Source organism: Acanthopagrus latus, chromosome 4, assembly GCF_904848185.1.
Source record: "Acanthopagrus latus isolate v.2019 chromosome 4, fAcaLat1.1, whole genome shotgun sequence".
Classification (NCBI taxonomy): Eukaryota; Metazoa; Chordata; class Actinopteri; order Spariformes; family Sparidae; genus Acanthopagrus; species Acanthopagrus latus.
The window spans coordinates 34,610,520-34,673,019 of record NC_051042.1 but is presented as its reverse complement, the minus strand read 5'-3'; the positions used below and the strand labels follow the sequence as shown (position 1 = coordinate 34,673,019).

The following is a 62,500-nucleotide window of genomic DNA, read 5'->3' as shown; positions in this document are numbered from 1 at the left end:
GCATCTTATTACATCTGACCAGTTTCAGATTTAGTATTCATGACAGTTGTGTTGCACTCAGAAAACACTACAAATTAAACATGATGATGCATTAAAATTTCAATGAACTTCATAAAAGTACAAATCAATAAATGGCAAAGACCAAGATAAAGTTTGCAGTTGACTGATTTCTTTTTGTTCTTTTATTTTAAAAATATTTTTTTCAAACTTAGAAACCTCAAACAGCGAGATCAGCCTCTCGTCTTTCCATCCTGAAACGTCTCCAAGGTTACAAGATAAAGTTTCCCACAACTCCAAACATGCAGCGTGAACACGCGTCACATGTCCGCCGTGTGTCTGTATGTGTGGTGCAGCGAGTGTGACGGCTGCTGCAGACAGACCGTTAATATTTGATGAGCTGCCAGATGGCTCAGTGGAGCCTTTGATAACCATCTTTAATATAGGTAGTCAGGCATACCTCTGTGTGTGTGTGTGTGTGTGTGTGTGTGTGTGTGTGTGTGTGTGTGTGTGTGTGTGTGTGTGATTCAAAGATGGTGGATCAAAGAACCAAACTCCAATGGCAGACACGCGTCAAGAGCCAGACGCACACATCAATAATTTACCAAACCCACACACACACACACACACATACTCACATGCACACTCACACGCACACACGCGCACATATGCGCACACGCGCACACACACGCACATACGCGCACACACACACACGCACAGACCCACTCAGGGGGTCTTTGGATGTAAAATATCTGTAAATTCAGTTGATTTATTTGTTTATAGTACAGAGTTTGTTTTGAATGTATGTATATAATATAGATGTTTAATAATATAAACTGTCAAACATCAGACTGGTGAAGTGACGTGTGTGTCAGACTCTCATCCTGTTTCCAGTGGAACAGAGATATTGCTGGGTGCGCTGCTCTCTGAGCCTCCAGTTGGACACACTGCAGATGAACTTCCTACATCTGAGATAATGACGGCTAAATTAAGTGCAGAGATGATGATGGAACTTCGCCCCAAATGGCCTTCAAAAACAAAAATATAGCGGTGACTCAGTTCACAGCGATGGCCTGCCAACTCTGGGACTCAGACTACAATAATGACTGAGTGCTTTTAATTCTGCACCAAATCTCCACAGGCTGCGATAAACAACATGTGGAGATACTGATGCAATCTTTTCCAACAAATCTGAATCGTGAGCTGGAAAAGACGGTGACAGCAAACAGCTTCGGTCTCATTTTCACCAGGGCTTCAACACGAGGCGCCGAGAAGAAAGACGTCCAATCAAAACAGCACGACGACAGCTTCTATTGTCCTCCATCGAGATGGAGCATCGTCCGGTGGCTTCGTCTCAGTGTTAGAAACTCAAGAAGTTCTGATGTCGGTCGAGATGTTAAACGAGGTGACAGACTGTGAATCTAACAAACACACACTCTTCTTGATGCTAACTGAGCTCCAGGCTCCAGGACTGAAGACTGCTCCTCATCTTGGCCCTCAGCACAGTCGAGGCTGATGAGAAGGTCCAACATTTCAGAACACTTCCCTCCGGCAGCAGTTTGGGTCCATCAGGACCGACACTTCCATCAGAACAGCTCCTTCCTGTCTGCAGCCGGCTCATCAACACGGCCCAGAGTCCCAGCTGAGTGTGATCCCACCACACAGACGTTAACATAAAGTCGACACGTCTGACTCGACATGTCCTATGATTTGTTCCAAACCGATGATTCATTTTCTACATGAATCTTCAGATTGAAGCCCGGACCACGTGTATCATGACCACTTCCTGTCTCTCTCTGCAGGTCTCAGGATGATTGACAGGTTGTGTGAGGCAGCACTGATGACATCAGGGTAAAACGAGGTTTCCTCACTGTGATGGATAATCTCATTCTGAACGAGATCGAAGTGGTTTCTCCTGATCTCTGCACCGACAGACGCTAACTGAAGAGACACGATGTGAACTACACACCTGTCTGAACAGGTGTGTGCTTCTGCACACAGTTCATTTAGCCTCACCTGTCTGATGGTTGATGCTTGAGTTTACTTTAGAGATAAGTCGCAGAGATTCAGGAAGTAACAAACAAATTGTCTTTACAACAGATCGCACCGCTTCTCTCTTTCAGTAAGATGAATAAATATGATGTATTTGTGGGAAATAAACAGGGTGTGTGCTGATGCTGCCGTGCTGATCCTCATCATTAGTTGCGTTGCTCAGGTTCAGGTCACCTGTAATGATATTCATCCACCTAGACTGTTCTGTTGTGAGCTTCAGAGATTTCTGCCTTCACTCCCATAAAACTGAACTTGATGGCAGAAAAAAATACAGTGACAAACTCAACAGAAATGTGTCTTTGCAGAAATCATGACCCAGTTATTCTACATTACTCACAGCACTGATGCAGGAACTACACCTGCCGACTGTAACATCGTGCAGAGACAAGTGTTCTAACTAAGCTAAAGCTAAGCTAGCTCTCATCACAGCTCAGCATTAATGTTACATCCTGCACTGTCACGAGCACCGACTCATCCAGGTCTGACTGCATCTAATCAAATACATTTTCAATCACAATTCAAATCACAATCACATCCTCTCAGTAGGTTTACTGTCCATCCTCGATGAGACGGAGGAAAAACATGCACACTAATGAACCGAACATCGTCTTATTTATGGAGTTACCAGATTATTCAGGTAGTCTACATACGATCAGTCCGGTTCCTTTCTTCCTTTTACATCTGTGTAGAAAAACATGAAAGAAACTGGATTTTTGTTAAACCTGAGCGGATGCAGATGTGTTTTCTTCTCATAAGCTTAATGTGAAGAAGTAGAGCATACAGCAGCAAACAGACAAAGAAAAGAGTTTTACATCACGTACTTGTAAAGAAATCCAACTAATTATCACAACCTGATTATTCCCAGATATCAGATCACTGTGGTCCTGTAAACGCCCTCAGTGTCAGCCGGCTTTCGTCATTTGAATGCGAACGCTCGGACGACTAGAAACATTTTAGTCTTCCGACAATCAACACGTACAAATGTGTTTTCCAGCAGCTGCCTGTGAGCATAAAGCTGCAGCAGCGCTTCTTCTCTGTGTGTAGGTGTGAGCATCAGCTCGCCTGTGGGTTATAAAGTGTAAATGAGTTTGTAAGTGATTTACAATCTGGTTTCACGAGGTGCTCTGCATGAATACACATCACATTACACAGTATATCACAGAACATTTCCACCTGAGGAGGTTTTTGTTTCCACTCGTGTCTGTTTGTTGGTTTTTGGTTTGACAGCAGGAATACACAACAACTAATGAAGGACTTTACATGAAACGTGTGTGGAGATGTGGGAGCGTTACAGATGGTTTTAAATGTGTTGTGCAGGATATCAGATTAGACCTTACTGAGTGTAGAGGGGCTGAGAACAGTCGAGGTGAAACACTGACGCTGATCTGAGACTTCTACATCTGTGGAGCTCTCTGAATAAAGTGTGTGAGCTCCTCTGACATTATCTGAGGTCTAATATCACTCCAACCTCTTCTGATGTGCATCTGGCATATTTAGGCTTCAGCCTAAAATAGTAATGTAATGTTCTATTAGCACTGAAATGCTGAAATTAAACAAGCCATCAGGGATAGATGAGGATTATTAGGACTGTCATATTACACCCAAAGTTGAATTAGAGGCACTCGGAGTGAGAGACATATTATTACTATAATATTAGTATCTAAGCAATAAAATGTGACTTTCTGATGGGAAACATAAAAATTGGAAAAGAGGAAATTAACAATCTGCCTCTGAGATGTGTGTGATCTCGTTAAAGATCCATCTCAATGTGTCATTCAGCGTCATTTCAGCTTCTTTTTCCAGATAATGAGACGATTAATTCAACTTGTTCCTGCTTCAGTTTCCCTTCCAGCATCCAGATGGAGGACAGTTTCCACAACATCTGCAATCAAGAGTCAGTTACATAGAGAACATGTGAAGTCTGTGTGAAGAAACCAACAAACACTTAATTTATTGGCTAAAAACGACCGCAAGCTCGAGTCAAACAATCCGACCAGCGAGTCCAAACATGTGGACGACCTTTTACTGATACAAGATTCAAGAAGATTCACTTCTGTGTGTGTGTGTGTGTGTGTGTGTGTGTGTGTGTGTGTGTGTGTGTGTGTGTGTACATGAGCGGGTCTGCTGGGAGGGGGATGAGCTCGTAGCTCCAGCTGCCTCCGGCATCGAGAACAACACATAATCCTCCCCTTCATGACTGCATGATTGCATATCAACAAATCCCCGAGTCTCTCCGCAGCACAGATTTGACGGCTGCAGACAGCTCCCTGCTGCTGGCAGCAAGAAAGTTTGTGAAATGAGCAGAGAATGATAATTTCTGTGTGTTTTTGGAGTAATGAGAGGAGATGTGTGTGAGGAGGCCACCAGGTCACTGTGTGCACATTTACCTCTGATTACTGTAGCAGCTGTAATATTCAATACGTGGGAGAACAAATCATTGCAAAGATGAACCTGGACTACTTGTGGGCAGTGTTGGGCTCTGTCTCCACTGTCCACAGCTGCCCAGCTGACATCGACATCCCATGGCAAGAAGATCCTCCAGAACAGGAACCATGTGGGGAACGATGAGGTCACGCCGACCGAGACGTGCACCCATCGAGACGTACTCCAATTCTGAGTCTCAACCCGCCCGGTTCCTAGACGCTCCAACCAATCTGCACCCGACTCAGACCTCTTCACCCACCAACCTCCAGCCCCTCCTTTTCCCATCCTCTCCTCTCCTCTCAAAATCTTCTACCTCTCTAAATAAACTACCTTAATGCTGAGCTGTGGTGTGGCCTTGTGACGTATGACAGAAGACTTACGTATTTCCATCCTGCACAAAGTCCTTTGTTACACTCCTCATTACTTAACTTTGTGTTCATGCTCTTTAATAACGTAACCACACAAAGCTAACAAATATCAAACTACATATTAAAATACCAAGCCATGTAAAGCAGGTTAGCATTCTGTGTGAGCATGAAGCTGGTGATGAGGAGAAGCGATGGCCCGATCAAAGAGTCAATTCATTAACTGACGATATGAAGAACGCAGCTTTCACTTTCTCACTTCTGAGTACCTGAAGTCTGAGGCTGTTACAGATCAGAGACCTGCAGCTTTGTCTTCGTTCTTCCCCTCTCACATTTCTCTTTAATTTATTGAGAGACGAAGTGGAGAGCTGAGGAGGAGAGCTGTGGAGGGGTGGGGAGGAGGAGAGGTGAGGAGGGGAGGGGAGGAGGAGAGGTGAGGAGGAGAGCTGAGGAGGGGAGGGGAGGAGGAGAGGTGAGGAGGAGAGCTGAGGAGGGGAGGGGAGGAGGAGAGGTGAGGAGGGGAGGGGAGGAGGAGAGGTGAGGAGGGGAGGGGAGGAGGACAGGTGAGGAGGAGAGCTGAGGAGGGGAGGGGAGGAGGAGAGGTGAGGAGGAGAGGGGAGGAGGAGAGGTGAGGAGGGGAGGGGAGGAGGAGAGGTGAGGAGGGGAGGGGAGGAGGAGAGGTGAGGAGGGGAGCTGAGGAGGGGAGGTGAGGAGGGGAGGGGAGGAGGGGAGGGGAGGAGGAGAGGTGAGGAGGGGAGGGGAGGGGAGGTGAGGAGGAGAGGTGAGGAGGAGAGCTGAGGAGGGGAGGTGAGGAGGAGAGGTGAGGAGGGGAGGGGAGGAGGAGAGGTGAGGAGGAGAGCTGAGGAGGGGAGCTGAGGAGGGGAGGGGAGGAGGAGAGCTGAGGAGGGGAGGTGAGGAGGAGAGCTGAGGAGGGGAGGTGAGAGAGACCAGATAACAGATACAATAAAACCTTCCTGCTTCATCAAGGTCGGTTTCTCCCACACCGCTGACAGCTGGCCAACACTCTCTTTTTATTCAACATACACAGCTCCTGTATCGGCCGTGTGCTCCCTGATCCGTTCCACAGAAAAGTCAGAGCCGGGAGAGTGTGTGCATAAACTGTACTGATGTGTGTGATGATGTTTAAGCAAACGCGTTGCAGCTTTCAGCAGCGCCACACTGACATTTCCCGAGCTGGCGGAGCAGCGGAGGTGAACGGTTACTCGGGTGTGACTTTCCAAAGTGTGTCTGTAATAAAGACCTGAGAGGACGGCTCCGGTCTGCTCCGACCTCCATTACACTGTGATTGTTGGGGCCCGGGGAGCAACTCCAGCACCATTATCCCCCCGATGTACGAAGAGAAGGTCAACCAGGAAGGAAACTCTCACAAAGATGTAACAAACTTTAAACTTTTATTTTTCTTCCACAGGAAAAACCAGGAAACAAGACGCCGCTACACTCAGCACACTCAGTCCTGATCGGATCACATAGATCACTTATAACCACATTACCTCACTGAGACGCGTCCTCTGGTCTCTCTGTCACTTGTTTCCAAATCAAATGCCGCCGGCGTGCGCTAACGAAGATCTTTGCAACAGAAGGCACTGGTGTCGCCCCTCAATGCCACTTCAAAGTGAAAACGCATTTCAAAGTTGTTTTCTTGTTGCCGTCGCTTTCGCAAAAGACGACCAGATTTCTGTTTTCCTCAGAGTCACAACCACCAGCAGCACAGGTCGAAGGTGAGTTCACCACCAGCCAGACTTCAGTACGCTGTTCAGTACGAGTTCATGTCTGGTGGCAGAAAACAACTTACTGAGAGTGAACCAATCTACAGCTGATGGTGTCATTAACGTCCAGCTATTAATGTGTGAAATCACCCTTTACTCCACCATGACACGTCAATGCAACAACATGTCTGTCGCTGGGTGAAGTGTAGCTGTTCATGGTGCAGCCGTATACGTGCAGTACTCAGTTACTGACGGTCAGTGTTTCAAAAGACACTCACAGTTTTTAAGAAATGAAAGTTTCCAGCATGAATCCATGAGAGTAATAAATAAAGTGCGTCAGCGTGTTTGGCAGCACACAGCGTCTCCACAGACGCCTCCTCCCTCTGCAGGCTGCTTCTTGTTATCTTGTCACTGCCCGTCCTCCACGACCACCACCAGCACCACCTGTTCCCCGGCACCCCCGCCTCTCCTCCGCCGTGAGCTTTCATTTCTCTTATTTTACTCGAGAATATTTTTTTCTTTTTTATTAGTAGCAGATTAAACTGGCAGAGCTGTAATGAGATGCCATTTTACTGCAGCAGTAGGAGTCACCATCTGCCTCCATCTGCTCCCTCATTCCACTACACCTACACAGACACACACAATGGCCCGGACACACACACACACACACACACACACACACACACACACACACACACACACACCATACATCACACTCAGTGGGCAGTAAATCAAAAACACACAGCGGTGCGTCCGGCAGGTGGAGGGAGCGCTTTTTAATCCGGTCTGCAGGTGGTTCCACTGAGAACGTGATGGACACCATCGCACAGTGTCATCACACAGCTTCAGCCACCGTCCTCCACCCTCTGTATCCCCTCCACCGTCTCTATCCCCTCCACCCTCTGTATCCCCTCCACCGTCTCTATCCCCTCCACCCTCTGTATCCCCTCCACCCTCTGTATCCCCTCCACCCTCTGTATCCCCTCCACCGTCTCTATCCCCTCCACCCTCTGTATCCCCTCCACCGTCTCTATCCCCTCCACCGTCTCTATCCCCTCCACCCTCTGTATCCCCTCCACCATCTCTATCCCCTCCACCGTCTCTATCCCCTCCACCCTCTGTATCCCCTCCACCCTCTGTATCCCCTCCACCGTCTCTATCCCCTCCACCCTCTGTATCCCCTCCACCATCTCTATCCCCTCCACCGTCTCTATCCCCTCCACCCTCTGTATCCCCTCCACCATCTCTATCCCCTCCACCGTCTCTATCCCCTCCACCCTCTGTATCCCCTCCACCGTCTCTATCCCCTCCACCCTCTGTATCCCCTCCACCCTCTGTATCCCCTCCACCGTCTCTATCCCCTCCACTCTCTGTATCCCCTCCACCCTCTGTATCCCCTCCACCGTCTCTATCCTCTCCACCCTCTGTATCCCCTCCACCGTCTCTATCCCCTCCACCGTCTCTATCCTCTCCACCCTCTGTATCCCCTCCACCGTCTCCTTCCGCCTCTTTATTGCTCCTCAGTTTCCCTGCAGCAGCGTCCTTCATCCCTCCTGTTCCAGATTCCTTCGAGACTCTCTGATTGTTTCTACTGGTGGAATGTAACTAAGTACATTTACTCAAGTATTGTACTTTGAATTTGAGGGTACTTTGACTTTACCTCAGAATCTCAGTGTCTTGCTACTTTTCACACCACTAATGAGACAAACTGACGCTCCATCGTGACATTGTGAGAACCGGTACTTAATGGAGGTGAAATAAATCAGGTGTATGTTGGTGACTGAGTACAACATGATGTGCAGCCAAATAAAGATCCAGATCTTTCAGGTTTGAAAGTTTTTCTTTGATACTGAATCAGATTTGACTGAATTCAAGGGGACTGTTGAGTCTTGGCAGAGGTATGCACTCTACTGAGTGCCTAGCATTTCGCTGCGTCTCGTCATCAAATAGAAAGTTTTCATCTAAACTCGACTGGTTTTGTTTTAAAACTGTTTGAGGATTAAAGAAAAGATCAAATTCTCCAACATTTCACAGAAAAACAAAGATTGGAGAGAAGTCTTAAATATTTTAATATTTGATGTATGAATATTTATTACACTTTCACTGAGAATGGAATATTTTCATATTGTTGTTTTGGTCTTTTTCCTTCAGTGAATCATCTCGTTCGTCATTAAAATATCTGGTCCATCTCTGAAAATGTCCTTCAGACCTGAAATGGTCTAAAAGATTGAAATCATGTTTGGGCAGAAGAAATAATCAGGAAGTGAATGTTTGACTAAGCGTCTGGAGAGTAAAACACCAGAGTTACACCGCTGGTTTGTTCTTCGTGTTTGGACCTGGAGGGATGAGAGTGGTGCTGGCAGGGTTCTGTGCTCGGCGCTGCAGATGAACAACCTCTGTCCTCCTGCGGGAGAAGCTAATTGAAACTCGGCCGCTTTCCCCAAAACTGCTGTCAGTCACCTCTGACCGCTCGGCTGGGACGCAATAATAGAGGCAGTTGTTTCAGGACAAACTCGGCTGCTTTCCCTCTCTTTCCATTAATAAAATAAGAGCAAGGTGCGCTCCGGCTCCACAGGTCTGTCAGTGCTGTTAACTCCAATCAACCAGGCATTCTCAGCACGGAGCTCTGGTGTTTCTGTGAATTCAGAATCAGCTTTTACCTCTAATATATACAGTTTTTTATGAAGTGTATTGTGTAAGCTGTAAGTATCGATGTGTGTACGTGCTGACCCGAGGAGTTTAAAGCAGAGGAAGAAGAAGAGGAGGGAGGATTGGAAAAGACGAGCCGCTCTCAATCATGATTCTCCAGCTCTGGTTCTCACTTCAGCCTCTAATCAGAAGCTGCTTTACAGTCGGGATGCCAGGTGAATGCAATTAACCGCCTGGTGGACAGGAACCCGAGGAGGCGGTCGGATTCCAGAAACAAAACCAAATGGAAAAGAGCAAAGATCTGTCGGGCTGCAGCAGTGTCAAGCAGCCGCCACAGTCCACGTTTAATCCCCCTCACAGCCCTCTCTCACTGCAGACACTAACAACATGCACATTTTCAGTCCAGTCACATCAGAGCACCTGTCGCTGAGAGACACCGAGACCCGGAAGTAGGAGGATGGTGATGGCGACAGCGGCGGCAGCGGCTTTCCTCCGAAATGACCGCAAGCAAGAGCGTCATTGTGCATCTGGTTAATGTGTAATTATCTTGTGCACCATATACAAAGTGCACAAAGATGTAGCTTCATCTCGCTCTTCGTACGCCATCTTTCTTGAATGCCGAGGCAGCTGGTGACGTAAAGAGGTCAGCCGGAGGTGTTTCTGTTACCACTAGTTGAAATGGGTACAGCGCCACCTAGCGTACCAGGGGATGACATGCTCCGGCACAAGAATCCGATTTTCTCACCAGCATGTATACTCAGACAACTGCAGTTGTCTGATTGAGTAGCAGAGTCGAACTATGGCTGTAATCTGACTAAGCTGTGCATGTAAACGTACTGACAGAGGATTCATTAGGTGTCAGAATAGATACAAGACATACAGCAGCGGCAGCATCGTGATCCTGAAGCATCGATTAACTCCTGCTGCAGACACCACAAGTGTCAAACAGACAGGAGGAGACATGTTCCATCCTGGATGTCTCCGTCCAGAGAGGTTAACTCTGTGGACGGGTGTTGCTCATCAGGAGGAAGAGCTGTGGAGCATCAAGACGATGTGAGCCTGTAAAAATGTAAGGAAAGTAACCAGAGTCATAACATAACAGGAGGAGGAGGAGGAGGAGCGTTTTAATAAAACACGTCCCTCTCAAAGTGCCTCCTCACTGATTCTTGAGTTCCTCCTCTGGACACTGATGCTCGTCTTCATGTTGTTCAGAGAAACTTTTGATTTCTGGCTGGAGGACGACCAGCTGGGCCTCCATGGTTACCACTAATGGAGGCTAGCCACAGCAGTTGCCATGGTTACAGTCGAGCTGGAAGAGGTTTTTTTTTTTTTTTGCATCACTTCAGTTTGTAAAAGAAAAAAAAGCAAAAACAATATTTCTCAATATGACGAATGTGTGTGAAAGCTGAGGTTTTCTGTCGTCATCATAGAGCAATGATTACTTTCATCTTCAATTAGGCTAATATTACTTTTTTTATTTGTCATTAGTTCTTTGGTTTTTGGTCAATAAAATATCAAATAATGGTGAAACATACACAAAGGCCAAGCAAAGGACTTTATATCTACTTTTTAAAACACTTTTAGATAGTAATGTCCACACACCCTGTCCTCCCGTAGAAGTTCAGATAATTAGTATTGTTCTGATCCAGCTTGTTTCCTCCAGCACAGTAACAGAGTTCAGGCTCTGACATGGACTCAGAGTATCAGAGTAAAAAGTCTCCCTCTGAAGGACATTTGTGCTCAAAGCTAACTGAAGCTCACGTCATATTAACAGAATTCAAAGACTATTAAATTTAAAGGTAGAATCAGTAGGATTTGTCCCAGCTGTTCCTGAACGCACCACAAAGACAGTTGATTGTTGAGTCTCATTCCCAGGACGTCAAATAGACACATGTTGGGTTGGTAAAGCGTCCCGAGCAGCAACAAAGAGAGAAAATCAGAAACTCTCTGCAGATACGAGACACTAACTCGCCTTTTCTCCACATTCCAGCCTCCCTCTCTGTCTGTTTACGGCTTCTTATGGCTTTTACGTCTTTGTCTCGTCTCGCTGTGTCTGATTGGTCCACATCAGTCTGCTGATGTTGGGAAATAACAAGAATCCAGAATTCACCTCAGATGCATCAAACTGAAGTAACGAGGCTGTTGTGAAGCTGTGAGGAGGAGAAAGTTCAGGTGTAGAGAGGAGAAGTCACACAGAGACTCAGAGGACAGAGACATGAAACATGAACTGGAGGAGAGTAACTGAGTATTTGTGCTTCTTTACTTCCCACCTCTCCTGCGATTAAACGCCACCTGAGTGTCCATCAGCATGCAGGGAGGAAGTCATGACTGTTCATTAAGATTAATTTTTGGGTGTACTGTTCCTTTAAGTATGGTTTTTACTCCTAACAGAACATTTTCAAAGTGAGGTATGAGTACTATTGATTAAGTAAAGGATCTGAGCACTTCTTCACACTGCTCCACGTCCTGGTGTCTTTAATACGACCGAATCACAAGCTGAAGCGACCGGACAGACATTCTGTAGTTTGCTCTCCTCAGTGGAGGTTCAGGTTGAGTCACACTGAAAGAGAAGACGTACCTGCTCCAGGCTTTACTAGTAAAAACTGTTTTTCAGCAAGTTTCCTGCTTTTCACACAGTCAGGACAAATCACAGATCTGCAGCAGTGAGGACAGTGACCCAGTTTCACAGCAAAAAACAAGAAAACTCATGATCCACCAGTGTGGTTCAGTATGTGGCCCAGGAGCGGAGTCAACAGAACAACACGGCGCCGTGTGTTCTCCTGCTCCTGCTGCTCACTGCTGCACTACAACAAGAACAAGTTTCACACAGATAGCAGCTATCAAGAGAGGCGAGTCCTGATGTGAACCGGTCCCCCTGGAGGTTCTGGTGGTGAGCGTGTCCGCCTTCCTCAGCTCACTTGTGAAGCCGTCACGTTGAACTGTTTGGGAGGAAGCGTGGTTTAAAAAGGGCTCAGAGGTGGAGGCTGGTGAGCTCTGTGTCTGAGCGCATCTGTGAGTCTAATGGAGCCTGAAGATCCTGCTGCCAGCAGAGCGAGGCTGTAGTCAGGCAGGCTTTTAACACACGGCCCGCTCTCCACCAGCCTCACCCATCACGCCGCCGCCGCCACACAGCCGAGGAACACACCGACGGGGCGGCTCGGCCGAGAGAGTCCAAAGAAGTGACTCTGTGTAAGAGTTTAATCTCAGCCGCATGTTCATCTGCACATCCACATTCACTTCAGCTGAACACCTCTCAGAGATAATTAGATCATTTTCAAAATCAATAACTCGTCTTCCATCAGCTGTGAAGAATAAGAGTCTGAGCTGAGGCTGCAGTCCACTCAGCTGTTTTACATTTAACACAAATACGTCCAACATACCAGCTGTGAACTGTAAGGATTATAATTTAAAGGTCAAAAGAGAAATGTGAATAATAAAATAAAAGCTGAGGAGGGATGAGAATCTCAGCGTCTTAGAATAAGTCGTACATAAGAAGTGCATGTCCTGCAGCCTGCAGAGAGCCGGTGGGCTGCAGGCTGAGCTCCACAAACTGTGTCACAGGCACAAAATCCATCAGCAGCTTCCCACACAGAGAGACCAGCACGGGAATAAAATGCTTCTGACTGCAGCCAAAAATAAAGTGCCTCAGCAGTCGTGTACTGGCTCAGCTACCAATAATAATTCACCAGGAAGAGAGAGAGAAAAAAAAGAGTGGCTTTCAATTCTCAAATTGATTTCAGCTCAATGCTTCCTGTCAAGAGAAGAGTTTCAGTGAGTGATGATCGGCAGCGTTCAGTCACTGTTGTCTTTATACTCACCGATCAGACGCACACGGGTCCACTGAGGCTTCTCAGAACCAGGTGTTGTTTCATCCTGAACACGTCGAGCTTCAAAAAGTTAACAGAATCACGTGTCACTGACCTGATGCAGGCGGGAAAAGAACCGTCTGATTTAAATCTCTGCTGGATTCAGAGGAGGATGTTAGTTTATTGAAACTTTATATTTCTTTCGGTTTAATTTTCTGTTTTATGTGATGACAACATGCTCTGGTTAGATTAAGGCACAAAAACTTTACTGGGTTAATGTTTGAAGAAGATCAACATTTGGCTTCAAATATCTCTTTAGTCGACGTTAACACGGCTGGAAAACTTCCCGATATCTTCTTAAATAAATATTGGATGGTTTCACACTTACAAATGTTGAAACTCGTCCTCAGACGGCGGTCGCTGGCTCGGTTTCAAGCTCAGAGACAGAGGAAGACTCTCACATCTCCTGTTTGTCTGTCGCAGCTGCAGAAGTTTCTCTTTATTCCGTCTCCACGTGTTGTTGATAGGAGGCGACGTTAATGTCACTCATTGACTCTCTTGTGTCCTGTGTGAAAGTTTGTAAAATATGCACAGCACGTAGCATCATAAGAGCTCAGCAGAGAGTCAGAGGAGATGTTTTATTTAATTAACTGCAGCTACAACATTGAGCGAGGCCAGAGAGCTTCCTGTCTGCTTCTCAGGTAACACCCACGTCTCTCTAACGAAGACGCCGTCTCTTCCTCAGTTTCAGTCCTTGCTGTTGTTGTGGCTGGTTTAAGATGCCAAACTTTGAAAAGCCCAAACTTTTAAGTGGCTCCCTGGAGGATAAACGCCAGACAGGCGCCAGAATTTGTGCCCGCTTTTAAAAAGTGGCCGCCCTGCACTTTAGAGTCCAATTCTAAAGCTATGAATCTCAAACAGGCTTGGAGGGAAATCTCACTCTACACTACTCAGCCGCCTTAAGCAGACACACACACACACACACACACACGTCAAGATCACAGGCCAGGGTGAAAACAGCTTCTCTAAGTGATTTCAGTGAAGCCTGCAGGGTGTTAGACTGTGTTACTGTCACACTTCAATAACCAGCCGCCCTGCAGGATGCATCTCTCCCAGCGCTGTCATTACACCGGAACAAGTCTGCACCAGTCACCTGTGTCAGCGGAGAGGCTGCCATTTAAAAGTCTCAGAAGTCTCTCTCTCTCTCTCTCTTTTCACATTTGTACTCTTATTTTTCTTTCAGATTCTAAAGAGCGACCGGAGCTAATGATCCACACAGAGAAGATCTCAGCTCGCTTCCACGTATTTAATCCTGACGTCACTTTAGTAAACGTACGTCTTCATAAACACGATATCTCTGAGGACCGAAACTAAAGACCATCTCATCGAAGTACTTCTGTGAACCAATCAGTGGTTATAAACTTCGCCTGTATTCGAGGACACAGACGTCCTGAAGGACTGATGTCGAGGCTCAGATCTCCGACAGCAGCTGCTGGAGGCTGTAAATCTATTACATAATGCTAACAAACAGATGATTTTTACTTTGAGGCTGCTGTTAAAGTGAAAGTCGTGTAGTCATAAAAATCTAAATGGTTTCATCCACGTGAGAGTAAATCACATGTTGTTCTGCTCGATACATTATGAAACAGGTGGCGAATACAGCTGAGACCAACACGTCTCGCTCTAAAACCCTCCAGCGGTGTTCTGACGGCGTCGTCCTGGTGAGTCTGGACCTCTGGATGTGTCGAGGTGCATCAGGCCACAGAGCCCTCGTTTGATTTCACCAGGAGAACCAGGTGCTGATGCTGTGTCTGTAAGACTTGATGGTGAGTGAACTCCTGCAGCTCTGGAGGTTGAAGAGGTCGTCCAGCGCGGTTCCATTCCCCGCCTGCGTGCTGAAGCATCCTCTCTGAAGTCATACAACATATAGATATATAGATCTGTATACACTGACCTCAACACAGCGGACACCACAGACCACATCTGGTGACATCATGACCCTCCAGCTTCAGGCTCGTTTGATTTTCCTACATGTTTTTTAAGCAGTTGCTGTTTTTTGGTGCAAATATCAAAGATTCGAGGGAGAAAAAAAAAATGCCACGACTAAATAGTCCTGCAGTGAAAAGCCGTCTAAAAGTGTCTTCGAGTGTTTGAGGGAAATCTGCTCATTAGAAGTTCTGGAGGGATCTGGAACCCGACCAACCATCAGACTTTCCCACCACAAGTCTTCCTGTCTGGAAGCAGCACTCAGACCTGCTCCTCTCTCCTCCCTCTTCTGTGCACAGATCGTCTTACAAGGTCGGAGGAAGCTGAACTGAGTGCAGCGCTGCTTTATGAGAATAATACAACAGGAAGTACTCTGACAGAAATAGCACAGTGGATTTTCCCCCTCAGCTCTGAGGAGCTTGATTGTCACATCATTATTTTCCACGAGCCGGAGCAGCATCTCTGTCTTTAAACTCAGTACAGGATCAATACTGCGGCGTGTTCCAGTACCGCGTGTCATCTCCACACTGGGTTTATTCAATCAGCCTCTCCTCTCTGCATCACTGAGCTGTTACTGATGATGCCGTTGAGGGAGAAATCTCAGCCCCTCCAGTGTACCTGGCTCTCCATCTCACCAGGAGAATATTCACAGATGAACAGTCCGTTGGGGAGAAACCAAGCAGCACAGAATCACTTAGGAATTCATCCACTAACTCGGCCCATAATCTCTACAGCGAGTCCAACAATTAGAAATCGTTACCCATTTGCCACCTGAACAGCTCGCTGCACAAACGGGGGAGAAAAACTGGAGCAGTAATGAGGAGATAATTCTGTTATTCCTAACTACACTCCAGTGCATTGTTGTTGCCATGTCACTGTGAGCTTTTCACCCCCCTCACCGTCCTCCTCTTTTCCCAGCAGCAGTGATTAAGTCGAGTTAATGAATGCCACACTGAGAGTTCACCTCGCGTCCGCACAGGAAATACAACCATTTACAGGAAAAGCTGCAGCTCTGAATAGCTCCCGTCTAATTACAGCCCTGACGCCAGAATAAATGTCGGCAGCTTCAGTCTCTGGAAACTACAAACACGGTCTAGTTTCTGTGTTGACACAGCGTTTATGTTACGTGTGTGAGCTGACTTGGTCGGTGGAAGTGAGAAGGCTTGTTAGCGTCGACAAAACTGAGATACGTTGAATGACACGTTGTCACATCTGAAGTCGTGTTTGTGGCAAATAAACGCAGAAATCTTTGACGAGAGGTCAGGACATTTTCCAGCCGGGTTTGTGGCAACAGAGCCAGAAAATCTGTGATGACATGTTGTTAAATCTACAGCGAACACTTACAGCCATGTTGGTTTGCTTGTCTGAGGAGTCGGGACATTCAGAAGCACGCTTGAGGCAAAACATTATAAAATTATATTTTTGATCAGAAGTTGAGACATTTACATCCATTTTTGTGTGACGTACAGGTAAGCACCAGCTGAAGTTTACCTTCCACGTGTACCTGAAAATTCAATGTATCTCTGCGACCCGACCTCGGACTGAAATACTGATTGCAGTAACACTGGACTCCCCAGCTGGTCTGAGCTCAGACTCTCCACCCCGCTGACCGCTGAGCTGCTCGTCTAGCTCATATTAATAAACAGCTCAGGATGTTGTTCAGCTGTCCTCCACATCTGTCGGCTCATCTGGTCCCATTACAGCTCCAGTACAGATTCTGGTACCAACCAACAACAGCCGTCTTCACAGAGCGACAACTCATCCAGGAAAATATGAGGTGGCTTTTTATAAAATAGGAAGATGTTTTAGAGAGCATTTCCCTTTAACGTCCTCTACTGTAACACTGTGTGTGTGTGTGTGTGTGTGTGTGTGTGTGTGTGTGTGTGTGTGTGTGTGTTAAACTGCACAACATCCACCTCTCTGACAGCGAGAAGAACCTTTTGTTCCACCTCTACAGTCCCCAATTACAGTAATCTCCTTCCTCGGCTAATCCTGCAGCGCACAACTTTGAAGTGAAGCGCTTCATTGAACATCAAAAGTGTCTCCTCGCTCCTCTGCTCACGCCAGCCGCCGAAACACTGTCGGATATAAAAAGGGAGAGGATAGAGGGTGATGTGACGGATAGACGAGCATGCACAACACAAATATATACTTTGTCCCACAACTCTGAATACACTCAGCAGACTATTACAGAGGAAATCCACCCAGTGCTGATGCAAAGCTGCTGCTGCTGCTGCTGGAGACCGAACAATTTGCCAAGTTTTAAAAATCCCACGGGCAAAAGTTCACAGGAGCAGAGTGTGAATGCAGGATGAACCGTGTGCTGGTGAATCTCACCCAGTGATCATTTAAAAAAAAACCTCACATTCGGGTCTTGTGCTGAAAGTTTACACAAGTCATGCTGCAGGAGTTTGGCTTTTTATTTGCTCCTATTTTTCTATCTGCACTTGTAAATTCTGCAACTCATCTTAAAGCAGCAGAAGGCCAAACGGTATTCAGAAGCGACTGTAACTCTGCAGCCAACTCGTACAACAAACTCAACAAAAGTGCTCAGAGAAAATGACCTTCAGATTTTCTGCCAGTCTGGAGACTTTTTACTCGGAGTTAAAAAAGAATTCAGAGCTGCAGAAACTTTCCATCAGTCGTCCTCAGTGTCTCCTGTCGCTGTACGAATCCCACCGTGTGCAGGTCACCATGTTTGGGGTCAAAGTTCATCTGCCCATCTATCCATCCATTTTCTGCAGCTTATCCAGGCTCGGTCACTGTGGCAGCAGGTTAATCAAAGTGGGGCAGTTGTCCCCGTCCAATACCTGCCGACCTTTAGACCTCAGAAATCACGAGGATTTTAAAAAGAGAGCTGGTGTCAGCGAGGTTCCTCTCCCCGAAAAATATGGACACATGTTTCCTGCATGCTGGCAACTTTCAGAGAAAGAAAACAATAAAATCCACTGCAGCAGCAAATCTAGGTTAAATATATTACATGTTTAATTCTCAGGGAAGAATGCAGAATAATTCAGCCCTCTGGAATAAACTCATATTCATCTGATTTTATTCATTCATTTTTGCGCTTGGCCCTCAGAGCGTCTGTGCACCACTGCCCTGCGTCCGCCAGCCTCTCGATGGTGACAGACGACGGTACGACTCTGCGACTGTCAGAAAAACAACCATTAACAACCGTTCACACCTGGGCTCACCTGGCCCCAGCAACCCACAGGAAGTCTAGTTGGATCAACGACCCACAAGCAGCCCTAACGACTCAGAGCTCACATGTGTCCTTATTGACTCTTAAGGACACTCCCACACAGTTTACACAGTGTAAAACCCTGCGACTCCCCTCCAGGTAGTTAGAACTGAAGAGGTCTCTGGGATGGAAGGTGAAACGTCTTCAACAACCTGAAACACGTCCGGTTGACTTTGAAACTGCACAAAACATTTCTCCTCCTTTCCTCTGTTGGCCTCTCGCTCACCGATGAGGACAGAGTGCGACAGTACTGCAGACTTCACGCTGCACACTGTCAGAAACAGGTTGTGGCAACTGAAACGGGAACAGGTGAACAATTTTGTCATAAATCATATGAAATACAGAAGAATTGTGACCCTGGGAGAAAATCAGGAGAGGAAAATGAAAAGCAGGAGTAAAATCATCTCTCTCCTGCTCTTCTCGTCCCGAGGGATTGTGAGACATTCAAAAAGCCAGATGAGATATAAATAATCCCTCCAGCGTGTTCTGGTTCTACCCTCTGGCCTCCTACCAGTTGGACGTGCCCAGAAACCCTCGATCCTGATCAGCTACCTGATCCAACTCAACTGGCTCCTTTTGACACGACGACTCCCGCTGCCTCTGGACCAGAGCTGGAATGTAGATCAACATATAAATCAAAAGCTTTGTGGCTCCGCTCGGTCCAAACCACAACAGTCCGGTCCAACGCCTGTACGACCGCTGACGCTGCGCCGATCTGCCGGCCGATCACACGCTCCATTTTACCCTCGCTGGTGACAAGAGCCCCAGACACTTGAGCCAACGACTCAAACCAAACTTTAAAGTTAAATGAAGTTAAATTTCTCGCCACACGACATGATGCCTCACACACACAACCTCAATCTGCACAAGGCCCGAATATCCACTCTGAGCAACATAGTGCTGGTTTTCATTCCATATCTCTTTATATTCTGGTGAAACTGCAGCGGCTTGTTTGTGGACATTGTGTATGTTCCTGTTACTTTTGTAAAAGACAGACTCCCATCTTCTCTGTACAAGACTAAAAAGTTCTGGACTTATGAAACACGTACCAACGTCCTCATCTGACAAACAAACCCCTCGACATCAACCATCACCACAGTAACTCTTAAATGTTATGGTTTATGGTTTGGTTTAGCTTAAGCACAAAAACCTCTTGGTTAGTGTTAGTAAGCACCTTTTTTTTTTACTGGTTTTGTCACTACAAAAGTGGCTGGAGACGAACCAAACTCTTGTTAATTATCCAGTTCTGTAACCACTCAAGTGGCTGTTAATGTCCTGACTCTCCATCAAAAACATCCTGAATTTTTACAACAAATATGGTTCTAAAACTTGTAACGACTCACTGAAAATCTCTTGTGAAGAAATCCCATTTCATGCAACAAACCCAGATGTTGCTGTGAAAACATCGATAAACAGCTTTAATGGCTGTTCTGGTCACCACAAACACGGCGTCAGTCAAAAACATTCAGCTTTCGTTGCCACAAACTCAGCTGGAAGTTTCACACACATGTTGAAACACTCTCACAAGCTTTGGTCTCCATCTCAGCAGCCTTCTGGCCTGTAACTGCACCACCATCTCCTCCACCTCCCACTGTGAGACTCAGGTCATTCACATGTATTATTGATCATGTTATTGATCGTCGACAGGATGCAGCCTATGACACATACAAATCTGAACAAATCTGTGGTGAACTTCTACCATTTTCTCCTGGAGACTGAGCTCGTCGCAGGGACTCAACAGGCAGACAACAAAGTGGTTCCAAGACAAGATAGTTTTTTATTCCACTTTTGAAATTATAAGGTTTTAATCAACCCGAGGGATCAACCTTGGACTCCCACACGTGTTGCAGAACCGCTGGCCATGAACACAGAATCTAAACTGCAGGTTTTTTTGATCAATTATTCAAACGGCACACTTTTTTTCCCCCTCAGGGCTTTTAGGTGATTAATTAGACTCTGGAACAACCAGCGAGGAGCCAACGCATTCATTTTCATTTAACAAAAATCCAATATGTTAACGCTGGATTAATTGTACAGCGATGTGATGAACCAGAGGATGTTTATCACGTTGTGTCTGCTTCAAAAGCAACAGCTGAGTTTTACGTTTCATTTTGAGTTCGAATGTAGGAATCACGTGTCACATGACGGGATGTAACCATCAGGACGAAGAGGAAGTGGAGTGTGAAATTACTCCTCACTTAAAATTCATCCACCTCCATTGATCATCCTATTGAGTTGGCTTTAGATCAGTAAATGTGGAAATCATTCCCTGCTGAGGGTAGCATACTGTACCAGGCACGGTGTCAGAGCTGACTGATCGTTCTACCTGTGAGTTAATTTAACACAAGCGTTGCTGTGTAATCAATCGACAAACACAAAGACCTTATTCTTCACATTTGTGCTCAGCTGCTCAGGTTTTGATGGTTTCGTCTTTGAGGGGATTTTTGAGGCAAACATCCCTGAAAGAAATCTTTTCTTTGCTGGTAAATCAGTTCATCAGCTCATCACATGGAGCCTGACTGATCTGCTGACGGGATTCGTGCATCAGTTCGCTTTAATTTTGGTTTCAAGTGTTACCATCAAGTTCCGACACTGACTCGTTCTCTAATGAGATCGATACTTCAGGTCCACAGTGAAACGTCCTGACAGCTACAGGATGAATTCTCATCACATTCATGCGCTTGAGATGAGTCAAAATCTAAATCTTAAACAAGGTTTAGTGCTAAAGCTTGACAACCACTGTGATATCTGACATCTGCCATCACTAAAATTATACTAAAATAACTAAAAAAACCCAATCACCTAGAAGTTAGTGTACTTTTCTAAAACCCACTCAACACTTGAGATTTCTTTAAGTTCTGTTTTGTGTTTGTGGTCTGTTTTTCACTTGGTTAGTGTGAGAACACGTTTGAAAAAAAATACCTGCTTCTGTCACCAAAAACGAGGCCGTAAAATGTCTGACGTTCAATTAAAAAATCCAGATGTGTCACGTTTACAAATGTTGGAACATTTGGCAGCTGTCTCACTGTTGCTGCAGTCAGACATGCACAAATGTGTTCGTGGTTTACAGAAACACACAAAACATTTTATTTTGGAGACGAGGCTGCCGTCACACTAACAGCTCTGGGAACCTTTACGCTGACAAAGCAATATGTTGAACTGAACCCTAAAATCATCATGCTAACATGCTGAAAGGTAAATACAGTCCATCTCATAGGTGTTTAGATGTTGGTGGCACTAAAGGAAATGTCAGTAGGATTCATCCTCTGAATGTCTGAACCAAATCTTCATGAAACCGCCTACAAACCATCCAAACTGCTGCTGCCAGGCTCCGAACACGATCCAGTAGAGGGTCACATGTTACACCGATAGGAACTTCTTTGCACTGACTTCCTGTTGGTTTTGAAATCCATTATAAAATCTTGGAGAGCCCTACATGGCCAGGCTCCACTCTACTCGAGTGACCTTTTATACCTCCACACTACGACTCGAGCCCTTCGGTCCTCCACGCAGGGTTTTCTTTGTGTTTGCTAGACGGATCTGAAGACTTGGGGTGATCGCTCCTTTCAGTCTGCAGCCGCCAAGCTTTGGAAAAGTCTCCCAGCATGCTTGAGACCTCTGGACTCTGTGGAGACTTTTAAAAAGCAGCTAAAAACCTTCTTTTCAGACAGATGTAATAGTTTGATGTTGTACTCAAGTGTTTTCTCAGCTTCCGTCTAGATTTTATGTTGCAGTTGTTTTAATTTGTAACTGCTGTCTGTGTAAAGTGTGATATAAATAAACTTTGCTTGCTGATCCAAATATCACGCTGATCCGTCCGACAGCCATCAAGACATTCCAGTCTGGAATAAAATGTTGGACCGACTGATCAGCAGAATGACGGCCCTGAAGCCAAGCTGCTAGGTTAGCTGTAAAGGTGCTCTTTCCTCATCAAGTCAAGCAAACGGCTCAACATAATGATCGTTTTCCATCCAAAAAATGTAATCCAACACTGTCCCCAGCTCAGCGTCCAGGATGAAATGTTAGTCATCAACATTTCTGCAAACCACAGATACGTCCACGGTTGACGTGTGTCAGTCCAGGTCTTTGTGGTGACCAAAACACTTATTTTAATCAAACCTGTGATGTTTTCAAACTCTGACCAAGTGTGTTTTTGTACCTGAACCCGACCAGAGCATCGTCACAACGCTCAGATGAGAGAAGAGGAAATTCAACTTGAACAAACGTAAAGTTGCAACATAAAGAAACGTCTGAATTTATCTGTGGTTTTGCATATACTGACAATAAACACATTCCTTAACATTCTCATGATCATCTTGTTTATAATCTAAGATATCCGCTCTTAAAGCACCTTCTGGACAGTTTTTACACTTTTACACTATGAAAATAAACTTTTATCAGTCACACAGTTGGCTTTCTGTACATCGTGTAGCAGCGTCACAGAGCCATGAGCGTTTGTACTCTGTAATGCACAGCTCCAATGAGAATCAGTCATTAAAGAAATAAGAAAAGGTCATTGACAGCAGCACAGATGGTTTTCCTGCAATAATGGTGCAGTTTCTGCCTCAGCAGTCACGAACAATACAGAAAAAGGTCACTGAAAGCCGGAGGACTGAACACTCACAGTTAATATGTAGCCATGAATAACTTGAACTAGAAGAGAGACTTTTAATAAATACTTAGAGGAAGATTTGTTGGTTGAGGGTTATTAGTGGACCTGCAGGGTTCAACCCACACACTGACCTTTCCGTTCCATCCGTCATCACTAACATAACACTAACATACATTCAAACAGTCACAGAGGTCGAAGTAAAGGAATCGTCTCTAACGTATCTCTGCAGCGTCGAGCCGTCTGTAGGTTTTGTTCCTCAGCGGTTCTGTTCGGTTCTGCTTTGTCTCAACCGCCTGCAGGTCCAACACCAGACTCCCACACATGTTGCAGGTCACGAACACTTAGACGGTTCAGGTTCTGATCAGTTATTCAAAACAGCCCACTTCTTCTCTGCAAGGCTTTTAGGTGATTAATTAGACTCTGAGACGCCCACTGAAGTGCCAACACGGTCACCTACTGCTTATTTTTAACAAAAAAAAAATGAAATTATTGAAGGAAAACTAGAATGGAAAGTGTCTCTGCTTTCAGAAAACGTTGTCTTTTATCCTCCAGAGCTTTTGGGGTTCTGTGGCAGAGACATTTTCGAGGAAAAGAAACTAAATTATTGAGTGAAAGCTGCTTTTATCAACCTTTATTTGCTGGAGGCAGGGGGGAATCTTTTATGTGATGCTTCAAGTTCTGCTTCGGAAACCACACAGATGTGTCCTGAACTGTTTGATTGGATTGAGACGCATGAAGAAAAGATCATGGTCGCAAAAAAACTTCAACATTTCTGAAACGGACTCGTTTGACTTTAGGCCACAAATGTATCAACTTATGTCTATCTTTACTCATATTTCTGATGAGTGTGACGTGCAGGAAGTGGGAACAGTCTGGAACTGTGAACCTGATTCTAACAAAATATCAAAATATGAAACTACAACATCTGTAGTCACACAGGCTGAGTGTGTTGGGGACAACTCTGTTCATGCACAAACTAAAACCACCAGCCAACTGTTTCCCACAAGACACAGATATTGTTTGGAACATGATGGTTGTTGTTCCCATGAGCTCAGGTTTGGGAAGCTGAAGTGGATCTGTGGGAAACTTTTAAAGATGGTTTGTTACAGTCAGGGAAGTCCTTCTACCTCCTGTTGTTACAGCTCGAACACGGACTCTCATCCAGCAGCATTAATGAGAGCAGTTTTCATTCAGACTCCGGTCAGCGCTCACCTCTCTGACCCGGTCCGAGCCGGAGCCGGAGGAAAGAGGCATGTTTCAGATCCGTCTCTATTGTTTGACGGTAGGAAGTGACTGAGGATTAAACTGCTGCGGAAGAACAGCAGCAAGTGCTGACTGAGGATAAGCAGCTGTATTCATCACATATGTAGTCTGAATACTGTCATCCTTACCTCACTGGAGGATATCCATCATCCATCCATCCATCATCCATCATCCATCCATCCATCCATCCATCATCCATCCATCCATCATCCATCCATCCATCCATCCATCCATCCATCATCCATCCATCCATCCTCCATCCTCCATCCATCCATCCATCCATCATCCATCCATCATCCATCCATCCATCCATCCATCCATCCATCATCCATCCATCCATCCATCCATCATCCATCCATCCATCATCCATCCATCATCCATCCATCCATCCATCATCCATCCATCATCCATCCATCCATCCATCATCCATCCATCATCCATCCATCCATCCATCCATCCATCATCCATCCATCCATCCATCCATCCATCATCCATCCATCCATCATCCATCCATCATCCATCCATCCATCCATCCATCATCCATCCATCCATCCATCCATCATCCATCCATCCATCATCCACCCATCCATCCATCCATCCATCCATCCATCATCCACCCATCCATCCATCCACCCATCCATCCATCCATCCATCCATCATCCATCCATCCATCCATCCATCATCCACCCATCCATCCATCCACCCATCCATCCATCATCCACCCATCCATCATCCATCCATCCATCCATCCATCCATCATCCATCCATCCATCATCCATCCATCATCCATCATCCATCATCCATCATCCATCCATCATCCATCCATCCATTATCCATCCATCATCCATCCATCCATCATCCATCCATCCATCCATCCATCCATCCATCCATCATCCATCCATCATCCATCCATCCATCATCCATCCATCCATCATCCATCATCCATCATCCATCCATCCATCCATCCATCCATCATCCATCCATCATCCACCCATCCATCCACCCATCCATCATCCATCCACCCATCCATCATCCATCCATCCATCCATCCATCCATCCATCATCCATCCATCCATCCATCCATCCATCATCCATCCATCCATCATCCATCCATCATCCATCATCCATCCATCATCCATCCATCCATCATCCATCCATCATCCATCCATCCATCATCCATCCATCATCCATCCATCCATCCATCCATCCATCCATCCATCCATCCATCAACCATCCATCATCCATCCATCAACATCCATCCATCCAACAACCATCCATCATCCACCCATCCATCCACCCATCCATCCATCCATCCATCCATCATCCATCCACCCATCCATCATCCATCCATCCATCCATCCATCCATCCATCCATCATCCATCCATCCATCATCCATCATCCATCATCCATCCATCATCCATCCATCCATCATCCATCCATCATCCATCCATCATCCATCCATCCATCATCCATCCATCCATCATCCATCCACCATCCATCATCCATCCATCATCCATCCATCCATCCATCATCCATCCATACATCCATCATCCATCATCCATCCATACATCCATCATCCATCCATCATCCATCATCCATCATCCATCCATACATCCACCATCCATCATCCATCATCCATCATCCATCCATCATCCATCCATCCATCCATCATCCATCCACCATCCATCCATACATCCATCATCCATCATCCATCATCCATCCATCCATCATCCATCCATCATCCATCCATCCATCCATCCATCCATCCATCATCCATCCATCCATCCATCCATCATCCATCCATCCATCATCCATCCATCCATCCATCCATCATCCATCCATCCAACCCACCAACATCCAACCAACCATCATCCACCCATCCAACCATCCATCCATCCATCCATCCATCCATCCATCATCCACCCATCCATCCATCCACCCATCCATCCATCCATCATCCATCCATCATCCATCCATCCATCCATCCATCATCCATCCATCCATCATCCAGCCATCCATCCATCATCCATCCATCCATCCAGCCATCCATCATCCATCCATCCATCATCCATCCATCATCCAGCCATCTATCCATCCATCCATCATCCATCCATCCATCCATCCATCATCCATCCATCCATCCATCCATCCATCCATCCGTTTCAGAGACCAACATCAGGACAGCTACGGGATGAATTTACATTAAATTTGCTTCAGACATTCTCCGACCACAGATGATGACTCATGATGATTTGGTGATTTGTAACTTGTAGTCAATCCGTCCTCACCAGGACTACAACCATACAGAGTGACATATAATAAAGTGTTTAGTGCCATTTAGCAAGGCATTGTGAGCACGTAAGCTTGGCAATATACAACAGTTACCAGCACTACAGTTAATGTACCATTAGCCTGATCATTCTAACGTGCTAAGCTAAGATGCTGAAGTTTATTACGTGTCTCAACATCCGTCTTGAGTTTGATGCCAAATGATTGTGCAGAATTCTCCAATCGTAGAACGAGATCATCGTCATGATCACAGCAGAAAACTGTTCGGTCTGGACGGCTGGCCAGTGTTGTTTTATTCAGGTAAGTTTACACCTGAACATGAGCCAAGATGTCCCTACATGGCCACCGTACACAAGATAATCTCTGATAATGTTGGTGGCCTTTCCTCTGACACCACACTCAGAAAGAAACTGTAGATGGTTTTCTTTAAAGACATGAGAAAAGGAAAGTTGTCTCTCCAGTTTTCATTTGGTCACAGTTTTGTTTCCTGTTGTGAGCAGAACAGAGAACTTTCTGTCTCACACTCACAGCCGTCCGGATGTCAGTCAGTTAAGGACTTTAAGCACAAAGAGACGTCAGAGAGGTTCAGATCAGATCCACTCTGATCCGTTCATCCGTCTCTCAGGTCAGGAGGCTGAGGCGGGCTGGAGGGTGGAGGCTTTGGCACCGGAGACGAACAGGTGGAGCCTCCACACACACGTTCAGCTGCAGACTGCAGCGTAAACTGTAGCAGCAGGAGAAGGTTGAAGTTCAACAACGCAAACTGTCATAAAGGCTCGTTTCAGATTCATAAACAGCAGAGGACGAATGTCTGAACGTCTTCTGTGCTCATACACGGTGTGAAGAAACTCACGGTTGAAGAAACATGATAATATAATAATAATAATGATGTAAATCATTTGGTGCAGAATGATCAAAGTACAGGTGAAATGAGCAGCATCACAGAAGGACAGCGCTGGAAGCCGGTCGAAGCCTTCGACAACATGTTCACCTCCGCGGTTTGGAGAGATTTTTGTGAGCTGTTGGTTTAAATTACTAAACAGGTTTGTTGCCGTGTGACGTTCTCACAGTTTGAAGTGAAAGAAAAACATATTTTGATGTTGGAAAGAGATTTTATCATTATTATCGTTTGAAAATTTCCATCTCAGATTAGTGAGATGTTCTGCTGTGTTCTCATTAGACACCTGTCACAGCAGGAAGTCGAGGAGATGGCGGTGACATTTCCATCCGTTTCCGTGGCAACAAAACCAGCTATTTTTACTGAAAATCTCCATTTGTGGTTGTTGCACCCAAAACTGGCTATTTTAAACCAGACTATGATGTTTTCTGACCCAAACCAAGTGTTTTAGTGCCTGAACATAACCGGAGCAGAAGCTCAGCGTTGTGACAGGGAGAGGAAAAGAAAGTGGCAACATGAAGAAATGTTCTTGCTAACAGTTATTCTGGGGATGTGTCGGGAGTTTGTGAGGATCTTTGTGGTCAGCTGGTCGAACTTATAGGCCATACACGCTTGTTTTTGTGAGGATTGCAAGAGAAGAAGAGAAGAAGAACAGAGGACTTGCTGGGATGAAGCAGTCTGAGCAGAAACAGGTAACGTGATGAACACAGTGATCTGCTGACTCTCAGTCCAACACGGAGCGATTCAGTTTAACGGCAGTCAGAAATCTTCCTCTCTGGTTCACAGAAAGTGCAACAACTTTCACTGCTGGTGTTCAGGAGGACGCTGGATTTTAAACTTTCACTTTCCAATTTGTCTCTCCACATGGAGATGATCTGCAGATTACACTGCAGTTTAATATGAGCAAACAGGATGAATGTAAAGCGAGGCGGTTCAAAGGGACGATCCTCTCCGTCTGGGATGTCTCCTGAGGAAGACGCTGGAAGTTAAACTGTCTGATGCAGTCGAGAAACGACACAAACTTCTGTTATACCACAGAAACTACTCCACGAAATGAGAAAACAAAGTCTGAAGGATGATGGATGCACCTGCATACTGTCTGACACTGCATCCAGTAATAAAGAAAATGAAAAATGCAATGAAAGCACGATTATAACTCCTGTGTGTCGCTCAAACACACAAATGTAAATGTAATGCAGATTAAAACTCTGTGTGCATCTCAAAGCATCACCTGAAACAATCCTACAGCTCTGCTAAACAACATCTTCACATTTACAATCAGGTAAACTGCTTTGTACAAAACTGAAGAGTGACGAACTCACTGGGCTTTTAGCATGTGTACATTTCCTGTCTGTCAGTCTGAGTGTTTCCAGCAACCGTTCAAATCAAACAAGCTCTGATTCACCTGCTGTGGACCCGATCGCCTGCTCACAGCACACGTGAGAATAAAGATCACCAGAATAAACGTCAGCTAAGCACATTTCTGCCAAAAGCGTTCCAACTTTATGTCTGTTTAGGTTGAATTTTCTATTTCTCGCTCATCACATCTCTGTGCTGAAGCTCTGGTTAGGTTAAAACACCAAAAACACTTGGTTAGGATGAGAAACATCATGGATTGGATTAAAATACCTGTTTTGGTCGCTAGAAACACAGCTGGAAACATCTATAATATCCAGTAATGGTCATTTGTTGGCACACTAGTCGACACTTCACTCCAATAGAGCTGCTGGAATTCAGAGAGCAAATCAGACTCACACCTGACTCATCATCTTTACATTTGAGAAGGTTTTGGGACATCCAGGTTTAAATATCTGAGAGACAGTTTGTGAAGTTAGTTAGGCTGCTATGATCAGAGGGTACAGCTGAGTGTCGTCAGTGTTACAACCGTTATAAGAGACGTTCCTACATTTTAAATAACCTGGCTGAGAGGCGGCACATGAATCAAAAACAAAAGGGAACCGAAGACGGAGCCTTGAGGGACCAAACACGTCAGACGAGCTGCTGAGGAAGTGAAAGATTCTGGTGGAGAGATACGAGTGTAGTTCGCTCCAAACGGAACCACTGAGGCCTCAATCTGAAATATTACCAAATAGCCATCTTTGCTTTTGGTGTTCATCTGCCAACATCTTGTCAGTCCGCTGTCGTCACGTAACAAGTGAAATGTGACTCGTGATGTTTGTCATCCGACTAAATATTGATTGTAAAACCAGCAAAACAACGATGGGCAAGTAATGTAAGTGATGTTTATCCAAACACTGTCTGACAACAAATCAAGTCCACTGTGAGCTGAATGCTAAAATTAGCTCCTGAGCTAATCCCAAACCTAGCTGCCCCCACAGACAGAAACAAAGATCCAGAAAGAAGAGAAACGAGGAGAGAAACTGAGGAGGCGCCGGCTGGATGTTTCCATCAGCTTCTGTCTGCTCACACAGAAACTCCAGAAGGAAAACGCTGAAAGTCCAGTTCAAAAAGCAAGAATATTCTTTTTAAGTTACATTAAACGTGGTGCTATTTAAATCAGTAAATAATTTACAGTCTAATTAATATCTCATGACTAAAATATGACACTATTTAATGGAAACGTTCATTAAAAGATTAAGATTATAGCTGGATTTAAAAACTGCTGTGGAAATGTTCAGAGGGAGGAAGAGAGAGTGATGGAGAGCTTCAGAGAGGTCCGAGCCAGCTGATTGGAGCTCATCGCTGTGTGTGTGTGAGTGTGTGAGTGTGTGTGTGTCTCATTAATTCACTTTTAGTCGGCCTCTCAGATAAAGCTCTCTCTCCTCAGTGAGCTGAATAAATTGCATTTCTCCACTCACCGAGAGGACGCTGACTTGTGAATGAAGCGCTGAGCCTCGATAACGTGCCGCCCGTCCTGTTTATTGTTTCCCTCCTTCAGCAGGACAGCGAGGTTGAAAGGTTTCGAGAGAAGATTTCATTTGCTCTGTTGATATACATGAAAAAATAATGAGACGTCTTTGTGCGTTCCCGGCTTTCATTAATAAAACAGCAGCCAGTGTGGAAGCAAAGAGAAGAAAGGAACCGGATTCGATCTTTTAAGTTCTTACTGAAGCAGCGCTGTGTTCTCCACGTAGTCCGGGTTAATGTGGAAATGTAATACTGCCGATCATTCGACATTAACTTCATGATTCGTTCAGCATTTTAACACCAATTCTCTCCATTTTCCATAATATCTGGTGTCAGCACTCAGCTGCCGAGTGCGTTACAGAACGATTAAAACCTTTGTTTTCTCAGGCGACTTTGTGTTTGAACTGTGGATGAGTAATCCTCCACACTGTCAGAACATTACAATATGGAAATATCTCTCACTTTGAGCCCTTATGTTCCACATAATCCCTTTAAATTCCCCCTCAGTAGCTTCGTAGATTTACAGTACATTTTTACGGAGCTGTGGCACTTCTCGTCCTGCTCGATCACTCGGAGCCACATCACATTTAAATTGAGTGAAATCCTCGAGAATGTATGGCAGCCAGTCATTGTATATACGGTAAATGATTTCAGGTCTGAGGCCAGAATGTGGACCAGAACCAGTGACAGGTGACTGGCCAATAGAACTGGGCTCACAGACATCATGACAGAGGTGAAGAGATGCTGACGTACGTTGCTTGTTAAGTTGAAAGTCTTATGTCACTTTCTTGATATTTTGGCCATCAACCAGTAAATACGTAAACTGACAGTTAGCTAATTTTCAATTATTGGCTAAAATCAGCCCATTGCAGCGGCGTCCACCAGGTGATATGGCTCTGGTTCAGGCTATTACTATTTCGATGTGTGTGCAACACTTCTTTGAAAATGCCTGAGCGTGCAGGTTAACCAGACGTCACACCGTTGTGACGCGCCGACTTCTGTTTGCAGTCGGTACGTAACGTCACATTGGACCAGTGGTCACAGACACTCTGGACTGAGTCCATCCTGATCTGCACTGTCGGGTTCACAGAGTTTGTATTTGGGCTGTAACGTGTTAAATGTGCAGTCAGAATGGACCTACAGCTTTAAATTGGATCATAAAATATGTTCGGGTTATAAAAACACGTTTGTACGACTACAGCCTGAAACATCCTGGAACATAAGTCGAGTCAATAAACCTGCCGACCCTGAAAACGACATATTGTGTACTGGAGGCTCACGAGGCGTCTGTGGATTATTACTGCTGACATGTTCTCAGTGTTTGGAGCAAAACAAGCAAAATCTAATTGACCTCCACCGTGCTGGATGGAAAAATAAACCTGTTATGTTCACATTTATTAAACGGTACCACGAGAGAGAAGTAGTGTGTTAGCTTATTAACTATTCAGGTGAACTGACTCTGTGAAGAAAAACTCACAAGATGTCAGAGGACAGAATATCAGCCTTTACCAGCCGCTCCTGCAGCTGACAGTTCAGCATCTTATTCATTAAGATCATGAGGTCGTCTTCCCATGAGTCTCTGCTCAGCATCAGAAGGTCGTACGCCCACTTTAATCTCCTCTCGATGTGAAGTGCTGCTGTCATCTCCTCTGCTGCTCTGATCGCTCACTCGTTACCGCCGTCCCTCGACTCCAACAACACGTGTGCGCATGTTTTACTTTCCCTCCTCGTGTTGCTTGTGTTTCGGCCTCCTCTCCAGGCTCTCCTTCAGCCCCTCGGCAGCCGGCTGTTCTGGCGCTCTGAGTGTCTCCTCCAGCTGTCGGAGCTCCAGACTCGTGCAGAGAGCTCTTCATGCGGTTCTGAAGAGGCCCGGAGGTTACACAAACCACGGCAGGAAGCTGCGAGTAGTGATGCAGTCGAGGACACCTGAGGGCTGAACTGGAGGTGAGGAATACAACACGCAGAATGTAGGTTTGTAAAATCTCCCTGGTAGTGATCAGACATCTGTAAATAAATGATCCGCTTCCATCAGAACACACCCGGCTCTTCATCCAGACCGTCTCTGAGACAACACGTCTTCTCCGGACCTGAATCAAGTGGTTTTGGTTCTTGGAGCCAAACCAAATGGCTCCTACATGGAGTGTGTTATAATGTAGCAGGCGTTTCCTGTAGTGATGTTTCCACATGTACTTGAGACTGTCAGATGCCAAGTTGCATTCTGGGTAGTGAGTGGAATAAAGGAGATTGATTCTGATTCTTCTGCACCAATTTTGATCCTTTTAAATTCAACACTGTTCACCTGATTCAGAAAAGTCCTGAGCTGGATTCACAGACAGGTCGGAGTCAAAAGACTGTGACACTGATTTAAATTCTCATTACAGCGACTGCTGAGTGTTTTAACACAGTCCTAAACGTCCTTTACTGAATGTACGGTGACATTTTTCTTGTAGCCAAACTGCTGCCGTACAGCGAAGGTCAACTACGTGAGTCTGGAACGCTGCTGTCGGTGATATTTTGGGGGATTCAGAGAATCGACCTGATCCTTATCCTCTAGCTAACAACACGTTACTCTATGATCCATAAAGGTTGACTCTGGAAAAACTTTATGTTGTATATTTCTGTGTGAGATGAAACTGAAACCAGAGGTCAACATGTTGTAACAACAACACACGTAAAGAAATACAGAAACCACGGCAGCTGACGGAGCTGAGTGTGGCAGAACGAGGTTAAACAGGTGAAACTAAATCCCAGCTGAATGAAATCAAAGCTAACGGATGTTGATACAGATGCTGAGAACATTTGTCCAACATCACATCAGGTCCCCATCCGTCCCCATCTTAAATATTATATACAGTGTCATGTAGCGTGGCGGTGAACAGGTACGCTCTGTAGATACTCTAACACCAGATTTATGTCTCAGTTCTGCTGCTGTCACACCGTCTCTCTCATAAATCACAAGACAGTCTGAAGCTTGAATTATCCAAACAGTTTGGTCTCCGGGGGGAAGAGCAGCAGTGCAGCACTAATCCACACCGACAGGAAGAGCATGCAGGAAAAACTGAGTCTCACATTAAAACACACTGCTGCACATTAAATCCACGCACCAGACGCAGCGCTTGAATCATACAATACCTGCTGGAGTTCTGCTGATTCTCGCATTGTTTAAAACTCGATTCAGTTCTTGTCAGTCTTCTGCAGAGACATGCGGCGCAGAGGATGGTGAGGTGTTCGCTGAGCTTCAACCAACTCAGTCATTTCCTGAGTGAACAGCTGCCAAAATCGATTCCTCCCTCAGAATCTGTCATCAGGTTTTCACTGACCTCTGAGGAGAGAGATGACGTGAACCTGGTCAGAGTTTGACCGATTATCAGCTCCATGATGACACGAGACACTCATGAATGTGTCCTGTCCATAATTAGCATGAGTATGTTGTTGTCTTTATCCCGTGTGTCATGTTTGGTGATGTAGAAAGCAGCAGATCACAAACCTCATCAGATTTAATTATTCAAAAAGGTGCAAAATGTAAGAAATTTAGTTTAAATTCCAATTATCAACAGATTGTTAAGAACTAACCTTGTTGACTTCACGTCCAAGATTTCTATGTTTCTGCTGAAGTTAGCATGCTAACTTTCTAGCACCGGCCCGTCCTGTCTCACTGACACACAGTCCGCCAGTATGGATCAGCTCCAGAACCGCCTTGGTTACTTTCAAATGTCCAACAATCTGTTCCTCCGATACTCGCCAATTCATCTGCAGCCTTTAATCGTGCAGACAAGCTAACATGTCTGCTGCGTCCTCATCAGAGTCCCGTGACGTGACCTGACACAACGTTACCTCTGGCAGAAAAGCAGTAAGCTGAGGCGCTTGTACAGAGGGAGAAAAGAGGCTGCACGTTTGTTTTAATTAACATTAGCTAATCAGCTAATGCTAAGAAACATTCAGAGACAAGCTGCTCCAACAAACAGGCTTTTCTGTCCCAGTTTGTCTGATAAATTTCCTCCTCTGTTTTCTGGGTTACCAGGGTGACGGGTGACGAGTCCCACATGATCTAAAATGTGATTGGTTGCCTGAGAAAGCGCGGTGGTGACAACAGCAGCACCTTTCTGAAATATTCAGAGATTTTCAACACAAAGTGCTCGGAGCAGCTGCACAAAACAGGCAGAGCGTTCTGAAGAAAAACGCTGGGCGCAACATGTTGCTTTCTGTTCGATCGAGTATGAATTCTTGAGGTGACAGATTGTTGAATATTACATCTTTTATAACATATCTCAAAAAAACTTTATCAACAACCTCCTGAATTACATGCATCCATTCTCTGCAGCTGACGATGGGAGTGGCTGAGGAGTGAGACATCTCGCTTCTCTCCCATCTCTTGAGAGTTGAGCATGCACGGACCCGTTCTGGTGGTCACTTTTTTAAATGTCTTTTTCTTCAGTCTCTCTTTCAAACTAGTGCTGTGTTCACCCCAACTCTTTATTTTCAAAGTGCATCATTGCACCTTGTCTGAAAATGGCTGCATTAGCACGTCTTCTACCGCCGCTGATCGGAGCTGGAGCCAGTAAACATGTCCGACAACTGAAGACGCCTCATGGACGAGAGGAGGAGAACTGCAAACACGTGCTGCGATACGGCACGAGAGCCATTTAACAGCTGAAGTCTTTGTCCAGCGTAAAGTGAAAAGAGTTTTAGTGTCAACAGAAATGTCAAATTTCTTTTCTGTTGTAACCTGAGTGTTCGTCTACAGACAGACATGACCTGAACGACCAGGAGTGGAAGAAAAACTCTGCTTCCTGTCTCCGCTCCACACAGCCATGCAGCGAATCATCCAGATGAGATGGAGGACACTTGCAGACACGCTCACACACGTTCATGGTGTGACACCGCTGTGCTAACAATGAGAAGCGAGAGCGGCACACCCTGTTCTCTCTCCTCCACACTGACTTCAGACCAGCGTGATCATCAAGTCATCTGTTTTGGAAAGACGACCCAACTGAGCATCTGGCCTCGGATTCTTGTAGCGTGTAATGCTCAGATATTACACACACGTCTGAGTCCACCTTCAGCTGATTACAGCTGACTCATTTGTCATCGTCCTCCTGGTTTCCTCCTGGAGTCACAATTATTTTTCCCTCACAACCTTCTTCCGGCACCGCACAGTGTTCAGTCCGCTGTGCTCAGTGCGCGAGAAACTCACAGCGAATCATAGAAGAGAAAGAAAACATCAGCCTGGGAAGAAGATGTGTGAAATTCATGCTATTCTTTCCAGAGAATTACAAGTTGCATTTGTTATTTTCACTCTTTAATTCACCAGAACGCAGGAAACAAAGTCTCTCAAACCTCCAGACTCCTGCAGTTGTTTCAAACCCCCTCCCCTCTATTGTTGAGTTCTCAAGGTCGGCAGGTATGTCCATCAGCATCAGGAAGTCCTAAAGAATCCACAGAAGACAAAAACAAGATCCAGTTTTGAGAGGACCAACTTCATGTGCCTCACTAGTAAATCATGCAGTGAATATCTAGGTGTCGTCTTCTCTGTGACAGAACCTGTTTCAGATTCACATCACTTTACTTCCTCTGACCTGCAGCGTCTGACATCACAGTTTGGTGTGACGGAAGAAGCCTGAAGAAGAAGAAGAAGATGAGGAAGAAGAAGAAGAAGAAGAAGAAGGAGGAGAAGACACTACCTCTTCCTTGTAGTCGGTACGGTGCGTCACTCTCTCCCAAAGATTAAGATTTGTGTCTTTGAGTGTAAATACTACCAACTTTATTATCGTTGCTCAGCCCACTTAGTTAATGTTTCTGACATGATTGATACCTGTAAATAAACATGTTAATAACTTCTTGTTGTGTGTCTGTGAGTGGAGACGTCTCTGTAGTAACAGAAGCTTCGGTCAGATTAGAAATGGAGTCTGTTAACATAAACTAACTCCAAAACTTCGTTAGGTAAGTTTTAGGCTTATATCATTGCATTTCCTTCTCCATAACGAAACCAATAAAGTTGTGTGTAACACTGTGTGCTCCAGGTAAGACTCACTGTTAAACCCGTCGTCACTGCTGTTCTCTACACTTCTCTCAGTTTCTGTCCTCGGGGGGAGAGAAGGCAGCGTTTTGATGCCAGGCAACACAGTTTCCATTGATCCTGTCCTTTAAAAACTCTTTTTTTCTTCTTTCCTTTTTCCACCGAGTCTCAGTTACACATAATCAGCCCGACCGCCAGTGACTGCTCGGAGCCTGAGCCGGGCTTCTGGTGGTGGTGGGGACGTTTCTTGGCACATAAAGATTAAAACTTACAGCCTGGAGGAGAAAAAGTTCCACAGAAGCTTCAGTCAGCGTCTAATTAGACGCTTTCCAGAAGATCCATCCTGCACGTTCTGCCTGAAACCAAACTGTAACCGCAGCCGCACAGAAACGTTCCCTCAGAAACAAATCAGAGAAGTTTCTGGTTCCAGTTGCAACTTGAGCCACGTTGAATCCAACAGGAGCTGCTTGTAACAGGATTCACAGACTGTGAGTGTTTCTGCTGGAGAATCACAGCTTCACAATGAGATTGTGTTTGTCACTCGTAACTGAATCTCAAAGAAAGTAAAGACTGAATGTTCGCTGAGTCTCAGCTGCTTTTACAAACACAACGTATCTTCTCATATCTCAAAAAGACCAATATATTAAAGTAAAGAGAGTAAAGGAAAGGTCGGTAGATCGATACAGATGAATCACTGAGGCTATTAAATGAAATAAAATGTGAAAAATGTTCATCACAATTTCCCAGAACCCAAAAAAATCCTCTTCAAATCGCTTTATTTTTGTCAAATTACAAAGAATAGCAGTAAATCCTCACATTTAAGAAGCTGGAATCTGACAATGTTTGACAAATCTGCTTGAAAAATGACTGAAACTATCAATCGATTATCAGAATAATCTTTACACCGACCGCTGCCTCTCTGCAGAGCGCGGAGGATGTGGGTGATGAGACGTGGCCTCGCCTGTGGACACAAGGCCGGACGGGGCAGCTGAATTTAATGAGTTAGGAGTTAAAATATGTTGAGACATTACTGAGGAAAGTTATCAAAAATAACCTCCTGGCAGTGATCAGTTGCTGTGTTTGCTCCATTACCAGTCAGCTGAAACTGTTTTCTGATCGGCGCCCAAACTTCTCTCAGAGAGAGACGAACACAAGCATGAAAACAGCCGATGTCGGGGAAGGATGAGAGCTCTCGGCTTCAGCTCTGATCAATAACAGCCGTCCACACCTGGAGCTGTGATGTGACGGCCTCCGAGAGCTGCTGTGAGAGCCTCGTCTCTGCTGACGCCTCGGTGTTTAACGGGCACATTCAAACCTCCTGAAAGCTTCCCAGAGACACATCTGTCTCCATGGTGATCCCCGGGCTCCAGCTCGTAAAGCCGTAGAAGTCTGAAGCATCTCTTCCTCTTCTTCCATCCCATGAGGCCCATTTTGATCTTGATGTGCAGGGCAGAGACTCGGTAACACGTCTCAGCGAAGTCGTTTACGGCACCTGCAGGACCGGAGCACGCTGCAGCGTATAAAACACCCTGATGGGGTAAGAAGTCTGCAGGCTGAGAGGCACCCGGGCAGACGTAAAACTAAAAGGAGGGGGCAGTAAGGTGCAGTCTAAAAGGGGAACTGAGCGCTCTGTGTCAGCTTATGTAAAAGGTACCGGCCTCCCCTGGACTGGACTGAGCTTACTGAACCAGAAGGTGGACAGCAGGACGGGAGGAGGACGAGGTCGTCTGGTGCAACCTTCTGCATGAGCGCTCCGCTTCACAACACATTTGGAAACTCTTTCAGGTGGAGAGTTCATCTGTGTGTGTGTGTGTGTGTGTGTGTGTGTGTGTGTGTGTGTGTGTGTGTGTGTTGGCTTGAAAGAGTGTTTTTCCACAAAAAAACAGTCTCACTCTGTTTCTTGCCCAAAGTACTGGTCTCTTTAATAATTCAGTACCAAATGGGATGCTGGGAAGATGAAGGGGCAGATATATGTTGGACAGTTTTTTGTGTGTTTTTTTTCCCCCTAAAAGCACCAAATGGAAAAAAAACTCCATTTTCTGTGAAGAGAAAAGGATGAAAACTGAACTAAAAAAAGGGATTTTAAGCTGAAAACCTAAAAGTATCAGGATGTTTATTCTGATTAAACTGTTTAATCTGTTTTCAACTACAAACATGTGCATCTGACAAGCATTCTGACAACTACCGACCAGAGAACTAAATCTTCTGTGACTCTTCGTGGTCTCGGAGGATTAATCTTCGTGTTTCTGGTGATTCGAACATCTGGAGCAATTCCTGAATTTCTTTGAATGCAAATGTTGAAACTGTCATTTAAAGTGAGATTACATGTCTTCTCCTCCATCGCTGACAGACCGGATGTTCATGTTGTGTGTCGAAGCTTCAGGGATGTTGTTTTTCATCGTTACACATTATTTCTGTGTAATAAAGTTTGCAGCAGGAGACGTGACTTATCATCAGGCACACATACATATTTATCAATGTAATTTATTCATTCTAAGTGGAGCCCCTGATGTGTTTTTCACATCAACACATCCATCATGCTGCTGAAGAACGCACAAGAAAGAAAATACAATATAAAGAGCTCAGCGAACACACACGGCTGCAGCTCCTCCTCGTCTCAGTTCCCCCAAAGTGACCTCCAAAATAAAAAGGATGCCGCTCGTCAGCCGCACGGGTCGCCCTGACGAGAAGAAAGACACATTAGAAAAAGCTTTGGCGGCATTTATGGAGGCAGAAATATGAGAGGGGAAGAAGAGGTCGTACTGCGAAAAGAGTATTTTTAATTCTGCAAAGAAACTGGGAACCATTTTAAAAAACGTGTCTCTAAGAATTCACTGAGGTTGAATTGAATTGGTTATTATAGCTCGTTACTTTAGTTTCAGTTCAGTCGTTTAAAAATGTTTTAGTTGTTTTAATTCTTCTGTATTTGTCAGATTCAGAATGACACTTTGTGAATGCAGCTGACTCAGTTCATGTAACATCCCAGTCTCAGTGAACATAATGCACAAAGACTAACACTAAAATCATTTCCTGTATTTTTTGACTCTTCTGCTCGTGTTGATTATTGTGGCAACAAAGGAGGAAGTCAGCAGCAAGTCCACAGAGAGACGTCAGGACTTCGTCTCAGGAGGCCGCTGTGGTGTCCGATGTGGAAGTAAAGGATGTAAAGGAATATCTGTGTCAGACCGTCGGTCAACCAGCTGCCAGGCTGGAAATACAAGCAACAAATCAGCTCAACCAAAATAATAATTCACAGCCAGGACGCGGCGCTCATTCTCCCACCGACGTTACTTCTGATTAAATCAGCTGCTGGTTTCAAGAATGACAAAGTGCAGAGACGCCACTGGCAGAGACTTTAGCCCCGCCCACACAGAGAGGAAGTCATGAGGTTGGGTACACGCGCGCACACACACACACACCCAGCAGAGTGTTTGTGGACGGACAGAGAATACAGCTGTACGAGCAGACTCTGGATCAGCTCTTTTCAACACGCTCATGTGACGCTGCTGGATGAAGACGAACAGAAGGAGACGCTCGTTGACCCTGCAGACACAACAGAGCCTGAACAACAGAGTCTGACTCCCTCTATTCTGCTTCATAAATCACTCAGAACGCTCCTCTGATTAGTTGAGCTGTTGTTGGAGCTCGTGTGAACAAACAAACGTGTCATCGATGGGATGAAACTAGAGTTTTAATTAAAGAGCCGAGTCCATCACCTGACCCGCTGTAACATCTGATACAGAACTGCATTTACGTCCAAATGAATGTTGCTCATGTACACTAAAGTCATTTTGGCGATTGAGGCAGCGAACATACCTGGAAGTGAGGGCTCAGGTGAAGCGTGTCTGTATCGCCTCCACAGCTCTCCTCCTCCTCCTCCTGCTGCTGCCTCCACCAGCTCGTGTCTCAGCCACCTCTCCTGCACCGTCCTTCACTGTGCTGTTTGAGCTGCGAGCAGCCGGGGAGGCAAATTAACAATCAGGCCAAATACTCTCAGGTGTGTCATCCTTCCTGCAGACCACTGCACCCTCGCTCCACCTGCAGCTGCTGTCGAACCACACCCACACCACCACACACTGACACAGCAAATCCTCAAAGACTGATGACAACTGACACTTTATCTCCAAACACATTAAACTGGAGACTGCAGCTTCAGTCTAAGCACATGTTGTATTGTACATCATTTTTGCTAACTTGAACCGAAGCTGGCAGCAGAATCTGAACCAAGCGGCTCTATGTGATGAGAGTGAGAACGTGGTTTGGCAGCAGATGGTTAGCTTAGCAGCTAGCGTTGCTCTCTCTCTGCATCTCAGCTTAGCAGCACTGAGGACACACAGGTGTTCGTGATGACGGCGACACAAAGGAGCAACAACTTTCAACTGCTTGAGCGCTCGATCGAGGTTAATATAAAAAAAATCGAAGTTGTTTAATCGTATTGAAATGAAGGTTGTTAATCTGAATTTGAATTTGAATTCTGAATTTGATACAACCATCAGTCACCATTCATCGACTTTGATCGCTCGTCCCGACCCAGACCTTCAGTCTACAACAAGTCAGTGCTGCAGAGTTCATGAGGGTCTACAGGAGACTCGCTGGAACAGATCCGTCCTCGGGAGTCTGCTGGGCTCCAACAGAGGACTGAAAGTGAGACAGGAACAGTCTCTTCCTCCCAGCACCACACGTTTATATCTGGTTAGTTTATCTGTAATAGAAACAAGTTAAGCTATTAGCTGACGCTGCTGTCAGCTAACTTCTCAGTGAACTCTGCAGGAAAGTGAATCCAGCTGTTCTTCTGATGCGCTCTCTGGTACCGACGAACAGCCGATCCTCCAGGAGACTCTTATTATTTCACTCCTGCTCTTTGACTGAATGCTCGCTCTGCCGAGGTAACCTCAGCTGCTGGTCGTTTCCACATACCTCCTCTGTTTTTCCCTTTCTCTGAGCGTCCTCATTCAGACCACAGACCGTTGATTACAGAATTACATCTGTTCAGAAACACTCATTTCCACTGGCCGGTTGCCATGGAGCCACGGCGGCCTCCCAGCAGCAGAGAGTCGGCCTCATTACCGTTGTTTTCTGAGCGAGGGCTTCGAGTGTGTGCGTATGAACGCCTGATGTTATGAGAATAAAAAACGGGGATCTTCACTTGAAAATTGAAATAATACTCGAGCCATGCAAGAAGTCCTTGAACGCGTCCTCCTGCTGCTGTGTTTATTCAACCCGCCTTGTTTTCTTCCTTCTGTTTTCCTGCTCTTCATTTCCCTCCTCTCTTTGTTGGCGTTGTCAGTCGCTGTGTTGTTGTTTTTTTATTTTTTTAATGAATTACCTCTCGACGCCGCAATGCTGATTACAATGCATGTCTGAGCACCTGTAAATCAGTTCTGGCATGAGAGCAACGTGAGCGAAATCCAATTTTTGAGCGAGGACAGACAGCTATTACTTTAATGGATCTCGGTGTGCGAGCAGTCAAAGAATCAAGGTGACTGAGTCGGAGTGAAGGATGATGGGAGCGCAGAAACAAAGTGGAAGTAAGATAATCAAAGACTGCTGCAGAATTACTCCACTCTAAATTATCTTATTAACATTTTACTGAATATATTTCCAGGATTTATATTCTCTAATAATCTGAGAGAACATGAAAAGATCTGAGCTGCTGTTGTAAAGTTCTCGACTGGACTTCTTAATGATCTCATGTTTGATTAATGTTTTTATGGCAGTGTGTTGGATCAGTGTTCATCTGTCTCGTTGTAGCAGTGAAGACAGTTTTAATTTAAATCTGACAGTCGGACTGAGCTGCAGGACGCCGGGCCCGACTGGGGTGAGAGTTTTAGTGACGGTGACGGATCTGAGGCGACGTTTCCGAACATTTATGGAACTTCACGGTAAAAACAGCGACGCAGCATTCAGCTAAACAACTGATGGAGCTGAAGACTTGATTTGAAACAGAGAAACAGCCAAAGTAATCCACGTCTGTGGATGCCCTGAGATCCCAATCTGATTTAAAATGAGACGAGAGGCTGTTCATGTCCGATGTTGAACAGGAAGTCAGCGATGAGCTCTGTAGATTCACTAACGTAGTTAAATCATCAGTGTTTACATCGGTTCCCTTTAAACCTCATTATCGTTGTACAGTTTTGTCACTGCAGAAAATGCAGTCGATCACCTTTTGACTGTCAGTTTGGGGGTTTAAAGGGGAAAACTATGGAAAGAGGAGGTGGACGCAGTTACACACGGGAGGCAAGGATAAAGGGGAACAAAAGGTGAGCTTTAATTTAAAGCTGATGGCGACAAAAAACACCCAAGGAACATGGAAAAAACAATCAAGGACAAAAACCAAAGTAGCAACGCAACAGCAAAACAAAGTAGCAAAATAAAACAGTTCAACAAAGTGCAAAGAAAAAGACAAAGTACAAATCAAACATGGATTTCTCAAAACCAATACATATCAAACAGGAAGAGCATGGACAACCAAAGACAGAATACAAACAATGACCAGACAGGGAGTGAAAGGAACACAGAAACTAAATACACAGACACTAATGACACGATGAGGAACAGGTGAGGAGAGAGGAGGGAGGATGCCAGGTGAGGTAACGAGGGGGAGGAGCCCATGAGAAAACATGAAGGGAACAAACAACAGACAGAGGGAGCCAGAGGGGAGAACATAGGAGAAACTTAAAGGACAAAACATAGGACACAACAAGACATGATATAAAGACATGAATCAAATACAAAAAACCAAAAACCAGATACAAGAACAAACACAAACAGGAGTCATGACATTGACCTGTGCTGTGGTGGCTGTTGTTGCTGTTTGAGGAAACAGAAATGACCCAGTCGTCGTCGTCCCAACAGCAGCTCCAGGTTGAACATGTCCGTAGTCTGCTGCCACTTTAAATAACGTCTGTAAAGTAAGCTGTTTGAGTTACATCGGTACATTCGTAACTGAACTTACTGAAGTAAAATATTGTGATTTTTAATCCAAACCACTGTTTTTCTCAAGCTAACCGAACTGCGAGCGCAGTATTACGTGTCTTTGGTAAAAGGATCAGCTGTTATCAGCACGTCAGACGTAGAAGATAAATGATATAAGATGGAAACAGATGGACCTTCAGAGGAACACTCTCTGTTTTTATACTGTGAGGAAACAACATGTGGACTATCGACGCCTCAGTATAATAAATCATTAACCGCAGCAGTAGACCAGCTAACTCACAGTCATGATGCTACAAATGTCCTGTAAATCTTCCTCCTGGCAGGCGGAGCTGGAGCCACATTAGAGACAGTTCAGACTAAACTTAGAGGGCAGTTTCCTCTATTTCTGTCCCGCCCCGAGTGAGTGACAGTCGAGGTATCCGTAACACCCCGATGCACAGCCACCCGGGTAGTAACGTTTCTCCAAAAGCAGCCGGTCAGCCACGAAAATAGACTTCAGTGTCCCGAAACACAAAGATACTCTGCGTCACATTAACGGTCTCTCTGGAGCCACTGAGGCACTCGATCTCTCTCAAAAACTCTCAGCTTCTTATCAGCATCTGTTATTTAATTATAAAACACCCACTATTTGATTAGCGCTTGTTTTTTTCCACTATAATGAGAAAATTGAGCAGTGTGAATAAGCGAGGACCGAACAGCAGACGAGCCGCATCATTAATCTCCGTCCAGTTACGTTCCTGCTTCAGAGGCGAGCGGCTGCAGCGAGCTCGCAGGAACATTCGTGAGCTCCCGACTTGTTTCCCACGCTCCTCCCCTCCATTCACATTATATCACACAATAAGTAAATGTATGAAACACCTGCTGGGACACAGAAGGAGCAGAGTGGTGTTTATTAACGCTCTGCTCTCCGTCTCTCTCAGCAGGAACGAGGTGTTTGGGATCTCACGGTGGGGGTCAAGAGAGGGTCAGCGGATGATTCAACTCTCTGACGTTTGTCATCACCGTTGGCCAGAGAGAAAGAGGAGGGAGGGATGGAGGGAGGGATGGAGGGCCCGAGCTGATCCGAGCCTCTGCTGCAGAGGCCCAATCTGAAAAACCCCGGAGCAGCCTTCTCATTTAGGGAGACTTTGAAGGGGAGACTGCCTGGAAATGGCTCCAGCTTTGATGCAAAGCTCTGTGGATTTGTGTCAAATTGGACCTCGGTGATGCGACTCCTCGCAGGCGTCCACGTTAGGGAAGGAGAGCTCTCACACACACACACACACACACACACACACACACACACACACACACACACACACTGCTCTATCTTATCCGATGCTCTAATGAGTGAATGTGGTTCATCCTCGTCTGCAGCGCCGTGTAGTCTGGATGGGCCTCTGAGGAGAGGAGACGGAGCCGGGCCGACGCTCAGGGAGGAGATATAAAAGCAGAGCTCGCTGAGGTCGTATGGCACTTTAACTGAGGCACACACACACACACACACACACACACAGAGTTGTAGCATTATGATGGCATGTCCTATTAGCTCAGCTGTGGGGGAAGTGTCTCTCTCTCTCTCTAAAGGGCCTCGGCTCCCAGAGGAGAGAAAAAATGCTTCACTCGTTCACAACAGAGGAGAGAGAGAGAGAGAGAGCGGGGGGGGTCACAGAGAGGAAATGGTTTGAAATTGAAGCAGCCTTCATTGAGACATCAGGAGGAAGAGGAAGTGTGAAGCAGCTCGCTGAGAGCAACATGTCAGAAGAACAGAAGTCTCTCTCTGTTAATGTTATTACATGTGATTCAATCCAGCTTTATTTAACGGGTCAAAACAAAAACATGTCGGCGAAGCATCACGTCCATTTCTCATGTAAAGGAAAGTTACTGTAATTCTCTACTTCTAAAACTCCAGAGCGCATTTGGTTTGTGTTTGTGTTGTCAGAATGTGTTTCAGGAGTTGGACTGTGTTTTAGCAACATGAGCAGAACTCGCCCTGTGTTGCAGTAATCTATTACTTTCAGCAGTGGCAGAGTCAGAACGCATTTGCAGTGATTTTTTTCCTGTGGTTCAGTATCCAGTACTGTGTTACCACCTGAAACTACGTGTCCATGATGTATTTCTTTATTTGGAAGTGGAATTTAATGTGCTGTCGAAAATGTGTGCAGAGTCTTTTTCCTTCAAAGTGGCGTCTGAGTTTATTATGCTTGCACATTTCATAATGTCAAGTCGTATTTCTGCATTTATTCCAATGAAAGTAACACACATTGGGGTCATCATCTTAGAAGTAACTTGCCCAGCGCTGGTTTCCACACAGCGTTTTGTTGCACCGACAGCCGCTGGGGGCAGAACCGGCCCGTCCACTCGGCCTCCTGCTGCAGGACCAACAACTACAGCCGGCCAACAACCAACGTGAATATGAGTCTTAATAAACTGATGATGTCTGTGTTTCGCATGAGGACATTTTATTGGTGGAGTAAAACAAACAAACAATTTGTCTCATGAGTTTTATTCAAAGTGAAGCAGGAGAAGGAACTGCTGATCCTTCTTTTGATTCTGATGATCAGAACTCAAAGCTCATTTCTGTGTTTGATTTAGAAAACGTGAGCTTCCTGGTACATAATGTAAAGGTACAGATCAAATACCAATAACAGGCCAGATCTGAGATAAAAAAATTAAGGTATAAATGAAATGATAAGGACTGAAGCTCTGATAGGATCACACAGACCGACTGAAAGTAAGCCTGACATGAAAACGCGTCTATTACTCAGTGTTCCTCCACGAGTTCACCAAGGACTCTGAACGAGCTCTGCTCTTGAATGGGGAAAGAAATATTGGGGGGATAAAATCCAGACTGTCTTCACATCATACGGAGCCATTTTCTGACCTTGAGTGTGGTCAGGAGGTCAGAGCGAGTCCTCCACAGTCCGACAAAACCCTATAATTTAATCAGTCTGTGTGAGAAAGTGGAGGAATGACAGACAGTGGGACTGGGTGGAGGGATGGAGAGATGAAGGGCTCTTCGTTCATCCAATTTCCTCGCCCCCCTGCTTTATACGCCTTCTCACTTATTACTGCACCCATCAAGAGCGTTATATAAACACATCAGCCGGCCCGTCCAAGGAGACGGCGATGATACGGAGCGGTGAGTCACTCCGGCGGAGGCATCTATCACTCAGAGTGCGATCTGACATCAGCTGTCAGACGAGCTGCAGGAACCTTGACTTGTGCGTGACTCTGCAGGAAGTAATCCTAATAACATTTAACAACCGTTCAGACATTGTAGGAAATATGCCATCATACTTCGAGTCAGATGAGGAGAGAGACGTCAGTTTCATCCTGAACATGAACATGTTTCGGTTGGCAGCAGGAGGAAACTGCCCTCTTAAATCTGTCCGTATTGTTCCTGTTAGTATCAGTTAATATCAGCGTGAACATGTGACGACACTCTTCAGCAACACCTGCTCCCCAGATTTAGAAATGCCAGCACACATCTGCCTGATCTCCAGTTACTGAGACATTTTCTGACCTTCTGGCCTTTTATGTTTCTCATCTTTTCTGGTTCTGGTCCAGACCGACTAGATACTGTTTATACTGTATATACCAGCTTGGCAGTGACTCGGGAGGTGAAGAGAGGTCAACAGGAAAACAGTGGAGGAAAGGTTTGAAGAGGATTCAAAAGAGCTTCTCTGTTCGTGTCTCCTCGTGATATTTCTGCCAATAAATATTTGGTAAAACTTCTTAAAATGTCATCATGTTTATTTCTGGTCTTGTCTTTCTGGTCGGGGAAGCTGCTCTCCGGAAAAGAAAACGGCTTTTCGTTCATCGTGTTCTGAAGTGTTGGTGTCTGCAAGACTCAGAAATCTACGGCAGTTACTGTGCGTTCACACACTGTCGAAATCATCGGAAAAACATTTTTCTGACTGAGAAAATTCACGTGAATTTTCCCTCAAGTCTCAACAATAACTTGGAAAGTCAGACAAGATGTCGGTACTCGTGTTAAAACGCTGAGACGCGGTAGAGGAAAGCAAACATTTAATCATAGTCGTCTCGTTTCTTTTGCTCTTCCTTATCAATAAAATACTAAAACCATCTGTCTGATCTGTTTACATGGAGTTATCAAATAAATTCACTTTCCACTGACTCCTAATGTGTCTTATTTTGAGTCTCTTCTTTCTTTACTCAGAACCAGGAGGAGTTCTGGTTCTGACCGCAGTCAAACAATTTCTGTAGAAAACTTTTTGTGTTACGAGCACAATGTGCAGTTAATGGAGCTGGACTGAGCGATGGAAAGCAAATGTAATGAAGCGAAAAAAAGAAATGTGAGAACTTTTTGATGTGATAACTGACGTTTGATCCACATCAGAACAGCAGGGCGACACTCCAGCAGGTCCTGATCCAGCAGAGTCCTCTCCGGATCAGAAACAGGGTCTCCAGTCTCCGCCGCCGCTGCCGGAGCGTTATCCCCCCGACGCTGCACGAAGACACTGACAGCCTCTTTCATCAGCTGACATTAGATCCTGCTTATGATGAAAGGCCAAAACTAGCACTGGCTGCCTTCGCTGAAAATAGCACAGCTCCAATTAGCCCACTGAACCCGCCCCCCCCTTCAGAACCACTCTGTCAGACAGAATGAGCTTTGATGCCAAGTTGGGACGCGGCCACATTCTGCTAATGGGAAAGCACGTGTCCCAAAAAAAAATAAAAAAAATGAAGACAAAAGGTCAGATACCACTGAGTGGAGCAGAGAGGTGGAGAATGTGTGAGCTCCGGCTCGGCAGCTCCGAAACACTAATAATGGATTCAATCTTAAATTACAGTAAAACAGGTGAGCAAAGGTTTCCAGGAAGGTGCCGAGTCACCAGCAGAGAGTACAGCACCTTAAATAATCCTCTGTGTGCAGATGATGTTACACTTGATTTCTCATCATGGTGCCGGTCTGCAGTGTTGTGATCCGAGAATAGTCAGATGGTCTCGCTGCCGGGAGGCCAGGCGGGGACGTCACCTCCAGCTCCAGCTGAGCAGATCCTGCCGGTCGGTCGTTTGGACTTTGTGTGACAGGCTGAGCATCACACATGCAGGTGACGGCCCCAGATAGCACAGGTGCTGCGGCCCAGATCAGGTCCACATCAGACACGTTCATAAGGACAGATGAGGGTGTCTGGAAAAGTTCTATTCAACTAAACAACTAAACAGCGATAAGTTAACCGCCAGCTGTCGACCCAGAAGTGACACAAACTGCTGCGCTCTGTTCAGCTAGCTTACAGCTAGCATCTGTGCAGCTGGTACATCAGAAACACTGTTGGCACAATGAGGAAATGTGGAAGAGATGTTAAAAAAGAACAAAAGAAACCAGATTCACTGTTTACAAGCCCCGAATAAAAAAAAAAAAGGAAGTGTGATTATCATATTTCTCACAATCTGATAACGACTTTTATCTGATGAAGCACATCGCATTTAAATCATAAATCAGACAATGATCTGTTAATTATTGTGCATGAAACGTCCTCAATGATTCTGGATATCAGTTAAGCAGCAGTTGCTATGGAACTCTACCAGTAGACGTCGCTATATCAACAGGATGTTAAAACTGAAACTGGAGCGTTTTTCATGGTCAGCAATGTTCCTGACACCATGAAGCTGCTGAGTTTAGGAAAACTCTCAGTGGCTTTAGGTTGAGAGACAAAACGAGGCGGAGAGTGAACGTCTGTCGTCGGGAGATTAAGAACAAGAAGAGCACAACTGTCGTCACATGTCTGATATTAAAACCACAGTTAGAATCTTATTTTTCCTGCCGTGCAGTTCATCACAATCGGATTGTTATCATCCGTGAAAAGACTCGGCTCTCTTCTGCAGGCGGCCGTTTAAAGATGAGATGAAAATAGAGCTCGTTCTGAGCTGGTCTGAGCGGGTCAGCGCTGAAATAACACCCCCTCATCACACAGCACATCTCCTCACGCCACAGCTCAGTCCAGTTCACAGCGAGTCATCACAGGCGCTAAATACCAAAAGATTGCACGCAAGGATAAAGATAGAAAAAAAAAGAAAAAAACTCCAAACAGAGGGAGAGTTTCAGTCTGCTGCACCACCAGCCGCTCGCTCATCATCATGGAATCATCGTGTCAGAGCTTCTTCACTTTCTTATGATTAAACAATTAATAGGTAGCGTTTACTCGAGGTTTCCTGCATCGTGGCTGAAGGTAAATATCACGTCACCTTTTTCAACATATGATCCATCTTTCTGTCTCTGGAACATTTTGATGTCCGTCCAACAAGTTTCAAAGAAAAACTTCAAAACACAGGTGACACTTGACAGGAAATACACAAAATGAAACCTAATAGTTTTGAGACGTCATGCTGCTGATAACGAGCGTGCAGACAACATAATTGAAGCTGGAAAAAAAAAAGTTTTTCCTTTGGAAAAATCGAAAACATGAGCTGTGTTTTAAAAAAGACAGAGAAAAGAAACCCCGCGGCAGCAGCAGCAGCACAGAGACAATCACTGTCATTTTGAGACGTCTGAGCTCAAAAACAAAAACGTCCTTCAGAGGAGAGAACGAGACACATCTCAGATCACTGACAGGACTCCAGATCTGTCAAAGATGTTGCAAAACTTTTTTTCTGAAGCTGTTTGTCGTCCTGTAATTGTCTGCCGGCCAGCTCGGTGTGTTAAAGGAAAGTAATCAGCGACTGGAGGACAAAACTGATACAAGACAACGAGCAGGAGAATACGGTTCTGAAGCTGAACGATCAAAACTTCAGCTCATCAGCTTCTCAATCTGTCAGCTGGGACGAGCAAATGATACGATTGTTCATTCGGATGGACCGACCTTCGGTGTGAACCTGGTGATATGTTCTGAGTGACAGTGTTTGTGGTCATCAAGGGCTCGAGTTGTGATTTTAGGGCAACATTCAATTGAACCGTGACGTTTGTTCAGGTTGGATTTTCTATTTCTCTCTCGTCACAATGCTGATTACACTCTGGTTAGGAAACGTCATGCTTTGACTTGAGATTCCCGCTTTGCTCAGCATGATGATGGATGGAGAGGCTCAGACTTGAAAAACAGCTGGTTTTGGTCGCCACAAAAAACACCTGAGACACTACAGAAGCTGCCGGTTACCATCAAGAAGCACGATTCATTTGGACTGTTGACGATGTTAGTGATCAACAGGACCGCACGCAGCCGGTAAACAAAAAGGACAAAGAAGAAGAAGAAGAAGAAGAAGAAGAAGAAGAAGAAGAAGTCAACTGAAGAGCATCGGTATCAGAACTGTATAAGTCGTAAACCAGGAGAGAGAACGAGCAGCTCACTCATAAATAAAAGTGAAATGGACACAAACACAAAAGGTAGATGAGTTTTTAAAGCTATGAAATGATAAGAATTAATTGATTATGAAGTTAACACTGATAATAAAAGTTATATTAACATTCCTGAAGATTTTCTCTGGCTCTGGTTTGCTGTGGACTCTGCTCAGGTCTGAGTCAGGTCTCGGCTCCTGGCTGAGTTCTTCATATTCATCAATATTCAGAGCACTGACATCCAACGCTGGAGCAACATTAATTTTTAATTTGAGTGATGATCCCCTGTAAGAGTATAATCTCTTCCAGGCTGAGGGCTGGAAAGATTTCTGAAACCAGCGCTGGAACTCAATCTGAGCGAGACGTTCCTGGCAGAGCCGGCTGAGAGCTGAATGCCCTGCGGACGACATCCAGGATATACCACATCATCGCTTCATGATGGCTGATGGATCCTCGAGTCACTGCGGGATGAAGGCCTGTGATTTAGACCGTCTGAAGGAGGAACTTTCTCCACTTTAAGGCTACCTTTCTCCGACTCCCGTCCATCACACTTCAGAGTCGAAGGTGTCTAAACTTGTTGCTTTTAGCTTCCAGGTTCACTGCAGAGAGTCTCTGTAGCTCCTCTGATGGATTTGTGTCTGTTCTCATTAATTGTTGGCAGCTCTCAAAGGGAAGTTCTTGAGCCCGTCGGGACTTTATAAATGTTTTCTGCGACTGGGCTTACCCAAGTTTTTCAGCTTGTGCAGATACTTTTATGTACTTGTTTAAAGAGGTCCAATTATAACTTTCCAGTTCCTTCTTTTATTTGGGGGTCCTAGTAGAAAAGGTTTACATAATTTAAATTTGAAAAAACTCATTATTTTATTCACATGGTGCATCGCTGCAGCGTCTCTTTACACACTGTGTCTGCAACTTGGATTTTAGCTCCAGAGTGAGACATCTCACCTCTGTTCAATCTTCAGGGTGAGTTGCACATGCCCATTACTCAACAGTCAGGATGTAGCCAATCAGAGGCAGAGTAGGGCGAGGTAGTGTGATCTAAAATAGCGGCACTACAGCAGTAGCACCCAACAGAAAAAGCTACCAGCAGCCTGACATCACTAGCAAAACATTAGCAGGGAAAAGCTAGCAGTGACCTCATCAAGTGACCAAGGTTGTTGTTTTTTTTAACCAGGTTCAGCAAATCAAAATTGAGCAAACAAAACCAGAGGCTGAAATATTTTGAGGAAAGTAAGTCACCACCAACAGCATTACAAATCTAACAGCTAACTGTGGCTAAGCTACCAGAGATTCAACAGAATAACACACAGCTGATTTATCATCAGCAAAGATAGTTACGTTACTGCAAGAGTGAGTAGCTGATTTCAGAAACAGTGATCAGCAGGATTATGATGTTCATTGTGAGTCTGTTTAACATGAAAATGAAAAGTAAACTCTATCAGTGAGGTCCAAGAATACAAAAACATTAAAAAAAAATTAAAATGCATTTTTGTGTGTGTGGATTCATAGATGACACCAATGTGAAGTCTGTGTGATTGTACTGTTTGTTTAACTAAAGCCAAAGCTTCACAAACACTGGATTTATTATGGCTGATATCTAAATTGGCTTTACATTTAATAACAATTCAAGATTTATAAAATAAAAAAATGACATTAACTTACATTTGTTTATTAGAACATTTGCAACTCGTATGTGTGAGCAGGAGGATTTACTGACAGAAATAAAACCTGTGCACAGAGAAACAGCTTTTCTGCATTTCTGTGTGTTAATTATTCATCAGCTCACACAAAAACAATACAGATTAATCTGCTGAAGCGTGTATCGGACTTTACAGACAGAGGATTAACTGATGGCTGCAATAACAGTCGTTAATCATCTTATATTAAAGTCTTCTGGGACAGTTAATTGTGATCTGTAATGTTGATTATTCTGTTAGTTTACTGAGCGTGTGTCCAGCACCGACACCAGATCTAAAGATTGTGATGGATATTGATGTTCCCCTGAGGATGAATCTCTACGAGCTCTCCTGTAGTGTGATTATGAGCTTAAACTGTCAAATCTGTACACATTTTAAGACCATGACCAGAAGGAATTACTGTACATTCAAACCTGTTCTGTTGACGATCTTTCCTTCACAGCCTCCAGTTGGGCTAAACTGTCGACTTGCACAAGAAACATGTCATGAGAATCTAAAATCTCAAATCGCTCTACAAAAAAATCACAGTTTGTGGTTTCCTTCCTGAGAAACCTGCATTAGAAGAACAACAGAGAAAGTGTGTCAGGCTGGTTGGATTTCTGCTGCAGCTGAACAGAGCAGATATAAGAAAATAAAGACAGGAGACGCTGATGCGGCTGAGGTGTATTTGTGTTTGTGAGGAAATCTTGGCTTCTCTGGCGCCTGGTTGCCAGTTTGAGCAGCTTTGGGAGGCCGAGGACTGTATCTACTGAGCGGCAGGCAGGTTTTAGATGGCTTTGTCACGTTTCAAGATGCATTTTTTAATCACAGCTTTGCGCGGTGCATCGCCTCGCCACCCTCAGCACAGAAAACACCGGGGTCAGCAAAGAGCGCTGGCTGCACGCTCTCCACGGGAAATTAGTTTTGACAGTGTTTTCTGCTGATTATAATGAGAACAAATTGAGCTTTAAGTGTGTTGGCTGATGATGGAGCACGCGGTCGCTAATGCTCGGCCCGGCGGGGTCAGTAAACAGCCTCACACAGACACGGAAGCGCAGGACAAACCCAATTAATGCAGCAACATAAGCGGTTAAATATGACATTTATACATACGGCAGCTTCACAAGAGCCCACACACACACACACACACACAGGATTAACTCATATCCCTCATCATTATGAATTCATGTGACCAAGTTTTAATTTTACTTGGACGTCGTGCATTTAAAACAAAGTGACGCTCTGCACACACCGCTAACTGCTCTGCACGCACCGCTAACTGCTCTGCACACAGCTAACTGCTCTGCACACACCGCTAACTGCTCTGCACGCACCGCTAACTGCTCTGCACACAGCTAACTGCTCTGCACACACCGCTAACTGCTCTGCACGCACCGCTAACTGCTCTGCACACAGCTAACTGCTCTGCACACAGCTAACTGCTCTGCATGCACCGCTGACTGCTCTGCACGCACCGCTAACTGCTCTGCACACAGCTAACTGCTCTGCACACAGCTAACTGCTCTGCACGCACCGCTGACTGCTCTGCACACCGCTAACTGCTCTGCATGCACCGCTGACTGCTCTGCACACCGCTAACTGCTCTGCACACAGCTAACTGCTCTGTACGCACCGCTAACTGCTCTGCACACAGCTAACTGCTCTGCACGCACCGCTAACTGCTCTGCACACAGCTAACTGCTCTGCACACAGCTAACTGCTCTGCACGCACCGCTGACTGCTCTGCACACCGCTAACTGCTCTGCATGCACCGCTGACTGCTCTGCACACCGCTAACTGCTCTGCACACAGCTAACTGCTCTGCACACAGCTAACTGCTCTGCACACAGCTAACTGCTCTGCACGCACCGCTGACTGCTCTGCTGCTTGACGCCCACTTGTCCTCAAGGACGCGACATCATCTAACATGAAGAGTGGATCACAGCAGAAGGACTCTCCTTCAAAGACCACAAAGGCCGGGTCCTTCAGAGGATGCAGACCCTGAATTGGGACTCAGCATGTATCACTCTGGACATGCACAGTTTTTTTATGCAAAATATTTGAGGAACACATGGTGGAACGAGACGGTTGTCAGCAGAAGAACCACAGCACTGCTCGTTTGTGTAAATGCCACAACAACAGCTTCTCTTTATCTACTGCAATAAGATAAGCTTTTTTTCTGCTTGAATTCATGAACTTTCAACATATTGTCATGTTTTAGCACCACAAATCTTCTCAGCAAGAAGGTCAGGGTGGGAGGACGAGGGCCCGGTCAGCAGGATGAAAAGATCGGCAGTGAAGTTTCTGCAAATCACGGATAAATTCATATAAATTCATGTTTCAACATTTATAAGTGTGACACGACTAGATATCTGAGAAGACCTGGGGACATTTTCCAGCTGTGCAACAATGACCAATGAACAATGTGCCGAGCCTAACCGGATCATAAAACTGAGCCTGCAGAGACACGTCTCCTTAATTTAACCAAGTAGTTTAAGAGCTCTGCCATTAACATGCGAACAGCTGTTAGCTTGTTAGCTAAAAGGTTAGCATTACAGTAACGCGCCAGTTTTTAGCGTGGAGGTTGCTAACCTGCTGGGTGGTGTTTCATCAGACAGTAGACTCACATATGAATGTGTCCAGTGGTAATCAGTGTTCATGCATGAGATACAGAAGATATGAGTCAGAGCAGCAGCTGGTGTTTGTCTGTTTTTCTGAGGACATTCCCACGCTGAGTCCAGAATGGATCCTGACCAGCAGGCAGAACCACGGACGAGCGCAGGCTGACGTGGGCTGGAAACTACAGCAACGACCTCCGACCTGCTTCTTCAGGACCGCACGGCTTTCCACATACAAGGAGATTTATCCAGACAGGAAGCAGATTACAGTAAACTGCACGTGGACGCGGTGAACAAGCTGCGGCTCACTTCTGGTTTTCTGTGCCGGAAGTGATTTCTGATTTTTCTCAGTCTTTTTGAAGCATTCAGAAGAAAACTACAGTCAGTCCCTGATGTGTGCAGCTGTTACAGTCATTAATCTACATTAATCCTGAGCTCATTTCTGACATTTGTCTGTAAACACAGAGCAACACATTTACTGACTCCATGACTTCAGCGCTGCTGCTAACATCATCAGCCTCATGGTAGCTTTAGGTTAAATACTGTATGCTGGCTAACATCCAGAGCTGCACACAGGTTGTTGAATGAAACATGAATGAGCATATTTATCCATCATCTTTTTTATTTCCTGTTTATTTATAGTTTGTATTAGTTTTCTTTTTTAAGCGTCTCATTGTTCAATTTCAGGTGAAGAAGCCATCAACAATATTTTTGTTATAGTTTTGTTGACAAATTAACGCAGAATGTTTGATAAATTAGTATTTGAATTATTGATTCATTTCAATTAATCGCTTTTCTAAAATAAATACCATGATGATTAATCTTCTGTAGATTTACTGAATTAAGTGATCGATTCAGCGCGACAGAAACTAAATATTTTCTCAGCACTTTGGTTGCTGCTATAAATCTGACTGAGCAGCTGAAAGAGAAAAGTCAACTGAGAAGTTTCTCACAACAATTCATCAAATTAAACCAGAGGAGGATGAGGATGAGGAGGAGCTGAGAAGCAGAGGAAGGAGAGGAAGACTGAACGTTTGAGAAATGTGGACGAGATGTTTCCCAATGCTCAGGTGACGTTATTAAAACGCTTGCGCTGTCGTCTGAGACGCGACATGACTGAGAGTCACTTCAGCAGCAATCTGGAACGTAATCAGGCCAATTTGTTACCTAAATGACTCGTGTCCCAGCGGAGAAGTGCTGGTCTGAAATCAGCTGTGTGATTTGTCATGCTGACAGGAACAAAGCTGAAGCAGCGGCGTCAAACAGCGAGGCTTGGCAGTGACTAAGCAAGAAATTACAACAACTTGTGACCTGTGTCGCAGCAGTCACACACACAGAGACACACAGCGTTCACACAGCCACCGCAAAGTTTTAAGTGTTATTAAAGAGCAGCAAAGTGTCCAAGAGGAGAGGAGGACCATCAGTCATCGTCACTATCGGCAGCCATGTTCCCAGAAGGGCCAGCCGGGCTGAGATTGTTTTGAGACGGGACGCAGGATGAGACAAGGAACCGGGCCGAGCTGGTTCTGTTCACACACAACAGACTCATGAAGACATAGTGACAATACATCTAATTAGGACATGCTCACAACATGTTAATTAAAGAAGTTACACTACTGCATAAAGTATGACATGAGCCAGCCCACACCCACACGTACGTTTCTGCACAGATGAGTTAAAACTGAACGTTTCTTTTTGTTGCAACTTTACGTTTGTTTAGAGTGAACTTTCTAGAAACATCACGGTTTGGATTAAAATACCTGTTTTGGCCACAGCGATCACAGACGGAGACGCTCCAGGTGTCTTTAATAAGATCCAGTGGTTTGACTCTGCAGCTTTGGTTTGCAGAAGCATTCACTGCTGGCATCATATCCTGGAGGAGGGACGGAGGAACAGGGAACTAAATAAACTCTTCTGATATAAGCTGACATTGTGTCTTTGAGCAGGGTTAGTCGGTGAACCACTGTACTCAACTTGCCAGGAAGTCACAGGAACCAACCTGACGTCACAGACTTTACTGACGTATCCTGTTAAATTGAAACTCTCGCCAAAAAGCAACCAAGGCTTTATTTGTGAATGTATATGAGTCAAACCTTCATGGCAGACAAAAAGTGTCGATCCCCGAGTGCGACCTAACAGGAAGGTTTGAAGAGCGGTCCACCATTACTGTCCTGCCTGTTAGGTCACACTTAGGGATCGACACTTTTTGTCTGCCATGACGGCGGCGCGCTGAAGATACAGCTGCTAACGTGAGCTGTTCAAAAACTTTCTTTTTAGTAACTCTGTGTACACAAACAATGTTCTCAGTGCTGGTGTTCATGTGTAGAGACCCTGGTGATGCTACCAGCAAAGTTTCATGTTGTGTTGAGATTTTGATGCTATTGTAAAAGTGCCCGTAGCACTCCCATTGAAAACTAGCTTGCCCGAAAACAAAACTACAGTTAATCTCAAAAGTGCCTCTTTCATCTTAATTATGTTTTTACACGAAGGTTTGACTCATATACATTCACATATAAAGCCTCGGTTGCATTTTGGCGAGAGTTTCACTTTAAGAGTTTGAGATGAGCCGCCTCATAATTAAAACACAAACTGGAGTAAACACAATCAGAAACATTCAGCTCTGGTAATAAAAGACACATGAGGTAGTGATTAGGAAATATAACGTATGTAGAATAGTGAAGGTGCTCAGATGATCGACGTCTTTCTAGTGACTTTGAAAGGAACCCTGGTAACACTATGAACTGTGGGTAATTCCCTCCTCGTTTGACAGCAGGAGAGTCCTGAAGTCCACGTCTGTGAGTCCCGTTAGCATCCAGCCGAGTACAAGCTCGGGACACAAGAACAAACCAACGTCACGACTAGCTTGGGGTTTAAAACGTTCTCATTCTCAAACCAGTGACATGATTTATGGTACGTTACTTTTCTATGAACAAAATTTATCTCCAGTGAGGAAATTGAACAGATATTAGAGCTGCCGATGCGAGCAGCAGTCTGCAGGCAGAACCGAACAACAAGCGAGAAGAAGTCGTAGCAGGAGAAAACAGGAGCGGTCCAGTCAGTCCACCTGAGTGATGTTTGCCTTCCAGAGCACAGCTTCATCATTCTGTCAACCATGTCACCCATCAGCGTGTGTGTGTGTGTGTGTGTGTGTGTGTGTGTGTGTGGGAAGTTTGAGTCTGACGGAGGCGCTTCATCATTTATCATTCTTATCCAAACAACAGAAAAGGGGAAGTCAACACACCTGCTTTGTTGGACCTCAGCTCAGAGCGTCTGACAGATAAACGGTGACATCAACCTCCTCCGTCTCGGGTCCAGACCGGAGTTCGGCCCGGAGAGAGCGAGTCAACACTCACAAGTTCACACGAACATATAAAGTTTGGTCACAGAGATTTTTGTCACGTCTAAATAAAGTTGCTTCATTAATCCAGCACTGTACACAGACGGCAGCAGCTAAATAAAGTGGCCACGGCCGATAAACTTTACAGCCTTCTGCTTCGTTTCCTGTGTTAAGTGCAACTATTTTAATGAGGGCAAAGATAAAAATCATATGAATAACTCTGTTAAGATTGCTGGAGCGACACTTTCAAATCCCAATTAATTATCAGTTCAAATACTGTGAAACCTTTCTGTAATATTCCTGTCAGACGTGAGACTGGAATCATCTGAGTGAGTGTCTGCTCGCTGTAGTGACACGTTCTGTTTGCAGTAGATGCTGTTTGAGAGAACGACTGAACTGAGCTGAGTCAGACAGCTTCCAGTTTAAAAATCATAACTCCGTCACTTTCCAGGATGTTTGTTGGGTCAGGATCTCAATCACGACACATTATAACAGCATCCATATGATTATAAACTGTCAGCGGGTTTAGATTGACAGGACACCTGTGAAACACCTTGAAAACACACCGACGTCATCATCTAAACGTGTGCCAGCAGCGCCAGGTTTCTGTGAAAATGACCAACAGCAGAGAATTGAGATGAGGTGACGTCACAAAAACAGGATCACTGACGAAACCCACCTCTGTGTGTGTGTGTGTGTGTGTGTGTGTGTGTGTGTGGAGGTTGTCGGGCTCAGTCACAACTCCTCTCCTGCCAAGTCTTTTCCCCGCAGTGCAACTTTTTAAGTTAATAATATAACAGCTCATATAATCTGATGCGAGATGAGCGGCTGATGAGGTACGAAATGAAAAATTTAAAAATTCATTCATTCACTGGTGCAGAATTAACAGTAAAGTGCAGCCTCATCGTCTTTTCTTAACGGCAGGATTTCTGGCTGCTCAGCACTCACAAACACAGGAAGTGTGACTGCAGCGGCGAACGAGACGCAAATGTTCAAATGTTCTGAGGCTGCAACACGAAGACGAGGAGAGAAGCGAGAAGATGATGTTTCTGTTCACTGTCAGGAGGGAAAGCTTTGAAGAACAGATGGAGAACATGTTAACTGATGGAACTACTGAACCTCAGCGTGACGTCACAGTGACATAATAACTGATCCAACGTTCATATTCTGACCGAGTTCTGGTGCCGATTAGTTGGGCTCTGCTCTTTCTACAGATGAAGCTCATTAGTTCATGTGTTTCTTGTTTCCAGATCTTATACTTCCAGCGTTTGATGGCGATGTTTGCTCCGCGAGCTCAGGACCTTTGGACTGCTGGGAGAAAGAGGTCTTCAGGACCGGAGCTAGCTGTTAGCATGCTAACTCCAGTACTCTGCTGGAAAAACCAGCATAGACCAGCATATGTTGTGTTTCGGTGCTGGTCTATGCTGGTTTTTCCAGTAGGGTAGATATCTCTACAAAACATAAGATGGATGTCACAATACACAATATGAATACACAATATAGATGGACCTCAAAACTGTTATTATGTTGTTTCTTCACATGCTAAACTTATACATTTATGTATATTTAGATGCAAATACACACTTTGACTTCAGTAAAGTATTTTTTTCACTGGTATTTTTGTGAGAGTGCATCTTGGTGTGACACTGGTAAAGTGGGGGGCCAGGCTCCTCTGGAGGAGCACAGTCGGCTGTAATGGATCCAACCTGCCTCCTCTGATGGACGTTAGGAGGATTAAATGGCGTGAGAGACGGGACGAGACGTGTCAGCTTTGATCCTGAACGACACGATGTCACTGAGTCACGACACAGAAACAGAAACACACGGAGGATGAAGAAGACACTGAATATTCCCGAGCAGACATTTTCTTCTTTACAGGCTCAAATGCACACGGCACATCGAGAAAACCCAACAAACACAGACCAGGTCCAATGTGTGTTCGATGGCTTTCTGTCTGTAAATACGAACGAATCAACTCATTGATTTTATTCATGATTACAAAACAGTGTTTTTATGTTTTACTACAATAACTTAAAGTCTCTTCTTATCAACAGCAGCATTTAAAGTCCAGTTGAAACAACATTTATTAAAGAGAGGACAGAGGTCAGACACCGACACCCAAACAATAAAACAGTAGATAATCCAGATGTGTGGGCTCGGTGTAACTCCAGCTACAGTTTATTAAAGTGCACTTCATAATGTGTCGCTTCAGTCTCTTGTTACTGAGCCACAGAGACAGACCGACAGCACGCAGTGAGACGGAGCGAAGGTCATCACACTCATTAGTCTTCCTCGCTCGGCTCTCTGCGGCACAACAGTTCAGAGATCCGGAACACGAGTCCGGTTCAACTCGACTGTTCTGACGCTGTCGTCAGTAGTAACCAGACAAGTCGCCACTGATCCAGAGTCTGTACTTCCTCCAAATCACAAAGGAGAAAACTTTGGAAAAGTCATTCTCTCTTCCGTCTACTGGAACGTGAACGTTATAAAGACCAAAATGTTTAAAAATAATTCTTATTTTACTTATTTCATTTAAAGGTGCTGTTTGTCTGAACATTCGATTGTTGAGTCTCATTCTAAACTCGTCAAATAATGATGCTCTGGGACGATGGCCGACACGTCCTGCACTCTCACAGCCTCGTTGTTTACTGAGGTGGGAATGACACTTCTTATAAATAAGTTCAAATAGTTTTTCTTTCAAATCATTTTACTTTCCTGTTTAACTTCCCCTAAATCCTTCTCACTGGAACTTTAATGTAAAGAGGGACAACATCATCAGCGCTCCTCTCTCAGAGGAAGTTTAATGAAGGAAAAAAAAAGCAGCTCATTGATTCAGAGAGACGGATCAGGACAACAAGAGTCCATCACTGAAGCTTCTTCGTGCTTCTGAGCTTTCAGTGTTTGACTTGACTTATTCAAACCCAAACACACGAGTGAGCACGCTCACAGTCCACTGCACCGAGTCCTGAGTCCTGTCGCTGTTACATTATTTGATGTCATAACACGGCGCTGGGTTTGTTCGCCAGCAGTCAAACACACAGAGACCGGAGGGCTGATGGGAGGAGGAGGAGGAGGAGGAGGAGGAGGAGGACAGCGGGTGGTGCAGGGATGAAATACAACTCCTCAAGGAGTTTTGGAAAGAGACTCATTCATCTGTTACCTCCCTCTCCACTGTTACTCCAGCACTGTCAGTGAGTGAGCAGCTCATCTGCCAGCGACCCCCAAACCAACATTATATGAAATGAAATAATAAATAAAATCAACTGAAGACTGAAGCTGCACAGGGACAAATAAGAGTCAACACAAAATAAATGCTGTCAGAGAAAAACTTGGATTTTATTCACTTCAAATCCTTCAGTTTGAACATGTTTGAATCATTTCAATACACGACTTCAGACAGAGGACGAGGATCTCCAGTTTCAGCTCCGATCTGACCTCTGATCAGTCTGACGAGTCTTCAAAGCGTTCTGTCCACAGCCGTGAACAGCAGAGTTTGAAAGGCCTCAGCTGATTGGTCCTCAGCTGCAGAGAAACAGGAGCAGCGATGAGAAACAGCAGAAGAAACAAACACAACATGAACACAAACACATTAGTGATTTGTGCCGTCACATTAACAACAATTATTCAAGCAGCCAAAGTTTCAAAATGACTTGAAGCTTTTAGAATCTTTGAAAGTTGTTACTGATCGACCCTCAAAGATAAAGTTCACTCACTTTGTACAGAAGCTTTTTCTTTGTGTGCATGTTAACCAGCTGCTGAGGATTATTATCAGCTGTGTTCAACAACCACCAGGCTCGTTTGTTATGTGAAGTTATGTGCTAGATTAAAGTTTCAGTCTGTAGATTAAAGGTTCAGTCTGTAGTTTAAAGCTTCGGTCTTTAACAAACAAAATAATCAAACTCTCTTTGTTTTCATGATGAACAAACTGCATAAACAGACTGACCTTAAAGGGCACAACAATTTAACACTGTTTGACTTTGTTTGTATGTGGCGGACCCTGCCACCTGTATAGCTTGAGATAGTGTTCTGGGACCTTATTGTCCTCTGAGAACAGCTTGTTTATTCATTTATGGAACAACGTTTGTATAATTACTCATGAATGTTTGTTAATATTAACATTCTCGGTTTGGATTTCTTCTCCAGAGCCAAACCAAACACTGCTCCTTTAAATTAACAATAATAACAAACATTTGATACTTTAATTCAAAACATACATATAAAAGTACATAAGTATAAAAGTACAAATGTGTGTGTGTGTGTGTGTGTGTGTGTGTGTGTGTGTGTGTGTGTGTGTGTGTGTGTATACATACAGTCAGGTCTATTAGACACAGGTGTACCTGATGCGCACGGTCCAGTTCGTCCCTTTTTTCAGGGCCGCAAGGCCGTGCACCCTTGAACATCTCCTCATCGACAGCGAATACACAATATATACATAAATGATAACATATACGTACATATTTAAC

General features: G+C 45.0%; 3 long non-coding RNA genes across 5 annotated transcripts; 1 reads left to right on the top strand and 2 right to left on the bottom strand.

The window, feature by feature from the left end:
• Window positions 1-8,520: 8,520 nt before the first annotated feature.
• Window positions 8,521-35,951, bottom strand: LOC119017590. Of its 2 annotated transcripts, XR_005074486.1 has the most exons (6): window positions 33,752-34,352; window positions 33,311-33,500; window positions 30,130-30,254; window positions 13,409-13,585; window positions 13,033-13,101; window positions 8,521-9,200 (listed from the first exon to the last, which is right to left on the bottom strand). It is a non-coding gene; the product is annotated as an uncharacterized LOC119017590 (long non-coding RNA). The 2 variants fall into 2 exon arrangements; XR_005074487.1 differs by lacking the exons at window positions 33,311-33,500; window positions 33,752-34,352 and adding an exon at window positions 35,516-35,951.
• LOC119017591 lies at window positions 30,986-32,440 on the top strand. Its single transcript, XR_005074488.1, has 2 exons — window positions 30,986-32,122; window positions 32,211-32,440. It is a non-coding gene; the product is annotated as an uncharacterized LOC119017591 (long non-coding RNA).
• Window positions 35,952-38,660: 2,709 nt separating the features above from the next.
• On the bottom strand, window positions 38,661-41,130 carry LOC119017589. 2 transcript variants are annotated; one of them, XR_005074485.1, is made up of 3 exons: window positions 41,112-41,130; window positions 40,011-40,142; window positions 38,661-38,874 (listed from the first exon to the last, which is right to left on the bottom strand). It is a non-coding gene; the product is annotated as an uncharacterized LOC119017589 (long non-coding RNA). The 2 variants fall into 2 exon arrangements; XR_005074484.1 differs by lacking the exon at window positions 41,112-41,130 and having other exon boundaries at window positions 40,011-40,162.
• Window positions 41,131-62,500: the final 21,370 nt, after the last annotated feature.